The sequence below is a fragment of the Cryptomeria japonica genome, chromosome 6 (genome assembly GCF_030272615.1).
Source record: "Cryptomeria japonica chromosome 6, Sugi_1.0, whole genome shotgun sequence".
NCBI classification, from domain to species: domain Eukaryota; kingdom Viridiplantae; phylum Streptophyta; class Pinopsida; order Cupressales; family Cupressaceae; genus Cryptomeria; species Cryptomeria japonica.
Window position 1 is genome coordinate 164,167,711 of NC_081410.1, and position 72,089 is coordinate 164,239,799.

Consider the following 72,089-nt stretch of genomic DNA (forward strand, 5'->3'; position numbering starts at 1 on the left):
ATTACATATAATGATTCTAGTTATGACTAACTCTTTTACATCCTATTATATCTTTTATTTCCCTTACGAACCATATTTATCCTACCATTTGCCTACATTTAGGAAAAAAATTAAACTCATACTTTCATATTTGATATGCATACATGATCCTTATCTTGTCTTTGCTATCCTTATCCCATCATTTATAGAGGATGACCTTATCCAAAAACCTTCAATCTTATCTCTAACTTTTATATGCTTCCATACTCCTTATATAACTTTCATGGCTATCCAGGTATCATTTTTTTTTCTATATTAGGGAGAAACCTTTTCCATGCTTTGATGATAATCTATAGCTTACATGCATGTCATATGATGATGCATATTATAATTAAGAATACTTTATCATGCTTATCTATTTTAGATTCTTTCCTCTATTTCTGTAGTACCCCTGCCCTAATCGATCTCTAATCTTGGGTTAATCTTGGTTAGTTTATCTTAATATAATGTTATAGTCGGATGTTTGATTTTAAGGCATAGCTATTGATGTGGTTTTCACTCTAGTTGTATGCAAGTTGTTTAGTGTTCCTATTTCGTGGTATTAATATCGAGCTAACGCTTTCATTAAATTTTATATATGTATGCATGTATGACTCTTGGTTGCAGGAGATTTCAAGTACAATGCCGCATGAGTGCGAGGTTCGTCTTCACCTGAATTTGCAGGTTTGAGTGTACCTCTTTAATCCTTAGAGTTGGATTAGGTGGTCGTAAGACCCTAGTTGACCTTAGTCGTGCTCAGGTGAGCATCGTCAGTCATCGTCGGTAATCCCTTTTTGTTTGGGTTGGCGAGTCGTCTGTCTGGTTGACCTTCTCAGTTTGCGTGCTTGGTGTGTTTGGTTAAATTGATTAATTAATCCTTAGTAATTATTTTGATTAAATATGTATTTGTGCATTAGAGATTAATGGACTTGATTAATCAGGATTTCGTTATGCGATTTTCGTTGATATTGGATTGCTCGTTTTAATTTGGGAGTAAGTTCAATTAAATAGCTGATTTTGAATATCAATGCATTTTGTATATGCTGTCGAAAAAGAAAGTTCTGTTTTAATTGCAATAGATTAAATTGTATTCGGTTGGCTTTTGAAATTAGAAAGGTTAAATTGAATTAAATGAGAAAAATCGATTTTGAATTGAAAAGCAAGTTAATTTGTTGCTATAGTTAGAAAAGAATTAATTTGGAGAGTTATTTTTAAATAAAAATTTTAATTCCCAAAAATGGAATTTTTGGTCAACTCTTCCATATAACCTAATTTTTGGGGAAATTTTGGGGAGGGATGTTTTTGGAAAATTTTTTTGGTTGAAAAATGTTTTTGGAGAAAATTTGGGGGTTTTTGGAAGGAAGGAAGGTTTTGGGAGCTGGAGTTTGGGGCCCTTCAGCAGATCTTGCCAGGAATGCGATACCAGGTTGGATCTGCTTACCAATTTAGTTCTTGGTTAAAATGAAATGAAATTTGGGGGTTTGAATATTTCCATGCTATCTTGGTTCCAGATTCTCCATTGCATGCCAAGATTAAGAACTGTTTTAGTAAATTAGTTAGTTTGGCTCGAAATTTAATTGAGGTGTTGTTATTCCTCATTTCTTTTGGGTGTTTGAAACCCCTTGTGTTTGGAAAGGATAAATACCATCAAAGAAATGGGATACCAAAATATAGTTTGTTTTTTTAAACCAGATTTATATTATATCGAAATGTTTAAACATATTTGGTGTGGCGTGTTTGTTTTATTATTAATTCCGAACTGTGTAAGTTTATTTATAAAAAGATGGCAAGTCTGTTAAAACTCGGGGTTTGGGGTTTGGAGGGCGGGGAGTGGAGCTCCACCCGCTCCTCCTCCCCTCCCCCGCTCCTCCTCCTTTCTCTCGTTCCCCCGCTCGCTGTGGCCGTAGGGGCCGTAGGGCGCCGCGAGACCTGCGGGCATCGTAGTGGCGCAGCCCGCGCGGGTCTCCTGCGATTGGGGTTTTGGCCGCCAACCCCCACTTTGGGAGGTGGGCCCGGCTTTCGCCGCTCCCCCATATAAAATGTTGTTTTTTTTAAATTAGTTTTTAAAAATGTTTTTTTTATGTATTTTTTTTTATTCAAAAAAAAAAAATATATATATAATATGTAAATATTATTTAATGGGAATTTTTAATTAAGATTTAATTATGAGCAATGTGGCATAAATGAATATATGGTGATGATTTTTAGTTAGATTATTATGCAAGATCGAATTTTAATTGTGTATATTTTGGGAAGATGAAGTATTGTTATATTGGAGAAGCTTTTTGAGTTAAAATATACCTTATTCACGAATAAATATATTGTTGAAGATTTTAATGTTATAAGTCATCTGGAGATATTAGAAACGAATATTTAACCATTGATCATTAGAAATTTAAACGATATGCTTTTGGAAATGATTATCTTCATTTAGACTCTCTTTTTATATTATATTTCCGTGATCCGTATAGTGCATCTGGTCTTGAAAAAAAAAATTAAAAAAAAAATGAAACTGTAGAGGTCGGTTTTGGACCAGTATGTCAGTGATGTTTTAATTGGAGATTTAATATCTTATTCAATTGATTAATGGTTATCTGAGTTTTATTAATATGAATTTGGTTTAAAAACTCATTACGGCTTTATATGTCTGTTCGATGCTTTGAACATCAGTGAGTTAGAAAACCAAGAACAACCTATACCTAGATGAGGTAGATAACTGCTTTAACATAGACTTTGTGGAAAATCTTGATCGACATTTAATGTCTAGATTAATTTGGAGAAAGATTGTTTCTGTTGAATGTTGCCTTTGCGAGTTTAAAATTTCTGTATTCGCTTTTAATTATGAAATGGCAAGAGTGCTTTGTTTGATAGGTCCCTGTCGTATGGAATGATTTGGGGTACCTGTTTCAGTCCTCGGTTTCGAGTTGACTGTTGTATTGTGGTAGTGTCATTTTTGGTCATATCCTCTTTGTGTGAATCGAATGATGACTCATGGTTGACCTTAGTTTGTCAGGTCTCTAGTTAGAGTACCGTCAGTAAGTGTTCATCTTTTGAGTCGTGTTTGACCAAATGGTTGTTTCTTCCTTCTTGAACTGCGTTCGTCTGACCATGTGTATTCCTTGGGTTTGAGTTCGTCTGAGTTTAGTCTAGTGTCGTATGGGAAAGTGGCTTTCGATTGGGGGCCGCGCCCAAAGTGGCTGCTGGGTAACCCGTCGAAAGTGAGTCTAATAAGTGATAACCTATCAGTAGATTAGAATGTAATCTCTAAGTAAGATAATTGTGCCTCACACATGGGACAAGTGCTATCATAGATTCGACATGCTGTGAGAAGGCCCGAAATGGCAAACCACCATCCTTGTCTTCACGAGAGGATGTGTGGGTCCACATGAGGCTTGGATGGGCCGGAGGCTCGAATTAGGTTACCAGGGTAACTCAGTGTATGGGGTCGGGACCTATGAAGACCTGCCATGGTAACCATACCAGGTTGTGTGATGACACTTGTCCCTACGTTCGCTAGAGTGTTGTCGTTTTGTCCTGTTAGGAGTACCTTTGTGGGTCGTCCTTTTGTCTCTGCCCTTGTGAGTATCGGTTTCATGTTAGACCTTGGGTGGTGATGACTCAGTTTTGTGGATGCTCTCCTGGACCTTTGTATTAGCTTTGATTATGTTCAGCTGGATCCTGTTCTTTTCAGGGATCGTTTATGTATTTTATTGACCGATGTGGTCGCTTGTATATTGTATATGTTTCGCCTTGACGGCCGGTTTGTAATGGTGTAACCTCTTGTATTCTTAACTTTATTATTTATCTGAGGGGTCTTGTAGTTGAGCAGACCCGGAGATGTAGCCCTTTAGGGGTGAACTCCGAGATCATTATGGTGTTGTGTGATGTATTCTCTTATGTTTCCTTTATTCAGCTTTATCATGTATGATTAGCTTATGTTAGAATGGATAAGTAGATAATGGAATTAACTTTAAATGCTTATTTGCAGTCTTCTTGAAGGCCATTTTAATCGAATGCATAAGTGGTTTAGATGAGATTTATCGTAGATGCTAGTATGCAATCGTCTTGTAAAATGCAATAAATTGGAATATGAAAGAATGTAACTTAGAGTAATGGAATATATATTCAGTTGTTGTTAAGGAAATTTAGTATGCTTGAAAAGAATCTCATATGTTTATGATGAAATTCTAGTGTGTTAGAATATTAGATGTATGGCTTGTAATTTTAAATGAAAAGCTTGAATGAAGATTATGAATAGATCTTAATGGATGAATCCTTGCTTGTGTTTTATATTTCCGTCTTTTGAAAGAAATTATCCTGATTAAGAATTATCTCGTTATTAAGATAATCAGCTTATTGGATTAATTGTGTGAGCTAAGTGAATTGTGAAATTTAAGTAATCTCGTTGGGAAACTCTTTAGGTGTTAGTTGATGTCTTCCGCTTTGTAATTCTGAATCTTTAATATCTTGTTGTATCTTATGTGGTGTAACTTAAAAAAATAAATTATTGCACTCTATTCTTGTGTTTTGGCTTATCCCTTCGGGGTTTCCTGGCGGGGCATTACAATTTCCTTCCATCTTGTACATGCATCCAATTATGGGGGAAAATAAATATCATTGATGTTTTCTTGTGTTATTTTATAGTGACATTCTCACACCCACTCACATTGAAGAAAAGATTTACAAATCTTATTTTCTTAATCAAAATCCTTTCACATTTATTCACAGTGAAAGCTTAATATCACTTATCCATAATAGGTAGAATGTCTTATCCCTTTATTTCTATTTTTACTTCTACATTTTTGAAGATAACTCCTCTTCAATCAAGTTCAAATTAGTGTTATTGTCAAATTGTCTACCATTGCATGCTTTTTATTTGTTTTAGAGGTTACAATAGAGCATTCATATCAAGAATAATTGAAGAAAGATCTATTACTTCACATGAGCCAAACATCCTTTTATTACTTATAAATATTTACTTTTACATGTTGATTACTTATTTCACTTTGACACACACCCACCTATTAGTTTGCATGCACATTGAAGTTGGAGCAAAATATAGTGGTGAAAATTGCATTCCCATGCCCTTCTTCCTTGTGTTTTGGACCCAAATTTATTAAGGTACCCTAAATGTAATAATTATCTTACAAGTGATGTATTTTTGTACGAATCCATTTCATTTAATCATTTAATTCACACTACCTATATTTTTTGATCCCTCTCGTGGATTAGATCTATGCAATGCGTACTTGACCTAGTTTAGTTTTATAGTTATGATTTTAATACCTTATTTTTTAAATTTAGAATTTTCGCTTGGTTAACTATTTATGTTGGTTTGTGGACTTGGTTGTTTTATTTAAATACATTCTCTCATTCATTTTTAACAATAGAAGAGATCCATGGACATATATGAAAATGAGGTATCAATTAAGGACATTTAAAATTCAATTTAAATAAAAAGAACTTAGCTCACAATCAAGGTATTTAGAGCACACCAAACAATTGCATAATTTATTGTTATTTTCCAATCTTAACTTAGACTCATAAATCTAACTTATCTATGGATTTGATTGAGAACTTGAACCTTGCAATCTAATAAATTCACAAAAGTTTCTATAAAAGCTAAGAATCATTACAAGAATTTGAATATTAAAGAATCAAGGTGAAATAGTTTGTGAATTCAAGTTTATGAGTCATAGAGTCATTTATACGAGCACTTCTGCACTCATGGAGATTAATGGCACATGTGTGGATTTGAACTAGGGTAATAAACAATTTGTTGTATCTCAAAGCACACCTATATTTTTGGTATCTCTAACAATGTTTGGGGATGCATTGTGACACCATGCATACAAACTAACATTATTGCATTGCATTGCATTTACTACATGCGAGCTAGAGAATGGAGGAGTCCACCACTTGATAACATGAAAGAACCCAACTGACGATGCAATGATATTTCATTGTCATATTAACAACCTTTGAGTATACACTGACTATCAATCTAGAAATATATCAAATGGTTTTGAAGTGCTTATGAGAGTTGAGAGATCTATCTTGTTCATAAAATCATGTTGCATAAGTAAAGCATGCATGAAAGAAAGGATGCAACCAAAGGTGAAAAGAGGACACTCTATAACACTTCCTTCATGACGAAGAATAATCTTCACCATTCAGGTCAAATAAGGAATATTGTCAACATAGTGAGTTTTCTTTATTAAATTTCTTCGTCCAAGCTATCCCAAACAAGCGTAGAGTATTGACAAATAATCTCTTTATATCTATTTCAATATTTTTCCATCATCAAAATTTAATTAAATATTATTTTTATTTTCATTTAACTTTTACATTTTATTTACTCCTGACAACCGTTAATCTTAACTCCAAATTAATCTAAATTAAAATCCGACTTAATTTATATTAAAAAAATATATCTCCAAATGGATACCACAAAGGCCCTACCCCAAATATGATGATCAATTGAATGTTAATAAATATATCGTGGAACTTCTATGCTCCCAGACAAATATAATAGTCAATTAATACTAAAAAGTACATTTACTTGTGACTTCCACTGCCCCTCCCACTATACATTATATTATTAATATTGTACACCAATTAATATTATCCAAATATTGTACAATATATCATTCAATTTATATATGTACTTGAATTTGGAAATCATTTTCATTTGCAAATATGCTTTACGTTTACGACTAAAAAATGAACTTGAGTACACATTTCTTATGTTACATCAATTCTTCAATAAAGTACTTATAAATTCAACTATAGACCTCTATCAAATTCGTAGAATCTTCTATACAAATTACATTGACATAACTATTACACCTCCTTTCAATGCAAATTCTAATTCAATTATTAATTAAGTCGTTTGTCTAATTAACTTAAATCTATACTAAAAATATATTTCTTGGTGTTCTTTACATCAACATTTCAATTCACACTCTACGATCCATCATCAAATATTACGCTCAAGAATGAAAATGATGCAAAAATACAAGCACAACCAAATACAAAAAGAACAAGAAGAAATATAATAGATTTTAGAAAACCTTCTAGAAATATATTTTCAAAATAATACCACAAGTTAAGTTAGACCTCCCCAAATATGATGGTCAATTGAATGCTAATAAATATGTCTACTTATGGATGCCCCCCACAAACATAATAGTTAATCAATACTAATAATAATAATAAATATATTTGCTTGTGACTTCGGATGCCCCTCCATTATCTGTCGTTTTTTTACTAGCGAAACAACGTCTACAAGTCAAATACACCTAATCGACCATTTATTACATGGATTCATTTTTTAAATAATAATTAATAATTAATAAAAAAATTGAAAGCAATGTGAATTTTTTTTTAAATATTATTTATTTCAATAGCTACTAGGCAGGCAGACGATGTTTGATAATATCTAGAGACGTTAGAGAACTCGGAGTTCGGTGGAACGTACGTACGATTTATCGAGTTGTTTTCGCTCCCTGGACAACTTTGAATGAGCTCAAGATTGGAATTTCAATTTTGCACGCCAGGATATGTAGACATAAGCAGAATTCTTTTTTGCTGTATTTGTCGTTCCTTCAATTGCAAGCTTTTCATGTTTTTAAGGATTAAGAAGAAGCTGTAGCTTTTTGATGCAACAAACTGTTTGGAAGCAAGGATCTCTGAGGAGGTATACCCAATTAGCATCCATTCATGGTGATGGGTGATGACAAGTGCGAGAGTTCGATGGGTTCGAGAGACAGGGAGCTGCTGATTCCTGTCTCTGAGGGCGAAAAAGATGCCGAAATCAAACCTTCTTCCCCGCCATCATCTTCATCTTCTTATAACTCAGGAAAAGAGGTGACTTTTTGATTTTTCTATTTTGTTTTGACTTTTTGAGTGGTAGATGTAATCAGTATCGTTCGATCCGGAGAGATATGTTTGGCTCAGAAATTTGAAACCCTTTACAGGGTTTCATGTGATGTTTGACAAGGGTTTTGTTTTCCTTTGTTTTTAAGTATCTCTGCAAGGTTGTGAATTTCAGTCTTAGGTTTTAGTTTTAAATGATTGGACCCCTAGACTTGGTAAAGAGATGGGATAGGTGAAGGGGTTTCCTGGTTTTTTCGTTAGGTGCTACTGCCACTGAGCTTAGTGGCAAGCACCTGCTCAGTAGCGATACACCCGGATTTAAGTGGTTTTATATATCTGGAGATTAAAATAGGAAATAATTTAACTTGCAAAGCATAAAAAAATCAGCAAAACAAACACAACACTTTCACTCCAGCATTTTACTCAGTCGCAGTTTGAAAATATTTCAGCTTTTAGAAATCATAAAACTGTAAATATGATATTTACAACTTTGCAAAGTAATATATTTAATTTTTTCCCCCTCCTTTTCCTTTGCCCACTTCCTGTCTTTTCTTTGCATACGTGTAGAACAAATTTTTATTTATTTTTCTTTTTTATACTGCTCTTTTTCAAAATGTTTGGGTTTGATCATGTAATTGTTGCATCTGACAGGCATAACTTTCAGTGTGGACATGGGTTTCATGGGGTTACATTTAAAATGTATAGTTTACCGTTCTAAATTTAGGATCATTTTACCATAATTTAAAGTCATGGGATATGCAATTTTTGGGTTGGAAACTATCTGTAAGCATTTTGGTTAGTAATTATTACAAAGTACGTTGATGATACACAGACTGCTGCTTGACAAAAATAGGTTTCAATTGCACGCTACAGCAGTACTATCAAGGTGTTCTTTTGCTTTAGAAAAATATTTATTTACTGTCAAGTACGATGGTTAGGCTGTGGGAAATTTCTCTCATAAACATTACCCACTTTAATTTTTGGGCAAAAAATCCATTTTTTGTTTCAACTTAATCATGTTCATGCATTCGTTTTGTCTTTTCTTTCTAAGTTTATGGTTCCATTGTACACATCCTTGTAGGTTGTTAGTGGTCCTAACCTCAAGTTTTTCTTATATTTTCGTCTCAAGTCTTCAGCAAACCATCATGCCGATCCCCTTTGTAGTTCTGATTGTCAAGCCAATTATCTTCTTCCACAATGGTCCTTTCACCATTGTGGCCATCCTTTGTTTCACATGGTCTCATGAAAGGTTCTCACTGTCTTCATGTGCACCTCCATGATACCACTGTAAGATACTAGTATACCTATATTTAAAAAATATATGTAAAACATGCCGAGAGATATCTTATAATAGAAGAGAATCATCTGTAAAATAAATGTTCTTCTAAAATACTAAACCACCAAGAATACAAATCCATTAAAGTCCTGCATGCAAAAAGCTGTGAATCTAGCTGGAGACAAGTGGTGAGGGTTCTATTTTATTTGGAGTAATAAAATAACACTTCCACAAAAGCTGAAAGATGACATATTTCATGCATTTACCTGTCATTTGCATGTCAAATTGTTTCAGAAATGGATTTTTGTTTACGGACATTTTGATGTCATTGTAGATGCCTCTCATCATAACCAGACTCCTGTTTACGCAAAAGAAAACTCTTACACATCCAAGAAACTGTTAGTAATTTTCAGAATCAAATTTATTCATCACACCTGCAATATGGATGATTACAACAACACATACAGAACTTCGTTGTCTGAGAAAACTATAGCTGTTTACATAGGTCCGAAAAGATTATCATAGTTCACATATGACTGAGAGAGATACAATTAAAATACCTGTTCCAGGTTGCTTCTTCCCAGATTGGCAGCAGATAGTATTGGTGATTATGGAACTTGATCTCTTATTTGCAGGTGTGGTGAGACACACTGTCAAATAAGAGGACTGGCCTATGCCTCACTCGATTGTAGGCACCTCCGAGTCCAACCTTGAACAACTAACCTTGTATGAGGAAGTTCTCATTTCCTTGTTATTAATTTTGTGCTCCACTGTTTTCATTTAGATCACCTATCGAGCTCAGTTCAAACTGCATACATGATCAGTGTTGTACCCTTACAAATTCCATCCTTGATAACATTCATCTTTGTTGTCCTTAAAATATTCTGGCAAACCTTCAAAGCACCCATATTTTGAGTCCTCCTCAACCTGTTCTTGTATCATGTATGCATAGAACTCATGGTTTATAAGAGCCCTCAATGATCTTGCTTGTGTTCATGTTCTCTTTCTATTTCTTCCTTCACACATTCCGCATATTATTGTAGTAAGCATTGCCTCTTGACCTTCCTTTGTTGTTCTTCCTCCCTCCTTCCACCTGCTAGATAGCGGTGAACATTGAATGTCAGCAGATTAACGCACTTTATTTTCTTTATGCACTTCCATGTCAAACTATCCAAAATGTCCAGAAGAGGAGTTTGTGTGACATCAAACTCTCCTCATGTGAAGTATGCAGCAGTTATGTCCTAGATCACACACAAATCGGTTGCAAACTTTGCTGCTCTTTCACTATGGGCTTCACTTAGATCAAATTCTCGCTTCCATTATTTTTCTAGTTTCTTCATTTTCAGTATTTCTTCTGCAACATCTTTACAATGGCCTAATCCTTGAGATTCAATTACTAGGCAACATCTTTTCTTATGGGCTTTGGTTTGATCAAATTGTCTCCCCATTAATTTTTCTAGTTTTCTCATTTTCAGAATTTTGTGTAATGTCTTCACAATGGCCTAATCCTTAATATCCAATCACTAGGTAGCAGTGCCAAAAATGTAGAGGTGGAAATGCTTTAGATAAAAACAACTACGGTAGAAAGCAATGGTGACATCGTATACACCTAGAACATGACAAATTCCACAAAGAAGTATCATTGATTACACATGGATTATTACATGTAGCAAGGAGCAATGTAAAATATATAAATCATATGAGGAATTTGTCACAATGGCTGGACACAACCACCTGTCAACCAAAGAACAATTAGCCTTGTATACAACAATTGTTGTCTTGTACATTGCTTATGAACACAACGTTGTACATCATATGATCCAAAACTATTAACAATATATCATATAAAAGATCAATGACAAATGACAATTCCAACTTTATACCTTGTATTACTCCTAATACAATAAAGCTTTCGTATGAATCTTGGTGTCTATATCGTCCACAGTAGATAGTGCTTTTAAAGTCTTTAGTATCTGCTTTTTGTAATGTTTGCTTTATTGATACAATACCATTTTTTCTCTCCTTGTAGTAGGTCTTATTCAATCTCATTCGAGATCTCATCTATTATGGATGGTATTTTGCAAAATATTGCATGATAAGAGGCTCATGTGGAGAAATGGAACATTGATGGTTTTTGCTCATGCATAATGTTTGATCAAATTATCTCAATATTTGTGCATTAGCATGATAGAGGAGGTATGAATTAATATGATTATGAATTTCATATTTTGTAAGTGTTTCTTTCTCTTCGTGCTCCAATTTAGAGAAATATACAAGTTTTTGTTCTGAACATTAATGAGTTGGTCTTATCGAAGGGGGAATTCCATGTTAGTTATTTCTGTGACCTACCTTTTACATGATTTTGGTTTTGACATCCATGTTGCTTACATAATGAAGCCTGTAGACAATGTGAATGATTTGTGAATAAGCATAAAAGAAATTGCAGTTGACAATTGACATTCCAGGTTTTTTTTTAAAAATGTTTTGGAAGATGCAAATTGATGTAAAATAATTACTTGCTGCAGTTGTTCAGCCTACTTTTACCTGATGCATTGCTATCTTTGTATTTGTTGCCTTTCAAAAGGGTCTGCACCTATTTTTTAAGTTGATGCTATTCTTGTGTTGTGTGAAAGGAAACAAGTTATTAAAATAGTTACAAATTTAAATGCGCCTAGAAAGTAGAAAACAATGCCAGAAAATGTTTTTATGGTTCTTACCTGCTCACAAGATTATGGGGGCTTTTCTTTTCATTATACCATATCTTATATTAAAATTTTTGTTGTCCAGGCTTTCTATAAGGTGCTGCGGAGTTGGGCATCAAAAAAGTTTATGAGTGGATGGTAAGAATTATGATCCAAACTAATATTTTTTGTTGTTTGTAATTTGTTTTTTACTTTGGCACTCAACAATTGGAAATTTTCCCGATTATCTTGCCCCTAAGAGTGAAATGTGACCTTGTTTTCCAGATTGTTTGTGGCTTATCCTCTAGATTGAAGTGAACTTGTTTCTCAGATTATCTTGCCCCTTGGATGAAATTGTGACAAATGTGACCTTGTTTTCTAGATTGTCTTTCCCTTTAGATTGAAGTTTTACCTTGTTTTCAGATTATCATGCCTTTAAGTTTGACATGTGAAGAATATGTCAGGTTTGAAACCCTATTCTGCAGATAAAGATGGGAATTAGTGTGTTTGCCAGAAAGATACCCTTTCAAGAGAATCAGTTTGAGACAGAAAACGTTTTAGACCATTTCAGAAGCATGTGTTGACAGGTCACAGTCATGATAAAATACTGAAACAGCATAAATTAAGTGTCATATTATGAGTTTTTTGTCACATGTTGTAGGTCATTTTATAATATCCTCTTAAATTAGATCAGTGGTTGTGGTGCTTCTGTACATTCTTCATTACATGCTTGCAGCATTAGTAGCTGAGTTCCAAAAGCAACAGCGACTTATTTGTTTCAAAAAATAATGTTGCACAAATTCAAAACCAATTCAGGTATATTTTCAAAGAGGATTAAACGAAAAATCTGTATTGTCGGGAAACAAGCATGGAATATATTTCTTCTAAAACTTGCTTGCTAGAACATTAAGTCAATGAAGTATATAAGCAACTCATACCACTTAGATAAATATCCAGGTTTCATGGTAGATAAAAGTGGCCTTATTCCAGGCCAATAGTAACCACCACCAGCACTCTCAAGAATGTCTGGAACCTGTATGTTGATTATGTGATTTTGAAGCTTCGTGAAAATTTAGTGTCTTGATGCCATTCTGTAACATTCTTTTTTGCTTTGCAAGGCCATTGGAGTAAAGAGCAAACAAGTTAGAGTTGAAAGATAATTTTTTCGTTAAACAAAATAGAATGAGTAACTGCTCACTTTCATGGTAAATGAAACATGACATGGTCTCCAGCCAATTGTGACCACCACCAGCACTCTTGAGGACTCTGGAACCATGTATGTTAGTCGTGCAATTATGAGTTAGGGTGAAATTTAATATCTTGATGACCATTTTATAACAATAGTTGTTTTGCATGGAGCAAACAGCTAACAAGTTGAGTTGACAGGCATTTTTTTGTTTTACAAAATGGGTAATATTAGAAATCTTTCTATTTAATAGAATTGCAACTGGTTTCAATATTTCTGCATTAATGCCAAATTGGGTCTGTAATTAGAGGAGGACAAACAATCTGTTTTGCCTGGAATAAAAGCACATTATATTTTTTCTCGAAAATTTGCAGTTCAGATCAATTGAGTAGGACTGAAACATAAAAGCAATCAATATTAATTTCAATTTGTTCTCGGCTTTTCATGGTTGTTGAAATGTGACGTTATCCTCAGCTGGTTCTGAACACCACCAACACTCTTGAGATTCAGGAACCATTATGTTATTTTGAACTGTGGTGAAATTCACTTTGACGATGAATATTCTGATACATTATAGCTTGTTTTGCAAGGCCATTTGAGCAAACAGGAAATGAATTGTATTTGAAAGGAAATTTTTTAATTTAACAAAATGAGTAATTGCATGAATCTTGCTATTTCTGTTAAGATAAGAAGTTGCCTATGGAATGTTTCAATTTAATAGGATTATAAGTTGTCTTTGTTCCACTGCATTAGTTCCTTTTCCTATGTGGAAACACTTCATAAATCTCAACTTAAATTCTATTGCCATGATGCATTAGCATCCCAAAGAATACTGTTAGCCTATGAATTTATCAAGTAATATTTTTTAATCTGGTGATACTAGAGTGGACATTTTTCTGCCAAAACAAAAACATTACCAGATCCTGCAGATAAAGTTTTAATTCATGCAAACAGTTTTTTGATAGATTTATTATATTCCCTTATGGGGTGACCTTGGTCTTAGATGCCATGAACGAGGGTTATTTCATGATTCTCATCTGTAGGGGTATGCTGTCGCTACACCTAGTTGATTCAACATTCAACTTTTGTACAATTTTAAGCATGTAACATGTTTCTTGGGGTTTGGACTCTGGTATCCATTGTGAAAGTTTCGATAATTTACCATTTGAACTCATCCCATTCGACAAAATCCTGGGTTAAACATTGGGATAGAACTTTATAGAACAGGAGAGTGAGCTTGGACCCTTAATATGGTTACATTTGGCCATACTTTAAGTTTCTCTTATATTCAATGGATGCAACTGTTATATCATTAGCCATATATTTTTTTAATGTTGTTAATTGCACTTCAATGCTCAGTTGAGATCTTTTGCATGTCCAGGACAATACCTGATGATGTCGCCAGCCATGACAGTGTTGAAAATAATATATTTGTTAAACTTTTATTTTGTTTCCTTTTTGGTTTCCACTGTTGGTTTATACTTGTATACTTACTAAAGTTCCTTCCTTGGATTTTTTATGCAGTGTTATACTATTTCCTATAGCAATCACTTTTTACATCACTTGGTGGTTCATTCATTTTGTGGATGGATTTTTCTCGCCTATCTATGCCCAACTTGGTATCAATATTTTTGGTAAGTTATTTCTTTTTCCTCTATTCAGTACTAATTAACTCCATGGTTTTTTTCCCATATTGAATCCTTTGAACTTTCCTTCTTATTATGGGGGTTTTACATATTTTTCATATTGCCATGTTTCGAAAAAGCATAATTTCCATTTTCTTTTAGGGGATATGTTACCCAACTGTTTGCATTTCAATGTACAACTCAGCAACTTGGAACTCACAGCTTCCAAGGTGATAGTGATTCCCTCTTTCATTTAATGAGTCTGTGCCCAATGAGAGCACCGTTTTAACAGACAAGTATTCTCTGATTTTGTATACTTGACTTGATCTAGCATACTTGTCTGTTAAGGTTGACTAACCTGGTCACCAATTTCCTTCTTGTTGCTTGTTAGTAACTATTTCCTGTCAAGGAATTGTGTTTTGAATTTTGCAGTTATTTGACTAACAGTGACTACCTCTCTCTGCTCAATTGTTCTAAAGCTTATAGTTTATAATTGGTTGCCCCTTGATGCTCTTCTTTGGAATTCACTGCTGGCATCTTTGTATGTCTAAACTATTTGTCTCTTAACTTTGTTCATCATCATTTTCCTTTTTTGCTTGTAAGTTGAATTTCTATTTATTATCAGCTGATTTTCTATATTATGCCAGTTGCTACAAAATGCTTGTTTTTGTAGTCCAAAATTGCTTGCTCTGCTCATTTCAGGAACCCAGATAATTTCTTGTCAGAAATATTATGAGAGTTTACTTATCCAACTTAGCCTTATATGTTTGTGTTCTGTTGCTTCCATCATGTGGCAGAGTCCTACCAACAGATTCTCCTTGACCTTTGATAAATTGATTTTACCTTCATTTGACACGGTTTACCCTTGAGCCTTGGTGGGAGTTGGTTATCAACTTCAAAATGGGAGTTTTAACAGTCATCATAAGCTGCATGTCCACTTTGAACCTCAGCCTTAGTCTATTTATTGGCTTGCTGCATTTGTCATCTTGTGATAGAATTTACAAATTTTCCTTGGATTTCCTCGAGGTATCTTTCAATTTTGCTATCCTGCTGTTAGACCTCCATTCCTGTCTGGTCTTTGTTTCTGGTGGGTGTTTGCCACACAAAAATCAAAAGCTTAGACAGTGAATAGGAAATTCATTAAATTATTTAGTCCAAATGCCTACGATTTTTAGGAGCATAGCAGTTTTGTACTCACTGATGTCTAGGTTTTCTTTCCCATTGTAATTAATTGTTGCAGTAGTATCTATTTTTCAGCTATGTGCATATTATTTAAATTCGTGCAATGAGCTAGTCATCTGATCAGTTTTTTTAAGGTGGAATTTGAGCATCGACTAGGTCTTTGATCTGGGAATATCTTTTTGTTTCTACCATGCTAGGAATCAAAATATTATCTCCCTCAAATTAATGGTAAATTTCAAATAATCAATCTGTTCTCTAAGCAAATTAGTTGAAAACTTTGAATATGCTGGTTGAGCTTTACCTACTTGCTTTAAATTGATGTGATGTGGTACTATATGACCTTGTATGTCACCATTCTGATAAGTCTAACTTTTTGAGTAATATTGGTTAAACGTTATGTGTAACCTCATTATTCATGGTTGTCAAGCCCATTTGTATTGTGAAAGTGTCTTTTAGTTATAACCATTTAACTCATGTATCACAGATTCTCATCTCGGATCCTTCTTGTTGGCAGCTTGATATGTTGTTCATAATAGAACGATTTTGTTGTTTATCTCTTGTGATTTTGAGATTGCCTATTATATTTAAAAAGTAATAAAACACTAAATGTCAATATTGGGAAACATTTTTATTGAACGACAAATTAGTTTTTTTTTAATGGTTTTGTGTAGAGTTTACAATAATAAATAAGAGCTTTCTTACTCTCTAATGTTTCCTCCTTTTAAAGGTTTTTTGTAGCCTAATCTTTGCCTCTTTGGCTTTATCATTCAACCTAAGTGTTGTGACGTTTTCACACATTGCTCCATTGCAAATGGGGATCCCCACTTTTTTTCGCTTTCTAGGTTAGTTGTCTTAACTTAGCTGTTGGTAGTTGTCAAGTCTTTGCTATTAGCCTTTCATTTGTGAGATGTGTAGCTTGTCTCGAGCTTATCAAGTCTCTCTCTTTAGGATGAGGTGGAAATTTGGCTAAGGCAAGAGAATTCAAGGATCTTTGAGATAGGGATATTTCATCCCTAGGCTAAGGATATTGCCACCACTTCCTCTGCCCAACCAAGGCATTAATAACACTTCCTTTGCCCTCCTAAGTTTCTGACCTGCCTCTCCCAGCATTGCCAGTGGATGCCCAAACTCCAATCATTCCACAACCCTTCCACTTCCTTCTTTCCTCCCATATCCCTTCATCCTCCATTATTTTACCCTTTACCTTCCACCCGTCCTTCTTCCATCCTTTACCTTCACCATTTCCTAACATCTCATCTCTTCCATCTTTCCTTTCATCTTATCCTTCACCTTCCTTCACTCCCACTTTCTACCTTCCATCACCCCACTTCCCACCTTTCTTACTATCTCTCATATCTACTGCTTCCTACATCCTCTAACCTACATGTCATATTCTTTACCCCCTTATTCCTACCTATCCACTACCCAAATTTCCTTTTTCTACCTCCTACCCCTATCCTAGCCTAGCCTACAGCCTGTTGTGATGTATTCACACATCACCCCATTGCAAATGGGGACCCCCACTTTTTTTTTGCTTTCTAGGATAGTGGTAGAGGCTTTTGCTATTACCCTTTATGTTGAGGAGGTGTAGTTTCTCAGGTTTCCAGATGGAAATCAAGTCAAGTCTCTCTCTCTCTCTTGATTATTAAATGAAGTTAGTTAGTTGTCAAAGCTCAGGAAATGAATGATTATATGATGATCATTCCATTGGATCATCATTTGGCTTGTGAGATGTGAAATGAGGTGTCTTGGGCGAAATTTGACTAAGTATATGAAAATTTCCTTTGCTCCCTCAATGGAGCGGCCTGCCTTCCTTTGCTACTTGAAAGGAGCGACATGACTTCCTTTGCCTTCTAAGAGGTCCAAGATGTCTTTGCTCATTGTGAATTGCAAAATAGTGCCCTTGTTAAGCAATGATTTTGATCTTTTAACCAGCCTAGTAGACATTTTCTTATCATCCAAGAGGTCTGATATAGATGCAAGAGTTCGTTTGAAGGTGAATTGATCAACTTAGACACATGAAGTACATAAAACCTCAAGCATTTCTTATGCTTCACCTTGTATACAATCTTGCCTTTGCCCATTGACATGGCATGAGCAAGAGAAGGGATCTAATTGATGAAGAAGTTGATGGAATACTGCTGGAAATGGCGATTTCAAGCCATTTCCTTTGCTCCCTTGAAGGAGCGATATCATTTCCATTGCTCCCTTGAAGGAGTGATTTCACTTCCATTGCCCCCTCATAGGAGCGAACTTATTTCCTTTGCTCCCTAATAGGAGCGAACTTCCTTCCTATGCTCATTAAAGTCTCCAAATTCATACCAATGACCACGCCAAGCAGCTGCATGAACAAGCAATTTTGGCACCAAGACTTAAATTCAAAAGGAAAATGTTTAAAACGCAGCTAAGTCGGCCTTAAGGGATAATATCAATTGCATTTAAAGCCTTATGAGGTCGGCCTAAGAATTGAAAGGACACATCTTTTCCCTTGCACGCCTATAAAGGCTAATTCAAAATGGTCATTTGATCACCAAAACAAAGCGAAATTCTTCTCTAAGAGAGCAGAGTAGCGATTTAAACTCCATAAGTGCAGCAAATTTCTTGAGTATTATCAGTCATCTCCTTCGATTAGAAGCACGATTAAGGATGTAGCAAGAGTGGGAAGTGCTGTATTATTATTACATTTATATGATTCTTGATTCATAAATGTTTTCTTTTCAGGTCTGATACATGGGGAAGCATGTTAGCATAAAAAATACTTCATCACATTCAAGGCATTCAAGGTGATTGCAACATTCGAGTGTTACACCAAAGAAGGATGAATTTGTGTCATGATGAACGTGGAAGAAAAGTCAGATGAAAGACTCAGCCAAGAACACTTTAAGAAGGCGAATTGGAGATTAGGACAATGTCGCATCAAGAAGGAACAACATCAGCGTGAAGAATTTAGATTCAGCAACAAGAAAATATCAAGGCAAGATTCGCACTAAAAGGAAGTGTGATGAGAAACCAAGGATCACACAACATAAAGTCAAGAACGACACCAAGGAATGACAAAATCAAGACTATGAATAAGGGAAGATCAATCATCATCACATTGAGAAAACTGAATAATGTTGAGTATCAAGAGATATTACTCAATAGTCATTCATGATGATGAATCAAGTCTACAAGTGCAGATTGAGGCAACATCCTAGTCACCACTTCACCAATCAAGAAGTTCCATATCCGCAGGTCTAGATGCAATGCACCAAACTCATCCATGGAGGCACGAACTTTGCCCCCACTGATATTGGTCAAATATTCAAGAGAAGACATGTGTCCATTTATTGTAATTATTTCATTGGCTAAGGAGCTTGATGTAACAAACCCTAATTAGGGTTTTCATATTGCAATCTTGGCCATTGATATGGATTCAATCGAGGCCATTCATTTGTAAAGAGAGCGCTATAAATGGCTTCTCTCTCTCTCATTTGTAAAGGTTAATAGCTAATAGTTAATGGTTAGTAGTTCAAGAATAGTTTAATAGCAGATAGCAGCTAGAGTAGAATAGGAAGAGAAGGCAGAAATTGTTGCCAAGTTTGTAAATAAACATCCTTTTCATTGAAGTTATGGTGGAATGTGTTGTTTCTTCTACAATTGCATGGTTTCTTATTGGATCTTCATGTTAGATCATGTTAATTAGATGAATGAAAGGATTTGTGAATGATTAATGATGAAATTCATATATCCATACCACTAGCGATTTACTGATTGTAAGTTGGCCTTGTGTGGTCAACTGGAATTCTTAATGAGCCTAACTTCAATTGCTATTCACACTTTTGATATGCATTGCCTTGATGGTGTCTTTGTTGTTGATGGTGATTTGAACATCACGTGCCTACCTTAGGAGATCGCACTAGCTTTGTAGAGTTGTTCATTGATGGCAAAGCGAAGCTTGGTTGAATTTTATCCAATCATTCATTGTCTCTTGCATTCTTAGGAGTAGTGTAGTCTTCCTTAACCCATCTCTTTTGCTCTTTTTATTCTCCAAGCAAGTAGTTAGAATCTAAGTTCCAACAATTCAAGCATTCAATTATTCAACGTAAGTTCCCTTGGATTACCAACAATCACATCAACCATTTGAGCTATCCACACTTCATGACTTGACTATAGAAACCTTGGAGTCGTCGTGGTTGATCACATCATTTAGCATTCAAGAAGATTTTGATCAAGAGAGGATAGAATACATTTGGTATTTTATTCTGTGTTTGATTGTGCATAAAAAACACATCAACAATGGTGTTGAATTTCAGGTTTTGGCTCTCCCTGCCTTTCCCTTTCTCAACAATGAGTATACTGATATTTGGTAAGTTTTGTTCAAATACGTCAAGTCTTCCATCTTTGGTCCTCTCTACCCTTTGTACGTTAGATTTTTCACACTACCGTGAGAAATGTTTGGTTGAACACGACCATCCACAAGTCTTTATGGTTGTATGAATTACACTGTTCATATATATCATCTGCTGCCAATTGCAGGTTTGAGTGTGGCCTTTGCTACATCTCCTTTTGTTGGTTCACTCACTTCCCTCGCATCTGATGGATTTCCTCCTACTAGATAATGGTGTTTTTTCCTATGTGACCCCGAGTTTCTGGGACGGGGGGACGGGGAAACGGGTTTCTGGGACGCTTTTTTTTTGCTCGGAACAGGGGACGGCTAGCTATATATATATATATGAATAATGGAATTTAATAATAGCAAGTAGCAACATAATAACATTGAGAAGATAAATCATTAAATATTACCTTAGGTTAGGATTGTCTTTCCAAATGTATCTGCATTCAAAATAAAACTTTACTTCTCAGTAAAAAAATGTGAATACTGGTGAACTTTATTTGTGCTTTTATTATTCACCAATAGAAATAAATACATGATAGTCATTTTTTATCCATTTCCTATTTGTAAATAAGAAAACTATTATCTGTTTGTATAATTATGCATGAATACAACACATCCATCTGTGGTCGAGAGCCTATTTTCACCTGTTCGTCATATGCCAAATGGTGAAGCCTCAGCTAATTGTGCCATTGGTGGTTTGTTTTTCTTTTTTTTGATCGGTAAGTGGTTTGTTTTTCTTTTTACTTATGCGTGACTATCCCATATGATATCGCCGGTGATAATAATAAAGTTAATAAACTTATTAACTTTTCTACAGACTATAGATTATAAATTATAATTTATTAAATTTATAATTTTTTATAAAAATTATAAAATTATTATAATATTTATTATGCATTAATAATTATTAATAAATAATAAATATTATAATAATATATAAGCGATTTTTAAAAAATAAAAAAAATTACTTTAACAATCAGGGATCCAAATTTAAAAAAAAAGTTAATTGCTCTTAAAATAATAATAATTTTTTGAATTTTAAATTTTTATTTTTATTTTTTATTGTTGTATCATGTATGAGCTGGGAAATGTTTCCGGCCGTCCCCAACTCCCCGAAATTGGGACGGTTTCCGAAACAGGTGCCTTGAAGCCGGAAACGCGTTTCTGGGTAACATAGGTTTTTTCTTTTCTGTTAGGTCAAATCCTACAAATTTTGCTTTTGTAGTGCTTGTTTATGGTAACTACATATGGGCTTTCCTCCACATTTTGACATCGCTCAGCACTGATCTTCTGCCATTGGTTGCAATTTTGTTGCAACATGATGCATGGGCTAGCTACACCTCTTAACACCTTTACCCTTTATAAGTAGGGCCTCTTGCAAGAGTATAAAGGGCCCTATCCTCCCTATGCTCTATAGTGGGTGTGTCGAAGTATTTGTGTCTTGTACAAGCAAACTCAGCTGTAGTGATCATGGGAAAGAAATAGGCAATCCACCAAACCATAAGCCTAACCAGCAACACAGCTATTTACATTAACACTCATGTGCTTCTAATATAACTTATCTCATCATGATTACCTCTCACAACTTTGGAGTTATCATTACATCTCACACAATCAACAAGAGACTTGACTTGTGCAATCAAGTAGTAATTTGTAGAAATTAGAGGTGTTCTTTTGAACCCCAATCAATAAGATAATTTAATTAACTGAGAAGTAGAAATTACACAAAGAGAGTCCACAGATTTTCTCTGATTGCTATGTATGGTGGTAATCAGGAAGGACCAACCATCACAACCTTTCATTTCCTCTTCTACTCTATAGTTCCGTTTTCCTATGCACTCAGTTTGTAACATTGTTTCAAATGAGATGTATGCCACACAATTTACTAGTTAACTCTAAATCCTAAAATACGTTTTGGTAATGTAAAACGTGGACATTTTCTGCCCTCATGGCATGTTCCCAGTCTACAAGGGCCACATCATTTTAAGATTTCCAGATCAGCATTTTATGATGGATTCACCTATACTTGGCCTCAATACCATTGGTCGATTTTGAAATGCTTTTTTGGCGACAAATTCATTTATTTTCATACCGGTTACTCATCATTACAACAGCACTTGATATTAGTGCTTTTCCACTCATCATTCTTGGATGGCCGCAGCTGTTGTACAGTATACTGTGCTGGGTCACATGTCCATTGGTGTGCTATCAAGGATACGTAGCATTTATAATATTTACTGCTTCCATATTGTGTGGGAGGTAATGGAAGTGACCTTTTCTTCTCATTTCGCACATGAGACCTGCTTTAAATCTTTATGTTCAGGTAGCCGAGATCTATCAATTCTGCTCATACTGAATTCGAGGTGATATGCATTTCAACACATTATTTCTACCCATCTACTTCATACAGTATGGGTATTATTTATTCAAGTATGGCTTCACACCGATGGTTTTTCAATGAAACATTTTCTTCTCAGTGCTCTGGGTTGTGGTTGTTTTCAATTGCTTTCTGGATATGCAGCTGGGGTTCACATATTTCAATCACTGTTCACGACTTTGGATGAGGAGTTTCTCTGGGTTCTGAAGGCCAGTCTTCAAAAAAGAGGATGTTGGGTGAAGAACAGGGCGAAGCCAGTTCCTCCAGGATGAAATTCAAGGTGCTGCAGCAACTAAAAAGCCCCGGTCATAATTTTGTATAGTTCTGTGTTTATACTAGACACTGTATATGGTCTTTTAAGTTGTAATTACTGTAGTGCTTAGATCTTTTTGTTTCTTCCAAGCTGGATTTTAGACTTTATCATAGTATGTATTTTGCCAAGCAAAACATTACTATATGATATATTATGATATGTTATATCAGATGTTTTGATCACTGATATTAGCATAATGAAACCCTCTTGTTTTTGTATCTCTACTGCCAGTACTATAATTCTGGTCTTTTTGTAATCTTATTAAATACTTAATAAAATATGCGACCTATTATGCCTTTTACCATAAAAAAAAAAAACTCTAAATCCTAAAATCATTTTAATTCTACTTTGGATGATTTATTCCAGCACTATCAATCGACTCGCTTGATTGGCACATTAACTCATGACATAAACGGTTGAACTAATCAAATAAACTCAATTAAATATGCTATATGCCATCTTGAAGTTATCATTGATGTTAATTTAAAGTGGAGATTATATTTTTTAAGTCCTCAATTTAATTTGACTTACTGTAACTGGCTCTCCAATTGAATGGATTGAAGCAAGATAGAGTGACTGAGTGGCAGCATAATCAAATTTAGATTACAAATAATCTTAAGGGTCACTATATCTAATAAAAAATGAATTTTGACTCCTCTACACCATTAATGAGCTTATTACATTCAAGTTGCTAGATAGTTGCCCTTATCTGTCCAGATACATATTTTCATGTATTGAATATATGGATATGATATTCTTGGATATGGCACAGCTATCGTATCCAAATGTATCCATAAACACAGTAGCAAAATTATTATTAGGAATGACTCGGTAAACCAAAAGATAATGATTTTTTTCATTTATCAGGATTAAAATAGGAAAAAATCAGATTAGTGTCAAAGTAAAAATCGTGTTAGGGAAAATTGGAAAAATGTTTTCTAAGAATTTGAAAAAACAAATCATTAATTTTTTTTTAAATGCCAAATAATTGTGGAAAGTCGTTTTTTAATTGCAGATCATGATTTTATTGAGATTTTGTGACTGTCATGATTTTTTCAAACAAAATCTTGTTTTGCTGATCTTCTCAAATTATCTTTGGGTTTCTAGTGAAAAACTCAGTGTGGGGGGTGAGAAAAGATAAGTCACATTTTATCACAATCAAAGACTATTGCTTCTGTGTGTGTATGAGCCCATCTTTTTGCCATATTAGTATGTATGGATACGGCACCAAATTGTTCAGTGCTGTGGCAAGTTTAGGGTTATGAAATGGTTTTCAAAAATTATAAAAGAAACAGAACATTTAAAATAAATCATTGACAAATATATTTAAATGACTTAAGATACAATAATACAAATATAATATAACAAAATAAATATTATAAACTGAAAATATAAATAAAAAATGAAAAAATATATAAAATAAATATTTTCATTGTTTTCTTTGTAGGCCTTTAGAATCTTAGATGTATAAAACTATTGAACATGTGTGTATTTTTATGGTTATCATTTCCAGCTGAATGTGTATTAGGGGACAAGAAAACAATTCGTATCCATATCTCAAAACATAACCTTTTCCATGCAACTCTGTATTACATGGAGAATGGCACATAACCAGGAAGAGCAAGAAAATAAATATGAGGAGAATCAGGTTGGAACAAATCAACTGAATACTAATTGCATATTATTTGGTTGTTGCTTGTGCTTTTTATAGTCCTTTTAATTTGTGAGTTACAATTTCTCCTAATAGAAGATTTGCTTATCTCTTGATCACAAGCAAATGTTTATCAGTTTCTTCCAAAATTACTCTGGTGTTAGTATGTTTGAACTCAGGAAAATGCACATGTTCTTTAATCTTGCAGGTTTAGGTTTTATAACTTCATTAGTCTTCATCTTCTTGGTTGGGGTTTCTGTATCATCATGGATGGGGGCTTCTGTTCTGGGGTTTGGAGAGTGGATCATTAAGCGAATGCCACTTGTGAAACATATCTACTCTGCTTCCAAACAAATAAGTGCAGCCATATCACCTGGTAATGATTGCTGTGCCATTCTTCATGTTAGGGTTGAGGTTTTTTTTTCTGTAATACATAACCAGGCAGATCTTTAAGGTTGAAAGTGTAGAGATTATTCATATCACATGTTTTTTGATCAACGCAGATCGAAATACCCAGGCATTCAAAGAAGTGGCTATCATAAGGCACCCACGTGTGGGAGAATATGCTTTTGGATTTATTACTTCCTCTGTTGTTCTACAGGTAATATTTTGTACTCTCTGGATTTATTCTTTATTGGGTTGTTTTCTTGAACTTGGGTGCTAGTTTTCTAGATATTATTGTACACTTCATTACTGTTGTTTTGATATCCTGGGTACATGGATTTTTTCATTGAGATGGCCATCTGAAATGTTTTTTTGTTATTAATACTGTAATTTCAGCATGAGATAGGCGAGGAGGAGCTTTTCTGTATATATGTTCCTACAAACCATCTATACATTGGAGACATATTTTTAATCAATTCAAGAGATGTGATCAGACCAAACTTGTCTGTACGTGAAGGCATTGGTAAGGCACTGGAATTCATCACCCTAGTCCAAGTTTGTATGATAATTGAAATTATACATCATACAACTATTGTGATTTCTTATCATGTAACAAGCATTAATGGTATCCAGAATACATATAATTTCTTATTGTCACTGCAGAGATATCCTTGTAGGGTCAGAGATTCCTTTCCAAGAATTTGCTTATGCTGCTTTTGCCTGTGGATTCAAGAGAAACTAGAGTTTAATTGGACTATAAGTTGTGGCCAATACTTTGTTTGTTTAATTGGACTATAACTTGTGGCCAATACTTTGTTTCTTGAATTTTTCAACTCAAAGATGTTAAGATTTGGTCAATTATTTCTGTGGAGATAAGCATATATATTGTATTGTGTAGAATATGGAAACTAGCACTTGCTATGTTTCAAACAACTAATTAAATAATAAGATTTCTTACCTATGATTTAAAACTGGATCTGATGCCAACTCCCATAAATATCTGAGACTTGTGCTGAGTGCATCCATGCTTTCCATGCAAATGTCAGGAACATTACCAACATTAGATTCAAGGTTGGGAACTTCTATCAGGGTTTTTTACATTTGCTGAGAAAGAGTTTAAAGTTCTATAATTCCATTCACTCATATTTGGTACCATGTATGGCGATTTTTTTTGGGCAGAGGTTTTCCCCTTCAAACAATTCAAGTGAATGATGTAATTCATTTTTTTTAGATACAATTCAATCAAAATGTGTTAACAATATTCTACTCAGAAGTCACCAAAATCCATCAATTGTTTTGTGTTCTTTCGCAAGTTTTTGTTATGTGCATTGTGAACCCTATCTGCTTCCATCTAAACAAATAATAATAGTTTGTGGCTTTTATTCAGTGCATTATTATTCTGAGTTATTTCACTTCCCTATTGGATTTTTTTATTGCAATTCGTAAGATTCAATGGGAATTCAAATCAGTGAGCAGATGATCCTTAGATTTTGGTGAGTGAACAAAGTTACAATAAATGAAGAGAGGTTACAACATGCAATATGAATTGCCATTCCAAAATAGAGGATTTCAGTAATCACCCCAACCACCAAATGTATGGATGAAGTACAAATAAATTGGCCTCTTGGATGCACAAGTCAAGAGGACACATCCAGAGGTCATGTAATGAGTTGACTTTAATTCATCCCTTGTTAAAAGGTGAGCTAACATAATGAAGACAAAGGTGGCACTTGATTGTTGTCAATCAAGGATTGATGAGGTAGTGGTGGGGCTTGACTGTTGGTAATTCCCAAATCCTAAGTATGAGGGTTTCTGATTCATTTTCTTACTTTGTGTGGGATTTTTGACTTTTTCATACAATCACACCTTCATTTCATTCCCCGTTTCTTGTTCTTGTTATGTTGCAAGCCTCTACACATTTTCCTACCATCTTGCTCAAAGGCGGCCACATCAAGGATCCCCACTCATTGAACCCCAATGGGATCTCAAGTCTTTTTCTCGTATGGCCCATGGTACTTAATAATCTTGCACTCCAATCCTCAATCGCTTTCACTAGTGTTTGTGAGCTTTTGTGCCTTTTTGTCGCCAACTCTACATATCACATTGTGTGTATCATTTTTTTGATCCTCAATCCTCGTGGTAACCAAGTATCCTTGGGCCTTGATCCCTGCTTTCCTTCCTTGATTGTTTCTGGCTGGACTCTCTTTCCTCATATCATGGCACTAGGCATCTTGATCTCCTAATCCCCAACAGCCACCTCTTCGCTCATGCATTCCTTCCCTTTACCTTTGGAACTCTTCATACCTCTTTGCTTAACATCCCTATTCCCTATCTCCTCTCGCTATTGTATCTTTCAAGTATACATTTCCCCGGGCCCCCACCTTTTGGCATGCCTTTTCTTAGATCCTTGTCATTTGAATTTAGAATTTCATCTATCGCCATAGCTGACTAGGGACATCATTAATGGTCTAAAATTTGAATGCAAAAAAATGGTGGGAAACTTTGGGCTCATGCTAGGACTTCATCCTCTATATAAGGTGGGCAGCTTGATTAGTTTGCATCTTTTTCCATTTTCATGAAACGATAACCCAAGTTCAAGCAATTGTGTTCAACTATTGGATTTGAGGAAGAAAACCCCATTGGTTTCTTGGAGTTTGGAGGATGAAACCCCTTTGGATTTTTGAGTCCAGCTTCAATTGGAGGTTGCATGAGCATTTCAAGTTTAGAGGACTCCAACATTTTGAGCATTTCAGCATTTTGGATATTATTTTGAAATATATTTGTAATTGTTGCAGAGGAATTTTTTTTGTCATTATTTGCAACATAAATATATTTTGATGAAATATTTGAATAAAGTGTTCAGTTCCAAGTTCCAACCAATATTAACACGCGAGTCTATTATGTGTGTTGTGTTTATTTCACATTCTTATCATTTTCGCAAACTATCATCAAAATGTTTTGGTGGTTATTTTAAATCTAAGTGTTTCATATGAATATTTTAGCTAATGGTCCTTATAGTGGTATTAGAGCTATAATCTTGCTATCTTGTAGGGGAAACCTAATATGTTTATGTGTCTTAATGCAAGAGAGATCTAATAACAAAGGAGAGAACAAAAAAGATTGCAGCGACCCTTTGATCAAGCACAAGATCTAGAGGAAAATATGGTAGAAGGGTGAAGAAAATGATGAATTCTTTTATGAGAACCTAGTTGGGATCCATCAAAACCCAAGAGAGAACGAATGAATTTTTGGCAAGATTGTTGATCAATACATCCATCACCATCCCCCTCTAAGTCAAGGTTGTATCAAAATAGCACAAGGAGGGGAAAGTTACTCTGCAACTAAACAACCAAGGGCTAGGTTCGTTCAAAAACCCTCTAGATCCACGGTTTTAGAGAGAGAAGAAAGAAGAGTGGAACCTAAAGATCACTTGAGAGAAGAGTTTGATAGATTGTTTGATGAATTTCAAGGGTAGACTGAACATTTTAAGGAGGCCATAGCTGTTGACATATTTTTGGATTAGTGAGGGAAACATATTCATCATAAAAGAGGTCGACGGTGTAACCAAAATTATAGTGGGACAAAATTAAAGAAAAGGGTGAGTGAACTAACTACATCAATTTTTAATGGCATCAACAAGATATTTGCTTGGGCTTGGTTGCAAAAACTACAGGCTTACTTCACATTCAATCCCATGATGGAAGGAGATGCAATCCAATTTGCGATGTTACGCTTGGAGGTGATTGCCTACAATTTTGTGATATGAACAGGGTTGAGGGGCACCACCCTTGACACCGAGCCCAAATTTAGGCCTTTGAAACCACACAAACTTTAATGGTGTGCACCATTTTCACAATACTATCATTTCAGGGGAAAAATAGGTATTTGGCACTTGAGTATGAGTATTTAAAAGAACTTGCGAGAATCAAACAACTCAACTCGATGGAATCTTATGTTGCTGAGTTTCAGCAAGTTTCAGCAATGTTTTTGACATTTTTGAAAGGAGAATCACTTTTCTATTTGTTGAAGGATTGTTTTAAACCCTTAAGGTCCTTTTAAGGTACATGAAGCAATCAAAAGAGTGTTAACACTTGAGCCATCTGTGCTTAAATGAAAACTTCTATCTCAATACAAGGCACTCACCTTTGTGTAACATTAAGGAAATCGTTAGAAAGGGGGATCTTATTCACACCCATAGAAGATCACAACAACGCCACCAACAAAGGAGACAAATCACTACAATTGAAATGAACTAAGAAGGGAGAAGCTTTTCTTTTCTTGCAAGGAGCCATGGGAATCTGGTCATAGATGCCATGGCAAAGGCCAAGACCATTACATTGAGGTAATATTTGATGATGATTCAAGACCCAAAGAACCTAGGCCATGACCGATCATAGAGGAGCATGAACCTAAAAAAGAGGATGAAGGCACAGATGGAGTTACACTTGCAGCTCTTTCAGGAGTACCAAGAGATCATCTCTTAGAGTTTAAGGCATGCTATTCGAATAGTGGATCACAATAGTTATTGGGGCCAGCCACATTAAGAGAGGGTTGAAAGTTGAAGATTTTAAAGGATTTAATGTCATGATTGCTATTGGATTCACTATTCTATGCACCCAAAATATTTGACAATTCAAAGCCATGGGAGATTATAACATATGTAATGATTTCTATGTTGTGGGTTTAGGAGAAACTGACATAGTTTTGGATGTACAATGGCTGTACTCCCTTAGTGAGTAGAACTATCAATCGATGGAGCTTAATCATAAATTTGAATGGAAAGATGTGATGCTTAGAGTATTTTTTGATGAAAAATTGCAAATGGTTGCAACTAAAAGAATGGAGAGGACTTTATGCCAGGGACAAGTTGCTTGGGCAGCAAGTTGCTTGGTGATGCCTACAAATTCATCTATGGGTAAGCAAGGTGCCTATGCCTATCATATTGTATTCAGAATATGTGGATAAGCATAGTGTGGTATTTAGTAATATGCCTCGAGGATTATGCCTAGTAGAGGATTCCAACATATCATAGTGTTGGAACCAAGTTCTTAGCTTGTCATGACCACTCCTTACCACCACTCGAGAATGTACAAAGAAGAAATATAAAAGGCGATAAAAGAGCTCTTGGAGATGGGTCACACTAGGCCCAACTCTAGCACATTTACTACGTCCATGGTTCTTGTGAACAAAAAAAGATGGCACTATGTGGATGCATATCAGTTAAAGCTTTGAACAAAAATGCCATAAAAAGCAAGTATTGCATTCCAATATCGACAAGCTAATTGGTGGATTGCATGGAGTGAAGTATTTTTCAAAGATTGATTTGAGATCTGGTTATCATTAAATTCATGTAAGGGATGAGGAAGTGCATAAAACAGCATTCAAGTGTTATTTTGGGCACTTTGAATTCATAGTCATGCCCTTCGGCTTGACAAATGCACCAACAACCTTCTAGTCATGCCTCAATTGATATTTAGCAATTAGTTATGAAATTTTGTTTTGGTTTTCTATGATGAAATTTGGTTTTATAACAAGACATGGGAAGATCATTTGAGAAATCTAGACATGGTCCTTGATATATTAGAGCAACATGTTCTCTTTGCAAGAGAATCCAAGTGTGAGTTTGGGGTGATAGAGATTTTGTATTTGGACCATGTCCTTAGTGCTCAAGGTTTTTATGTTGATCGAGAAAATACCCAAGCCATTATGGATTGGCCTCCTAGCACATTGACATGGCTAGGAGACTTCTTTGGCGTTTGCAGCTATTATAGGAGATTTGTTAACGGGTTATCATAGTTGGTAGCACTCTTAACCGATGTGACAAAGAAAGGAATATTTGCATGGACAAAAATAACTCAAGAGGCCTTTGATAAGCTTAAGGAGGTAATGAGTTCAAATATAGTTCTCACTATCTTAGATTTCTTACAATCCTTTGTTGTTGAATGTGATGCTTTAGGAGAGGGAGCTGGAGATGTCCTAGTATAGATCGGGCATCTCATAGCATTTGAAAGTAGGAAATTGAAAGAATTTTAAAAATGATTGTTTATCATTATCAATGATAAAGAGATGCTGACTATCATGCATGCTTTGGTCAAGTTTTGTTAGTATTTAGTTTGTAGAAGATTTGTAGTGAAGATAGATCATAACAATTTGAAATTCTTCCTTGGCCAACGTGACTTGAATGATAGGCAACAGAAATGGGTAAGTAAGCTTCAATCTCATGATTTTGACATAGACAAAGAAAAAAATGTAGCTGTTGGTCTTTCTAGAATGCCTACTCTATGTTTTACTTTGGTTATTTCTATTGATTGGAAGGCCTCTATTACAGTAAGATTTGCTAAAAATGCATTTGCTGTTGACTTTCTTGATAGGAATATGAGAGATAGAAACTTTGTAGTAGCAAATGATTTCATTCTTAACAAAAACAAAATCTTCTTAGTCCTTGAATATAGAATGAAGGAGAAGACTAGTCCTTGAATATAGAATGAAGGAGAAGATTTTGAGAACTTTTCATGATGCACCTCTAGTAGGACAATGAAGATACTACAAGAGCTACAAGGAAATCAGAGAAAGATTCTCATGGAAGGGCCTCAAGAGAGATGATCTCAAACATATTGGAAATGCATGGCATGCCATCAAAGCAAAGCACATGTTTTTTCAGGTGGCTTGCTTCAGCCATTGCCTATCCTAAATCAGAAGTGGGAAAGGATATCTTTGGATTTCACAATAGGTGTTAAGTTTGGATCAGATTTATAAATTTGGTATTTTTCAAACTTATTGTTACTTTAACTTAGAATGAATTCAATTCGTCTTATACAAGGTAGGAATTGAGTCTGAATATTATATTTGATGTTCAACGTTTATATAGATATAATCACGATCTCAAATGATCTAGGTTTCAATACCGATGTTCATGTACTGCTGAGTATATTAATGATCTTGATTTCAATATTAATATCCATGTACTGATTCTCACGACCTGCTCTTGTAATCTTCGCTGTATCACGCCCAACCAAATTGTATCAAATATATATATTATATATATATGATGCCTGAAGACAATAGAGGAGATGCGACTCTACGTGAAGAGTCTTGAGGCCAAACTGATTCATAATTTAATCGATTCAATTATAATCGGTTATGCTTTAACCAATGATTAACAAATTAATCGATAACTAATCGATTGTAGAATAATGCGATAATAGAAGCAGGTTAATGATGATGATTCGGTTTGACCATCGATCGGGTTAACTAAAGTTATGACTAATATCATTAACCATCTGCAGATATACATATCGCCGAATATGATTTATACATATATTGGTCACAAACTGTTATATTGTATCCCGACTGTACTTCGATGATCTGCAATTGTATAACCTTTATATCCATCTACAATGATTGTATCATCTTTGATATATGATACTCAAGGGTTTTCATTAATCAATTCCATTATGATTGGTTGATTAATTTAACACTAACAATTATAGATGTTGGTGGAAATAAGCCACACTTGGACCGACGATGGGCTGGTCCAAGAGGGGCCAGTAGCTCAGTGGTAGAGCACTCCAGCAGCATATGGAAGGTCCTAGGTTCGAGTCCTAGCTGGTCTATGTCTCAACATGGTATCAGAGCCAGGTCTAGACTAGGAGCCCCAAGCACATGAGAGGTGTGGCTTAAGGGGGGGGGGTGTTGGTGGAAATAAGCCACACCCGGACCGACAATGGGCTGGTCCAAGAGGGGCCAGTAGCTCAGTGGTAGAGCACTCCAGCAGCGTATGGAAGGTCCTAGGTTCGAGTCCTAGCTGGTCTATGTCTCAACAATAGATTCATAGATCGGTTTATTATAACTGATGTGCTTTAAGCGATTTAACCAATGTGATGATTAAACAACAGATTATGTAAATCTAACTTGATAATGGAGTCAAGTCGATTGTCATCGATTGGCATTAATTCGAAATCGCTGCTTATGGGGTTTAACGATATTGATAACTATTACTCGTAATTGTCTAAGGCCAAAGGCCAATTAGACAATTATTGTGTCTCAGTCAGTCCTCAAGAATTATGGCTGAAGCTACCTTATTGTCAACAGTAGGCCTCCCCAAGTTGTAGGAAAAAAAATTGCATTTGTGTTGTTATGAAAGTCTAATTAAGTATGCACACTTTTTTGCCATTTATTCAAAATTCAAAGCACATTAGGTGATAGATTTATTCTTCAGAGAGGTGTTTAGGTTACATGGATTACTTAAATATATTGTCAATGATAGAGACAGTAGTTTTCTAAAGTCATATTGGTAGGATTTATTTTATATGGTTAGTGCAGAACTCATTTCTAGTACAAGCTATCATCCACAAATAGATAGACAGATAGAAATAGCTAATAAGTGGGTTGAAGGCTACTTGAGGAACTATGTTTTAGATCAGCAATCAACTTGGGTTGAGTGGCTACATTTGGGAGAATATTGCCACAACACCACCCACCATATGTCTGTTAATATTTCTCCATTTATGGCTTTATATGCTTATGATGCATTAACCTTTTTTGATTTAGTGTTCATAGATAGTAGAGTGCCAACAACTATTGATTTGGTGAAGCATAACCATGACATATTGAGATCAATCAGTGATTGCCTCTAACAAGCCTAGATTTGACATAAATTATATGAAAATCATAATTTCGCAAAAAGATCATTTGAAGTTGGAGATATGGTCATTTTGAGATTGTAGCCTTACAGACAAACCTCCATCAAAAGTAGTGGCGCTAAAAGCTCAAATCATGCTTCTATGGGCCTTACAAGATATTGAGTTGAATTGGTGAAGTTGCATATGAGTTGGAATTACTAGAAATTAGCAGGATTCATAATATTTTTTGGATTTATAATATTGTCCATGTGTCTCGCCTCAAGAGGGCCCTTGGACATTTCACACCTTCAAAGGAATTGCCACCCTTAGATGATGAGGGAAAGCCCATATTGGTACTTGATCATGTTATTGAGAACAAGGTGAAGAAGTCGAGGAATAGAAGCATTACAATGTACCTGATTTGTTAGAAGAATCTATTTGCAAAAATACTAATTGGGAAGGAATAGAGATCTTGGAGATTCCAATTTGTATTGCTTGAGGGCAAGAAATTTTGGGAAAGGTGGACTTGTGCTATCCTAAATCCTAAGTATGAGGCTGTTTGAGTCATTTTCTAGACCTAGGTGAGATTTCAACTTCCTTATACTCTCATGCCTTACTTTCATTCTCCATTTCCCCATTTCTTATTCCCTACTTATTTGTAGTCTTCTGCATCTTTTCCTACTATCATATGCTCAAAGGTGGCTGCATCAAGGATCCTCAAACCTCAACAGGATCTTAAGTCTTCTTATCTTATAGCTCATGGTACTTGGTAATCCAATACTCCAATCCCCAATGTTTGTGAACTCGCGGCCTTTTTGTCTCTTGCTCCTTATATTGCATTGGGTGTATCATTTCCTTGATCCTTGACACTTGCTCACTCTCATTGACTGTTTGTGTGTTTTTAATCTCTCATCCCTTGCATTGCGGTATAAGGGTATCGCTTTCTCCCAACACTTGATTCTCGCTTCTTTGGTCATGTATTGCCTCCTCAATCCTTTCCCTACCTCTTCACTTGTCCTCTTGACTCTCAATTTCCTAGTCCTCCTTTCCATCATATCCTTCAAGGATGAATTTCCCTAGATCCTCACCTTCTGGCAAGCCTTTTGTCAGACACCACAATTCAAACATAGATTTTCATTTATTACCATGGATACCATTAATAGTTTCAAATTTGAATGTGACAAAATGGCAGAAAACTTTGAGCCCATGCTAGGAGTTAAAGCAGGTAGTTTCATCAATTTGCATTTTTAGCCATTTTTATGAAACTATAAGCCTAGTTTGAGCACTTGTTTGTAAGTATTGGGTTGAAGGACAAAAACTCATAGGTTTTGGAGTTCAATGGATAAATCCCATTGGTTTCTTGGAGTTTGGAGGACAAAACCCTATTGGATTCCTGAGAACAGCTTTATATGGAGGTTGCTTTTGTATATCAAGTTTAGAGGACTTAATGTTTTGAGCATTTCATCATTTTGGGTAGTTTTTTGAAATATATTTGTAATTACTGTAGAGGCAAACCTTTGTAATTTTCTATAGCAAAATTAAACTTAAATGAAATATTAGAATTAAATATTTAATTCCAATCAGTATTATGCATGCAAATTTGTTGTGTTGTGGGTATTTTTTGTTCTTTCCATTTCTGTAATCTATCGTCAAAATGTATTGGTGGATATTTCAGATGTAAGTGTTTCATATGGATATTTTAGCTAAGGGTCATTACATTGCCTCAAATCAAGGTGTACACAGGTCATTATTGGCTCAACAAAGCAAACGAAACCTACCTAAGTAGGTTTATTCTAGGTGCATAATATATTAATATGCAATTGAGTAAATAACTTCATGCTATTGTAGGTACCTCTACAACAAATGATGCATCTTTCTTTCAAAAGAAAGAAACCTTGTGCTGCCAATTTGCTGAATTGCGAATTCTCACTCAAGAAGTGGTATGAAAAGGGTCTACATGATAAATGAGACCAAGTACCATGCAAGATTTAGGATAGTAACCATGTAAGAAAGGCTTTCAACATAGATATGAGGTTTGAACCAATAAGAATTAGGATCTCCTATAGAAGCTGTCGATGGTGATGGAGTCAAACAAGTGGGCTGATGAACAATTGCAAGATGTGTCAAGGTAGAAGTATGTTGATGTGGATAAAGAATAGAAGGGTCATAAAGGCTTTTTTATAACATTCTGATAAGGAGATGCAACTCCATAGGGGTTGTCACAAAGAGGAGACAAATGTTATCAAAATCTTGAGTATGAGATTCTACAAGCATGTGATGTATATCTAATAAGTAGACATTCTAATGATCAAGAGAACATATAAGCTTGTTGAACAAAATCATTGAAAGTCCTTGATGAATCAACATTGAACTTGTGGGAATCAATGAAAGGAAGCAAAGGTGTGGAATAACCAGCATTCCACGGGGATGCGTTTCCCCCCCCTTTTGGACTATGTCTCGGAGATAGGGACGGGGATGTGATGTCTCCCGCCGTCTCGCCACTGCCACTGCTACTAGAGCTCTGCCGGAGATGAGGAAACATCTCCGCATCTCCAAGTTTCCTTGGGAGACTCCCAGGCGTCTCCTTGGGAGACCCCCAGGCGTCTCCAAGTCTCCTTGGGAGACTCCCAAGCATCTCCAAGTCTCCTTGGGAAACCCCCAGGTGTTTCCAAGTCTCCTTGGGAGACTCCCAGGCGTCTCTTGAGGGGCAAGGAGACTTGCAAGAATCTCCCATCCGACGTCTCCAAGACCCTTTGGGAGACTCCTAGACGTCTCTTGAGGGGCAAGGAGACTTGCAGGAGTCTCCCGTTTGAACACGTTAGACACAAAAAGCAATTGAAATCCTTTTTTTTTTTTTTTAATTTTGAGCGATTTGAGCATTTTGCCATTTTGTCATTTTGTCTTTTGTAATGCTATTGCCATTTGCTACTCATTGTAATGATGTATCATGTAATCATCATTATAGACTTTGTGATATCAGATATTAATATGATATTTTAATAATAGAAATCTCCAATTTGACAATTTCATTTGTCAAATTTAATTTAGCAATTAGCATTCACAAAGTCTTTGTTTGTATTTAGATTTAATATTTCAAATTTTGCTATTTTGTAATTTTACTAATTTCCTATAGCTCATTTGAAATATAATTCTTATGCTGTTATACTTCTTTTCACAACTAGTTTTTCAAGTACTATGAGTATATGTATAATTATATCAGCACCACCACCCCGTCCCCCCCCTGTCGTTGTCCCCCAGCCGTCCCCTCGCCGTCCCCAAACTTAGGCCCTTTGTCCCCCTGTCCCCGAAACCTGTCCCCGCGTCCCCAACGGCCGTGGAACACTGGGAATAACACTTCCCAACACTAATCTAGTAGAGGGAGGTTATGGAAATTTTCTTAAAAATCTTAACTATTATAGTATAAAGAAACACATAGAGACAAAGATATATAACATGCATAACGATTACCACAATAAGCACACGATATATGTGGGGAAAACCCTTATGGGCAAAAAACCCCACACTCCAAAAGCACAACCCTTTGTATTCTAGTAAACTATGAGATCACAATACAATGTTAGAGCCAAGCTCTTGAACTAGAGTCTTCAACAATCAACCCACAAAACTGGATCAATTCCAGCAGCATAACATTACCTACATAAAACTTCACATACAAAATGCTCTCCAAGGCATCCAATATATAGGGAAAACAAGTGAAGAGGTAGCTTCTAGAGGAAGCTAGAAGAGATGGGCGTCCAAAACTTGGCACATTTTCCAATCATCTCCAAGCATGCAAATGACACTTGTACAAGATTCTTTGAGCCCTCATACATACCTCCATACCGGGGCACCTTGTTATTGCCCTAAATAGGTATGGTAGTTGCTTTTACACACTAATAGTTGATTCTCTTATAGCTTGTCATTACCCAACTTGGGTGCACACCTCTCCATGCTAAGATGCTCTTTGACACTTTTCCAACATGTCATAGAATTTGGTTCTTACATAACTTGTCATAGGAACCTGTCATTTGTCATAAATCATCATAAGCTCATACACATTGCTCAAGATGTTGAGACATGGTAGAGAATGTCTACCGCAAAGTGGGATGCCTATCTTCTCATGTGAGGACAAAAACATCCTTGTCGCTTCCCATGTCACCTCCTAGCATGTTGACAACTCACTATGCGAAGTCACACTAAAAGACAAAATAGGATGTGCAAGAAAATACAACATATGCATAAATAAATATATTAATTAAATAAAACAATGCTAGGAAATACTAAGGTTGAGACACCTTAATTCCCAACAATTAGTCGGTGGAGGTGGAATCTTAGTGCATGCCATGTGACTACACTATTCATTCCATGATGTGTCCACATTAGATGCTCGAGTATGAACAATTGTTGAAGCCACACGCATTAGAGGAGTTGAATCAAGAACAACTATGGGTACAAACTTTGTCTAAGATTACATCGTCAAAGATTGAAGGATCATTTGGATCCCCAAGAAACTCCTAAATGTTGATCCAAAGCATACAAGGACACTTATATGATTGTAACATAATACATTTTAGAGTAATATTCATCTCAACAATGTTAAGTGCATAGCTCCTTGCTTACCCATTCTATGTTCTCCCTAGAACCACATAGTTCGGGATTGAGTGCATAGAGATAGGGCTAGAGTTCCTTCCACTCACAATGTTTTAGGATCCCTTTTTTCCAAGACTTACAGTTTTGTTTACTTGAAGAGGCAGCAAATGGGTGGAATTGACGACCAAAAGCCATGATGAACAAGATAAATCCTATCAAATCAGTCAAACAACCCTCCCCCCCTTCAACAAAGAATAGTGGTGGCACTTTATAAATAATATGTTTACAAGCGATTCAATCAGTAGACGTATCCATAACATGTAACCAAAAGATCCCCCCTTACAAATGAAAAAAAAAGGAATTATCATGGGAATCCACTTTCAAAAATAGACAACTAAAAATGTTTTTGTATGAGCTCAAATAGAGGCTCAAAAGTTCTTAAAATGAGCATGGCTCAACAACTGCTATGACAAACTATGATTTCTAGAAAAACTAGACACCAAAATCATAAAAGGGTTGCACAATTGCAAAGCCACCATAATATTAGCATAGATAAAAAATAATTGGTTTGAAATTTGAGCCTGGATGGTTGAGAATGGAGCTCATGGAGTTTGAGTGTCAAAAGCAAAATATAGTAGAAAAAGGGATTTGAGTTGGGAGGAATTTCTCTAGACACATTGTTGATGTCAATAAACCAAAAAATTGTCTTTGACTGCCCAAAAAACTACCTTGGCTAGTAAATCACCACCTTGAAACCACTTTAAAGCACAAAGCACAAAATATCCTAGGAGTCTTTTGAAGAATCTAAAAATAACTTTTTGATTGGTCCAAGGACTCGAAACCATTGGAAAATGTCAAAATTGTTTTTGTGTATTTTGAAATTTGTTGTAGGTAGATCAAAAATTGCTTGTGCTAGAGGAATGGTTGTATAGAGGGAAATATTCCTTGTATATAACTTGGGAATGTTGTTGGTTGGTGGAAATTCCCCTCGCTTGGAAGGGTATGATTGCTAGGTGAGCCCACAAGGGTATGTTGACCTTAGGGTGTACATCAATTGGTGTAATGGGGCAAAGAGGGCCCTGTATGTGGTCGTAGAAATGGGGTACCTCTTGCACCTCTATTAGTAAAAGAACTTATGAATCAAATAAGAAAACCCATAGAATTTATAAATATTTGTCGGAATCAGTACCTTATGATGTTGTAATGTAGGAAATTTGACTCTTAACAAAAAGAAAATACATTTCCTATGAGAATAAACTTCACTACATACACTAAGATTAGATTAATTAGTTAAAATGTTTAAAGCGAATAAACTAGTGAGTTAACAAAAAAACTAAATAAAATGTAATAATAGAAAATATAGACAAGAGAGGATTCACGCTTGAAATTTGAAGCTCTTGGCCAAGGACTCTAGCACGGATGTCCATGCATAGTACTGTCATCTCATATGGACCACAATTAGAGAGATGCTGAGAAAGCATGAAGACGCAACTCTGTGATTCAGCTAACTTGCCTAACCCAAAAATAAAATACACCAGCAAATACTATACTACATAAATATAAAAGAATGAACTAATAACAAGGTATAAATTATGACTTAAAACAATAGATATGAACAATAACCAAGCACATGCAAATCTCCATGTAGTTGAATTTCCTTGAAATGCTTGCACACATGAAGAAGAGGAAAAATGTTTGGGGGCTGTTTGGGGAATTGCCTCAGTCAATTCCCTGCTTTGGTGTTTCCATCTACACAACCACCAAGATAGATAGTTAAAAAGATAAATAGTGTGTTCTTATTCTAAGTGCATCTAGAGATAAAAACAATGATAAAATAAAATGATTTGATTGATAAGGTATGCGATGAATTCCTAAGATACTGAGAGGCATAAGATAAAAATAATGATATTACCTGTGAAGGCTTGTCAAAGCCAAGAGAGGAAGAGAACTGAAAAGAATGTTGTGACAGTGTTGTAAGGGAGCATTGCATAAGCTTGAGAGTGCAAGAGAGATTGTGAGAACCAATGGAATCAAGAGAGATCCTAGAGATAATTATCCAAACATGAAAGATAGATTTAAACATGAGAAGAGGAGGGAAAAGAAAGGGGCTGATGAGCCGTTACGAATCATTTTGAGTTGTTTTCACTGACTAGGGAAGGTGACAAGTGGAAAAATGCTCGGAAATGACCTTTGAATGATAAAATATCATAGGAAATTAGTGCTACGCAAGGACGTTTGTGTATAGCAGTAGTGTGCAGACAATTTGCACTTGAAGATGGTGAGAGATGAGAATAACATAAGGCTAATGCAAAAGTGACACATAAAGGTAGCTGTTGAAAAAAAATCTTTGAGCATCTTGAGAGGGAAAAAGGCTAATGCAAGAGCTGAAATGAGCCTATACATACACTAAGGGAATGGACACTAAATTGGATACAAAAATATAGGTGAATTTGGAAGGTTATGCAATTTTGGACACTATAGATGCCTAACTACGTAGCGACTTGTACAGATAGCTTCATCCAATGACACAAAGCTTGTGCTAGATGGATTTTGACAAACTTTAGGCCAAACCAATCTATATTTTTGTGTACATATCATTATTAGTTTAACAATAATGATGCATCTATTGTAAATATCATTATTTGTGTACATATCATTATTGTAAATATCATTAATATTAGTTTAACAAAGCAAATGAAACCTACCAAAGCAAATTGTTGTGTACATATCATTATTAGTTAAACAAAGCAAATGAAACCTACTTAAGTTGCATACTTAAGTAAGCTTATGCTGGCTGCATTATGCATTAAAGTAAATAACTAAGTGCAATAAATAATATAATGCATCAACACAATCGTCTTATGGGAAACATATGTCGAATTTTCCCCCACTATAGATGTGGGTAGAAAGGGAGGGAAGGCTCACCTCTTGCCTGGCTGCTCTATAACGGGGGTCAATTCCTGATCTGAGAGGAATTAAGTGGGGAGTCTCTCGCCCTACTATCATTAGGATGAGACCAAAGGATCGGAGATATCAGCAGAATATGGAAATGATTTCTGATAAATGGCTATTCCTCTCTGAGTACCAAAAGGTCCTCACAATTGCTCCTTGTGATGTTGCGGAACCATGGCAATTAGGATCTCAAGACGTCACAACACCCATGATGCAAGGAATCATTGTCTCACATCATGATATCTCTCTCTTCCCAATTCTGGTTCTGGTTTGAGATGTAGTGTGAAAGCTTATTTTAGATGAGATGACTTTTGACAAACTTCAGGCCAAACCAGTGTGTAGGACATATCAAAAGTATGTTTAGTTGTTTAAAAAATTTCCTCCTAATACCCTTTAGTTTTACAATAAATTCTCCATGCCTTGTTTGATTGTATTCGTTTAAGATTTTACAAACAAGGTTCTGATTGTAAATATCTGTGTGTAATTGTCCCTAATATCATTATTTAGTGGACATGTTAGAAGAATATGTATTTACCATTTAGTCTTGTACATCACTCAAATTGCACATCTTACAGATTCTTGTTGCTGATGTGTCTTGGTGAATTAAAGTGGAAATGATTGGAAATTGTCTTCTAGTGTTACTAAATTACTTTTGAATGTCTGATTCTTGTGTGCAGAGATTGTGCTATCGGGAGGGATGTCAATGCCTCAAATACTTTCAACTATGGACAGATCGCCTATCCAAGTGGACAGGACCCTGACAAACAGGGTTTAAAATGCTTGAAAGTAAAGCTAATGTTTTGGTTGAAGCTATTGCTTTATCAGCTTTGGCTCAGCCAATAAAGTTTTAGATTGCAGTAAGTTAGCAATTTGCTACAGTGATTGAATGAAAGTTTGAAACTGTTGCTCAAATTGGTCTTTGAGTTTGAGTTACCCAATGAAATGGCCTTGATTTTCATGACTACTGATTGAGAGATGTCGTGACAGTAGCATTCTCGGTATAAAGGAAGGAAAGAGATTTGGTGCAGAGTTGTCTTTTTGTGTGGAAATAAATATTTGGTTGGAAGAGTGTGCTCATATGTCTCTTGGATGGGCACTGTGAGTTCTGTTTTTTAACAGACAGGTGTCTATCTAGTAGTTCCATTAACTCTTTAACAGTTACAACCTTTTGCTTGGATAGAAAATATTTACTTGAGCTGGTTTCTGTTGTTTAACACACAAGTTCATTGCACTGCCACAGAAAGGGTATAGTGCGAACAGAAAGCAATTGATCAATTCAAGCTGATGCATCAACTGAACTGAGCAAATCATTCTTAGTTGATAAGTGCAAGTTCAGGCATGGTGCTCTTAGTTGTGTTTCTTTGTTTTTACACATTTGTGATTATATTCTCGCAGAGAAAGACTTGTTGGAAGAGAAATGAATGAGTGCAATGTGATATGCCACTTTGTTTCGTCTTGGAGTTTTTACTCAGCTTATGCACTCAATGTATTATATACAATGTAATCCCCAAAGCAATCGACCACTTTTGGTCTTTGAGGAGACTAGTATATTTATTTTTCATTTTCTCAATTTTGGTAAAAAATGTATTAGGAGAATTAATTTTCAAACTATAGTTTCCTTTTTAGTTTTTTGCTGTGTTTTACATGTGCATTTTATTATTTCTTTAACCTTGGATTGGAATTTAATCTTACGTTCCATTGGGGTATCTCGTGGGGAGAAATACACTTAAAAATCTCTTTTGACAATGTCAAATCAAATCTCTGTAGGCCTTGCTTTTCTTATAAACACACTGTTGTTTGTCTAAAGATTGTAAAATTGTGTTTATGTCAATTCATTGTGTTCTTACAAATGTCTTCCTGTTTATTGATGAGAAATACACTTAAAGATTCCTCTTTATAATGTTCAATCAAATATATGCAGCTCTTATTTTTCTTACAAATACACTGATGCTTGCCTAAGGATGGTAAAATCTTGGGTATGTCAATCATTGTATTCATACAAATGTCTTTCTATTTGCTTTGACATTTAGATCAGGTTTACCTTGGAGGCTTCTAATCTTGATAGCATTTTCTTTTATTTTTGATGTAACTTCCAATTGACTGAATTCTAGAGATGTGCTGGGTTAAGGGGCTTTAACAAGCATATATGAAGGAAATTCTCTACACCTTAGGAGGTGACTATAGATGGGAGGGGTCATCTTGTGATTGCTTCAATGAATACAGAATATCTGGTGGTATAAGAACAAAAGAAATTTAGAAAGCAAGCTCTATAAGGTCAAAACACTACATATAGGCCATCCTCCCTCATTCAAACATAGAAACCCAGCAGGCAGGAAATTTGAAGTGCATGCAAAGACACATTAGCGACATTCGGAAAAGAAAACACTGCAAGAATTTTTGAAATTGCAGGTTTGTTCAGTGTATATTTGCAATGAAAATTATGACATAGTCGAGAAAATATAAGAGGTTTTGTCTGTCAAATGTACTCATACCCATATACCCCTTTACCGTGTTTTTGATAATGGTTTCTCCATGCCCATACCCATGTAATTTGGTCCTTCAATTTTATTAAAATAAAGGTAAAACTGTAAGTACTATTGTTCCAAAGCTATTGCAGAAAGCTCATAACCTGAAGTTTGATCTGGTCAAAGGTAATTGGTATGGAGTAGAGCTACTATTAGAATCTTTCATTTAAAACTACCTCCCTTTACAAGGCAGAAAGCAACTCAAGCTGCTCATATCTGAAGTTCAATGAAGCAAAACTCCTAATTGAACATTTTTTCCACCATTGTTTCTGAATTCTATCACGTTGGAAAATTTTCTTTGGCTTCGAGGGTAATCATTCCTCCTGCTCCCGCTGGACCTCAGCTCCCTTGGTCTGTTTTATCAGAAAGCAAGGTTCTCCGTGAATGCAGTTTTTGTTTCTCTTGCTTTCCTTGTTGGTATTTGAAACAATCTAGGAGGTTTTGCCTCTTCATCCAACTTTCCTTCGTCTTTTACCTTTCTAAATCTTTTCCTTTTTATATGTAAAATATTCTTAACATGGATCTCTTCTTCTAGGCTTTTGAAGGAGCTTGTTTATCTTACCAAGGATCATTTATTTGTATTTTTCAGCATATAAAAGGAACGTAACTTAGAAAACTAAGATAGAAGCCGTTTTCTGCTAGATTTTTAAGGTTAAAGCTTCCCCCAATTGCTATCTCAATGAAATCGCATCGATTTGAATCTGAATCAGTCCCTATTTTCAGGAGGCAATGTCATACTTCTTTGTGGAACCCTTATAAGGGGATGGTCAATTGTTCAACGACTTTCCTCTCTTCTTGTAAAGTTAACATCCTGAGTCTGGATGATCAATTTTTCTCTTCTTTATGCTTTCACTTGTCAAGATCGTGGTCTAAACTTTAGACAACTAGCTACTAGTAAATCCATTTATCTGTTTTGTTGATGGTTACAATCCCCTCCATCTTTTCCTTATGTTGCTGAAGAAGGGATCTTGCTTCCATTCAAATGTAAATTTGAAGTTTCTTGTTCATTTAATGTCTATAAACTTTATTAAATTTTTTCAGATAGGCTTGTGTATCCTTTCCATTCTCTTTTTACGAGGCTGAAATTTAGCTCTTGCTCGTGTGTTGGCACTTGTGACACTAACTCTTCTTGTCATATCTTATTTTTGTTAAGACATTTTGCTTGAAACAATTAATAAAAATGTAATAATCAATGATTCTAGTGGTAGGGAATGACATTTTCTGTTTTGATCTTCTGATCATTTTTGCACCAATCCTTTCTACACCTGAAGGAAACAATAACAAATAATCATTATGTCATTTTTTATGTACCATTTCACTTGACAGATCTTGAAAAAAATAAAACGGTGCTCAAGCTGGTTTTTATGTGCATTAGTGGACCTCTCTATGGCTTATCACGAGGAATGACCTTAAGTTATTGTTAGGTGGTTGTTTGTGGCCAACAACACTGTAACTTCATGGACGAGAAGGTGATATAACATTCAAATGAAGCACTGGATCATGACCATTGTGTAAACATCGGCCCATAGTTTCAATTTTGTTGTTAGTTTAACTTAATTTTGTTAAAATTACTATAGAACTCAGTGTCCTATTTTATCATGGCATTTCTCAAATCTTTTTTTTTGGTTGATAAACGGCTGAGCCAAAGGATTATATTGAAATTAACAGCATTTACATAATGTAGAGTGAATTTTAAAAAGCAAAAAACTGGGCTTGTAACCCCGAATGTTCAAACTCATCCATTAAGGAAGAATCTCTCAGTTTATACGAGTTCTAATGGGCTGACTCCCAACCATCTAAATATATAGAACTTATAATAGAGTAGCAAAGACTTTAAAATTCAGAAAATTCTGCTAATTTAATTACATATAGCAAAAAGCAAAAAGAAACCATATCTGCGCTACTTGAAAATCAATCAGCCCTAAGCTTAAACCTCCACTAGATCACGACCCCTGCCTCTTGGACGACCGTGACCCCTGCGCTGCATTGAGGGCCCCCCATGACCTCGGCCCATTGAACTTGCAGCTCAATGGCCTTCGGCATCTCTTCCATTCCGTTCAACCTTCGGGATAAGTCAATTCAAACAGGCAAACTCAAGGAATTCATCTTCCTTGTCTGCATTGTTCGGTTTATCCCCCAAAAATCTCCATTCTAAGAATTTGAGCGCCATTCCCGTGAATGCCCTGTTACGCCCTAGAGCAGGGCCCTTCAAATCCAAAAGGAAAGGGTAGTAGTTGATTATCTTTCCCAGAACCGAGAAAAAAATGAGGTCTCGTGGGCGAGGCATTCCTATGCCAATTATGGCTCGATTCTAAGTAGTTGCCAATCCCCCCAACACATTTTGGTCAAATAATCTTGTGGCTAATGCCCACACCTTATCCTTAGAAACCTGAACATCTAGAAGAGAAGCAACAAATCTTGAAGAGAGATTCGAGTTATCCCGCGGATACTTTGTTCTGCTCAAATGTCCATATCCAAGAATTAACTTGACTGCCAAGATCACAGTAGGGTCTGAGATACAGAGAAGTCTTTTTAACCTTAGGTTCGTAATCTCGCGGAAGGAGACTTGACGACAGTTGTAGGTGAGAGAAATGGGGGTCTCTGCCCCAAAGCAATAATCGGCTCAGGGTGTTTTCTTATGATAAAACCGTGTGGAACTTCCTCCATTGTTTAGCAACCCCAAAGGACAGTGCTCTGCAATTGACTTTCAAAAACCTTCAACCTTTGAAGCCAATAGAATGCTAGAGCAAAGAAAAGGCTTAGTTCTTCATTCCTTAAAAATCGCTCAACATTCTCACACTTTCCCAGGGTCATTAATGCGAAATGCTTGGAGTTAATGAGCCCAGAGGAAAGGTGGCGGAGAATAAAGCTTCCAATTCAAAGGTAATAATGAGCCAATCCTCATCACATTGCCAACATGGCAGAGCCCGCCTCCACCAATATTTACGGCATACTTTCCCTCTATTTGTGAAGATTTGTTAGATTTGATGACCTCATCAAGCTTTTTGATCCTCGCATTTAGAATGCTTAGCTAAAATTAATAAATTTTAACATCCACTTCATAATCCAACTCAAAGAGGACGTGGCATTTCTTTGACCTAATAATCGTTGACTCAACTTCCCAGTGGTGATCACGATAATGTAGATCTATTCAGCAAGGGCCCACACTACTTTAAAAAGGTGATTTCTTGCATATCTGTTTTGGAGGGAAGGGCCTCATATTTAAAAAGAAGACCGTTGCAATTTGAATAAGGACTTAATTTGAATTCAAGAAATTGCCCAAATAAAACCCGCGAGCCTCAACGGATAGATTAAGATTTCAATATGCCCGTGTCCAGCTACATACTTCCGTGCTCTCATGAACAACAAAATTAAAGGTTGAGGTTAGACGCTCACCAACTTAATGAAATGCCAACCGAAGCCATTTTGGATAGAGCATCAGCATCCATGTTTGCTTCTCTATAGATATGGTTGCAAGTGAAGTTGTTGAAGGTGGACAACAACATTAATTTTTTTTCTAGTAGTGCTTGCAACTTCCAATTACAAGAATGAGATGTTTTAATGGCATTTATGACACTGTCAGAATCCCCTTCAATAGCTAAATTTATGATACGTCGATTGGAGCACTCGGAAAGACCAAACAAGAGGACCATAAACTCTGCTACATTGTTTGTGTCCGACAGAATAGGGACAATCATCTTACCCAAAACTATTCCCCTGCAATCTCTTACAACACATCCAATTGCGGAGGCTCCTGGATTTTCTTTGGAAGCCCCATCAAAGTTTAACTTGAGCCAACCCAATTGGGGAGGAAGCCATACTACCCCTTCTCTATCACCTGCTTTCTTACCTAAGCAAGGGGGAATTTTGATTCCATTCCATAAAAGCCTTATTCTTCCATCCCATGATGTGAGTTCCTTGTCCAAGTTGAGAGAAAGAGCAAGTCTGTTGTTAATATTCTCAACAAAGGCTGCTTCTAGAGAAGATAAGACAAACTCTACACTTCTAGCTTTACCCTCAAATAATCTCCTATTCCGCTCCTTCCATACCTCCCATACTAGAGAAGATGGAGCAATTTCCCATAGAGAGCTTGACATGTCATCTCTCGGCCTAACTGGTCAGCTTGTGAAGAGGGAAACAATATCATTTGGGAGGATAGTAATCCAACCAGGTTTGGCACAAAGCCACCTCCAACATCTAGTAGAGAAAGGACAATTTAAGAGGAGATGGTCTACAGATTCCTCTTGAGCTTTGCAAAGAACACACCTTGAAGGACCCTCGAAACCCATCTTCCTGAATCTCTCTGCCGTAAGAATCTTTTTCTTAACTACCAACCAAACAAATATGCCAACCTTGGGGATAATTTTGCTATTCTAGAAAAGTTTTAAGGGCATACAATGATCCTCAAAATCCCCTTGGTTAGAAAGGACATTATATCCCACCTTAGCTGAATATTGACCTAATTTTGCTGGAGACCAGATCAAAGAATTGGATCCATCTCTGAAAATCAATTGCATGTCCTTGATTAAATTTGAGAGCTGGTTTAGCTCATTTAAGGGAAGAGGGAGACCTTCAAATCTTTTCCAACTCCAGCCTAGTAAGGGATTATCTCGTGAAAATTCAACATAGTTTTTGATATGCAGTCCCCAATGCTGTCTTAACCATACTCTTATTGCTGGGATGAAAATCAAGCGGTCTATGCTCGGAAGTCCCCCGCAAGAGTCCTCCCAGAAAAGACAAGAGGAACCATCACAAACATCCCAAGATACGTAACCTGCTATAAGATGTTTGCATTTGAGGATAAAGTTCTTGGTCCGTGACCCTTTAGGATGACTAGATGCTCGCAACAAGTTGATGGGATCACCTGCAACTACATATTTGGTGAGCATCATTCTTACCCATCTCGCATTTGGGTCAATGAGCATTTTCCAGACTAATTTGGCACCCAAGGCCAGATTTTGAAACTGAAGATTATGGACTCCCAATCCCCCTGAAGATTTGGGTTTGCAAATTTTATCCCAAGCAATCAGAGCAATTTTATGTCTTTCATCCGAATTTTGTCAAAAAAAGTTTCTAATTTTTTGAATGATGAAGGAGTTCATACCCACAGAGAGGGCAAGTATAGACAAAAGATAGATAGGGAGGGCCGAGATAACTGCTTGAAGCATAATCAATTTGCCCGCCCAAGAAAGCCACTTCCCTTTCCATGAATTAACTTTGTTATCCAATTTTAACTTAAGGGGATCCCACAACTTAGAACTCCTCAATCCCTTGTCTATTGGGATCCCCAAATACGAACAAGGTAGAGCTCCCTTTTTGCAGTTGAAGATTTTTAAAATCTTATTCTCCACCGATGGCAAGGTAGAAAAGAAATATATTTCTAATTTTTGCTTGTTGATAACCTGACTTGAGGCCTTACCATAAGACATCAAAAGCTCCTAAAACTGGACCGCTTCCTTAGATCTTGTTGCACCAAGTAGAAGGTTGTCATCAACAAATTGTTGATGCGTGGCAACGAAATTGGAAGTAATCTTGAATCCTTCCAAATTCTTGCTGGCATGCCTTGACTTTATAGCTCTTCCAAATGCCTCTGCCATAATAATAAAGAGAAAGGGAGAAATTGGGTCCCCTTGATGAATGCCCTTTGAAGATGAGAAAAAACCTTCAAGTTTACCATTGACAAGAATAGAGAATCTTGGTGTTGATAAGCATTCATAAATCCAATTAATCCATTGCCTACTGAAGCCAAAAGCCTACATAATTTTGCACAAAAAACACAAATCCACGTTATCGTATGCCTTAGAAATGTCCAATTTCACTATCATACCTGGCCTTTGTGTTTTGAAAGGTGTGAATTGCCTCCTGTGCCACAATAACCCCATCCAGAATTGAGCGGCCAGGGACAAAGCCCGTCTGTTCCTCTGAAATGATAGAATCCACAAGAGGTTTCAACCTATTCGTCATCACCTTAGAGAGGATTTTGTAAATAGAATTGCAAAGAGAGCTTGGCCTGAAATCCTCTAATCTGGAAACTTTTTCTTTCTTGGAATAAGAACCATAAAGGTATTGTTGATCTCCTTTAAGAGGTTTCCCGATTTCCTTGCAAATTCTAAAGCCTCCACTAGGTCCTTTCTTGATCTTCTCGATGTTTCCCAATCTTCTTGATGTTTAGTCACTTAGATTTTGAAGTGATTCCTTATTTCTCCATAACTTTGTTATATATATTGAAACCTGTTGGAAATGTAAGAACTTTATGTTATTAATTCATGTGCATCTTCCCCCGAAAGTACCATCTCCCAATAAAAATTCCCGTTTGTTGCAAAACATTTGGGTTATTGGAGTTTCAGGTACCATGCAAAGTAGCTTGTAAATCATGGAAATCCAATCAAAATTGATAAAGAGGCCAAATAGAGATCTTGTCAGGATAGAATCTTGTGCATCTCTGTTAAAAATGCAAGAGTATTACACAAGGCTTCATCCCAACACCAATAAAAAATGTCCAACATTGATGTATTTTATCCTTTTCCAGCCTTGCAATCAATTACAATCGTTTAGACTATGTCTTTCCAATCCCTTTTCATTTGATTCCTTGCATACTCTTGCTAGGTTTGTTCTTTGGAACATTGGGTCTCTCCCATTACTTATGTAGTCTTCTCTCATCATTAATGGTTGCAACACCAATTGACAATGTCCCACACGTAGTGCATTTTATCCTCTTCCCTAGCCTTGCAATCAATTACAATTGTTTAGACAATGACTTATCAATCTGTTTTCATTTGATTCCTCGCATTCTATTGGCTCTTGTTTCTTTTGGAGCGTTGGGTCTCTCCCACTAGTCGTCTAGTCTTCTCTTTTCATTAATGGTTGTGCATGGTTATTTGTAGGCATTCCTAGGCTAGGATTTTAATTTGAAAGTGGATTTGGTTTTTGTACCCTTTAGCATTAGTTCTAGATCATTGGGGTGATGTCATAAGTGTGCAGTTGTTGTAAGGCCAAGTAATCTCAAGGTTTATATTAGTGAGGTCTGTCTTATTTCAGCTGAATCTCTCTCTCAAAAAAAAAAAAAAAAAAAAAAAAAAAAAAAAAATAATAAAAAAATAATCTATAAATATGGAGTTTTGATATGTTTGTTATTTTTCTAGATTCAATTGTTTTGATATGTTTGGCAATGTAAAAATTCATAGTCAAATCCAGAAAACTAACAAACATATCAATATGGACTATGGAAACTTCATGCATTCAATGAGTTTTGATATTAAACCATGACACCTGAGTGAGGATAAAATTAGATCATGACACGTGACTTCGTCTTATGATTTGATACAAAAAACACATGACCTAAATAAACTTATGCTAGAGAAAATTAGAACTTAATTAATGAAATAATTAATTAAAAAATTACATTTTACTCCTACATTTATAACATGTCTTATCAAAGCTAGTAATATCAATGCTTCTTTTCAACTAACATATGTCAATGCTCATGTTCTTGTTCATTTTTCAACTAAATAAAATATCATAATTTATTGCTAAAAAATTGATGGTTTATTTGGCTTGTGATTAGATAGTGAGTATTTACTTGGACTTCATTTTTTAACAAAATCTTTCACATAGACCGTCTAATGGAAAAAGAGAGTAAGAAACATATTAAGCAAGTTTTATAAAGTTCTTTGTTGTTGATTACATGCAAAGCATCTATTCTACATGTTGAAATATATGATGAGTATTCGTGGAATTAGGATATAGGCATCTACCAATTTCTTCCCCAACATTGGCAAAACTTACGTAACACCAATGCAAGTCACTAGATGATAGAAACCCTAGAATCACACAACCCATGATGATTTTGCGGGTCATATATGCTGATATAGCACTTTATTTAGAGAGGAAGGAAAGGTCCTAATGGAGGTAGGCCACTTCAAACCGAAATTGAACTTAGCTATTACTTGTTCTTATGTGTCCATTATATAATCAGAACACATGAGGATATGTTCAATTGCTTGCTCTTTTTGAATTCACACAAAGCCCACATGCTAGGACCATGGAATTTGTGATTGGATCATTTTTTTTGGTCAAGAATCTCATGGCACATCAAAATCTATGAAAAATCCGAAGTCTTTGGTATGTTAAATTTACAAACCAAATCATATTCACAAGGCTCTTCTTTATTTTTTGTGGCGTCATGCATTGTCATTGCTCAACCTATCTTGATTGAAAAATTCTCCAATGTTACTACCATTGATTTTGAGGGGACTCTAGATCTACCAACTCTTTTTCATTCAACGAGTCCTCCATTCATGATAGAGTTACATTTATCCTTAACTAGATTTTCCTAGAAATTTGACCACATATCTTGATTTATCAATTTTTTTTATCCAATACTCTTCCTCGAACTTGTTACATGTGATAAAGTTCAAAAAATGTTGATATATATGTTTGGTCTTCACTATATACATAAAGTTGGTGAAAAATCTCATGCATTCAGACTGGTTGGAATGCCCCACGAAGTAATCTAAAGTCGTAAGTAGAGGTTTATTTAATTATCAACCAGGGACATGTCTTCTTCGCTGATGTCGACATTGTACGTGCATTAGGGAAACCTTCTTGGTTGTTCTATCAGTTTTGTATATCAAATAAACCAAAAACAATAAACTGGATTAAAAAATAACAATGCTAAAAATAAATCTAACTACACGACAGTGGCTGTGGTTTGTTTGGTTATTTGACACAACAGTTGAGTCTTTTATAGAAAATGACTTTGCTAATTTCTGCTTAAGCTCATTTATATGTTGCATATTAGATCCGATAATAAGCATGCCATAAACACATAACAATAAGATAGTATAGCTACCATTATCCAATCTCTCAAAATAAACACAATGATCAAAATGACATCCGTTGTAACCTTATAGAGCCATAAAACTATAAAATTTCAAAAATTATTGTCGAGGTGCTTGCTTGAGGCCATGCAAGCTTTTTTTCAACCTACAAACCAAGTTCTCCTTACCTATGATCTCATATCCTTGTGTTGCTACAGATAAATCTCTTCCTCCAAATATCCATGGAGAAAAGTGGTCTTTACATTTAATTTTTTAAGATGCAAGTTTTTTGTAGCCACGAGACTTAGAATAGTTTGAATTGAAGATGTAGACCCCTAAAATTGGTCTACGCTTGCAAACATCAATTTTACTAATTGTTCTTTTTGATAATTAAATAATCTTAATTATTTTATCTTCATTCTTCCAAATTGACCTTTATTCCTCCGATTCCATAATCAATTCATCATCAATCATTTTCTTTCAAATATTAATTAAATAACCTTAATTGTTTAATTAAATTCAAATTTCTATCTTCCCATAATTAAATAATTTCTTTAAATTATTTAATTATCTAATTATGTCATCTTGATTAAATAAATATCTTTTATTTATTTAATTCTTTCTCATATTTTCCTTCTCATATTTCAAAAATAGAAACAAATCTTTATTTGTTTTTATGGATTTTCAATTTTCTATTTTCTCATAATTAAATGATTTTTTAAAATTATTTGATTTTCTAATTATGCCACCTTGATTAAATAAATCTTTTATTTATTTAATTCTTTTTCCTAATTTCTTTCTCCAATTTTTGAATGATAGAAACAAATATTCTTTATTTGTTTTATTGATTTTAGAATCAAATGATTTTGGGCAACTTATTTTATCTTCTCAATTTTAAATTGAAAAACAAGAGGTGCACATCCATAAATCTATTTTTTTCATCTTTTTTGTTTTATCCTTTTTACCTTCATGTTTTTTCATGAAATCTTAGCCATCTAGTTCTTCTATTCTGAAATCAATCTCGACCGTATGTTCATATATCTAGAATCTATAAATTGAGAATCAATTTTCAATATAAGTGACTAACCACAATCTTTGATTTCTTGTGCCATTATTCTGGAGGTTTTGCAAATTTGAGAGCCATTACTAGCAAGAAAGAGAAGTTATAATTTAGATTATTATTTAATGTTATTGGTTTTCTTTAATCTTTCCATTGCGTTGAATTGAACTTTGGTGATAGATTTAGGTTCTCGTGGTCTCCTTTATATCTATTTACCTTGATGATTTTTTAGCATATATAGAAGAATAGTTTGAATTGAAGTTATTTTAACAAGAGAAAAAAATTCATCAAAATCAACACCCTTTTTTTGTGCAAAGCCTTTTACCACAAGTTATTTTAACAAGAGAAATCTAACTCTCTTTTGTTTTCAATAAACACAATTTTCACATAAATCTAAATCAACTTACTTCAAAAGTGGCAATAAATCCTTGAAATGGAGAATCTTCATCCCCTTCTCACTTATGTGCCCAAGTTTATTGTTTCATAATGTTGTATTCATGGAAGCTAGGGAAATAGAATAATCAGAATTACCAGTACATAAATACAACGTACCTACCTTTTCCCCTTTTTCTATTATCAATGAGCCTTTAGTGACCTTCCACAAATTGTCTGTACATGTAATTGTGCAACCTTCGCTTCCCAGTTGTCCTACTAAATTTAAATTTCTTCTCAATCAGGAACATGCCTCACCTCTTTCAACAACCATTGATTTCCATTTGGTAATTTTATCTATATGTTGCCCTTTCCAACAATTTTATATGGTTCATCATCACCCAAAACCTGTCTAAAAATAAGCTTGAACACAGCCTATAAAATATTTATTATGGGGTGTGGCATGAAATGAACCACCTAAATCTAACACCCATGAAACAATAATATTATCTAAAGAAAGAATTAAAGAATCTTATAACACATCACCTGCTACATTTGCTTCGTTATTATTTTCTTGTTCTCCATCCCCTTGTTTTCCCCTTCGAGACTAACAGTCTTTCTTCAAATGTCCTTTCTTCCCACAATTCGAACACTCCAACCTTGTCCTAGATTTGGATCTTCCCTTCCTATATTTCCCATGGTTTCTTGGGCTCTTTCCTCTTTCCCTTTGCCTTCTCTTTTTCTCAACAATCATATCATTACCCGATCTCTCAGTTGTTCTTTTTTTTAACATTTCCTTGCTAAGGATAACATAAACAACATCATCAAACTTTGAAGTATTTGAAGCAACGACAAAATTACTGACAACCACGACCAAGCTATTCCAAGTTTCTAACAATACACACAAAATCAAGAAATCTCTTGTCTCATCATCAAAAGTTACTTTAACAACACTTAGCTGACTAGTGACCATGTTAAACTCATTCAAATGATCAACAACAAATCCACTACCTAGCATCTTCATATTAAAAAAACGTTTTATTAGAAATACCTTATTGAGGTTGAGGATTTCTCATATGGTTTGGCTAATTCCACCATCAAGTCCACCATAATTTTTTTTCTATATTGAAAGCCACTGATGCTACCAAGCATAGCCATATTATTCCTAGTGCCTTCCTATCGAGAATGTGCCATTGTGGACATGTTAGAGTCATCAACTTCTTTTCTTTTCCACCCAATTGTAAGTAAAGATCCTTATGATATAAATAATATTCCATTTGCATCTTCCATAACTAATAGTTTTTTCCATTGAACTTATCAACCTTAAGCTTGCCTTGTCTATCATTGCTACTGATCAAAACTAAAATCTCCTGTCAAAAGACTGAAATACATAGCTATGATATCATTTGTTAGGGTTTAAGGTAGACTAGAGAAATAAACAATATTAAATATAATGCATAATAAGAGAGGCAAAAATAACAAATAATAATAATACAAAGATTTAACGTGGTTCACCCAATGTGGGCTGAATCCACTAGAGAAATAGTCGCCCACTTGTTTTCGAGTATTCAACAAAGAGAAAATTATAATATTATGATATTTCACATTACATGACCACTTATTTATCAAGCCTTTTGGCAATTGACAAAGGTCAATTTGCATGCCGAAATAATAGTTGACTTCTTTATTAAATAATGTGCATTTTATTTCGAGGGTGTTGCCCCTGAAACCCCTAGTTGGGGGTGTTGCCCCCAAACCCCTACCATGGGATCCATCCCTAGGCCCCCCCCAAGGTGATGAGCCAACGAGCCCCATAGAAGGGGCTCTGCTCCACTACACTCCCTTGTTAATTGATATTGGGGAAGAATATGACTAACAAAGCTACCAAAATTTAAGCCCAACAACATGACCAGTCGCCACATACCAACAATACTTTTACTTTTTATTTGTAGAAATTATGTGGAGTTAACATATCAATTTGAAGATTCATGACACACACACACACACACACACACACACACACACACACACACACACACACACACACACACACACACACACACACACACACACATTAAGTTTGGATGACAAATCATTCATTTATCACTTATAAATATTTTTACAAAATTTGAAAAATGGGCTATGCAGAACTTAATTTTGAATATAAATCTAAAGTTCTTGTGAAAGTATAATGAATTTTAATTAATATATCATTTTTTGATAGACGAAGTGAAAGATACGCCCCATTGAATATAAAGCATATACACTAATTCGTGGAGGTAAAAAATAAATAAAAATTTACAAGTTGGAGAATTGAACTTAATTGTTGTGAATGTGACTAAGAAAGCTTCTCATTGACTACAAATTTTGCTAAAAAAATACCCCCCATTTTTAGGTTATTGCAAAATAAAAATTAAAAAAACCTTTCAAAGTTTTTATGTGAGTTGATGATGGGTATTAATATGTACCAAACCATTAGAATAAAATTCTACAATGACAATAATTGTGAAATGAATAGCTAAATATTTGCAAAATTGGTTTGATAGCATAAAATATTTAACAATTGTTAGATAATGGTGGAGGGTGAATAAAGAGTGTACAAACTCTTGGGGCAAGTCCCTTACTGATATGCATTTGTTAATGTGACGTGACAAAAATAACACCAAGAACTCCAAAAACTGTAATGTGCCAAATAGTCTTGTAAACTAGTGAATGCAAATGTAAAAATAAAAATTTCAAATGTTATAAATCCTACAAAAATTAAAAAAATTGATCTCTAAAGGAAAATATTCTCAGTCCTACAAAATTTGCTTTTACAATTTTTTTGATTTAAAAACAAATTTCCATACAAATACAATTGTATGATTGTACAAAAAAGGTTTTAGGAATTAAAAAAAAAAATGAAGGTTACCATTTTTAACAAAACAAAAGGTAAACAATGATATTTGTTTGGCTTCACAATACTTTGTTGAAAGTGATTAGTGCTAGATTTGCCAATAATGAGAAGGAATTAGTGACTCAATGCTTTAATACCATGTTGGCGCAACATACAATGAATGAAAAATTTAGAATTTCCACAAAATAATCAAACATAATAAATTAGCCAATAAACTATCATAAAATGTGTGAATGTAGAATGAACTCTCCTTATGTATATAGGACAAGGAGAAGAAGGGAGGTGAAATAAAAATATTGACTAACGCTCCAAGAGATGTGAACACTTGGGACAATTGTGAGAGTTGTGTCATGTGCCTATGAGGTGAGAAAACTAAACAACTATATGAACTTAAGCTAGTGTGAATAGGACTACTAGGTGTAGGAACTAGATAAAAGATAAGTAGATGGAAAAACCACTTTTCACTTTAACACTATACACCCACTTGCAATATATGGGTTTTTCTTCCCTCATGCTAATTCAAAAAATCTCAAGTATCCCAACTTTCCAAGGTCATCATCTCCTCCTACATGGTTTACATCTAAGACTTGCTATCTTTTGAAGATAAATATTCCCTTAAATATCTAGGTTCATTATCAATACTCGATAAATAAAATATAGACATATTGGAGTTGAGGAAAAATCAACTCTACAGCTCCCAAAGATCACCTGCATGCAAACCTGTCACAGAAGGAGAGAAGCAAAAAAACTATGGAGGCCAGAATTCAGAGATCCAGAAAAGAGGAGTCATATTGATTGTGCAACAAGAATGCAATTCAATAATTACAATTGTTATGAAAAAAACAAAGAAATAATCCTTATAAGAGGATACTCGAAACCTTAAAGGAGAAAACCCTAAAGAATTATAAGATTCCTAAGTTTAGCTTAAGCATAGAGTATAATTGACTAATAATTAAATAAATAATTATTAGCTAATAAAAGATTACTCTAACACCCTCCCTTAAGATGAACTTAGGGAGTAGCTAAAGAACAACTAAGGACTAAAAAACATGTAAAAAATGCAGGAAAGCAACAATGGGTCCCGATAACTAGGCCTGATGAGGTACCCAAGTACAATAAAATCTCTCTAAAGTGGAGAAAAAGGAGAAAAACCTGTGGGAATAAAAATCCTCTCCAAGAAGGGATGAACGCTCAAGTGAAGGACTAAGAATCCTCCAAACAAGAGTGTTCCAGAAGATAGGAACAAAAAGAAGAGAATGAAAAACACCACTGAAGCATGAAATAACTGCAAACACTGTCGAAGAGTAATTGCTGATCTGAAGAACCTCCACTAAAATAGAACATGACCAGGTAGAGAAGACTGTAATCTGCATGAGTGCCCTCAAATAACACTACTCGAATTAGATGGCAAACGAGGGCAAACAACTCAACTTGAAAATATAGATGGCATGAAATACCAAAGCCTGAAGAGCTGGTCAATCAAACTAAGGAAGCATTAGAACAACATGACAAACCTCCCCATAATGATGAAAAGGGAGAGGGATAGGTACACTGAAAATAAAAACCAACAAGAATTGCATGACGAAGAACCAGGAACATCGAAGGTGCAGAGAAAGTACATAGTGTCGTGGAAGGAACACTCACTTGACACACATCATGAGGCTAATGTCATGGAAGGAACACTCACGTGACAAAGGTAGATGGCAAACAAAGGCAAAAATCAACCCCCCATGACACTTTATAAGTACTGCATGTACAATAAGACATAAGATGTGCAAGATCCCAAGTATACAATACATAGTGGCACTTTATCTCAGTGCGTTTGCAAAAATAAAATGCTACAATGAACAAAAGAGACAAAAGTCTGGAAACAAAAAGAACAACCAAAGACAAGACATCCTACTCAAAGAAAGAGATCCTAAGACCTGAAACATCCAAGATATTCACGAGAGTGCTGAAAAGCAAAAAACATAATAAAATATACCTGTCGCAGAATCTGGAAAGAAAAATCATATGAATGGAAATAAAACAGAACAAGCTTTCCAATGATATAAAATTTTTGAAAAACGGTGTCCGGATGCTCAAGTTATGTCTCTCAAAGTGCAAAAAAGAACCTCTGCCTTTGACAACAAAAAACACCATCAAAAAAGAAAAATCAAAAGTTCAAACCTCTAGATCTTGATAGAGCTCGGAAAGAGCTTTCCGACGATATAATGTTTTTGAAAAAGCGCCTCCGTATGACCAAGTTACAGCCAAAAGAAAAAAAAACTTCTTGTAGGGCATAGAGAAAGTAATTAATTTTTTTTTTTTCTAACACATTTGCAGGTACAACCATACGGATTTTTGTGCCTCGAAAAATGTGTCAATAAAAATGCTCTAGATGCCCGTCATTAGAAATAGGCAAATTATATATCAAAATTCATGGAAAGAGCCTTCTGAATCCAACCGTGAGGTCCTTTTGGCACCACAATGTATCAAAAAAAGCAGCTACCTCTAGAAATGAGAAAAAAAAACAACTGTACAAACCCCCGAATACACATATCTGAAGAACAAGACCCAAAATCTCTCATGAAGAGAACAAGAGCATGCATATCTGGAGCTCTGATACCATATTGAAGTTGAGGAAAAATCAACTTTTCAACTCCCAAAGATCACCTGCATGCAAACTTGTCACAGAAGGAGAGAAGCAAAAAAGCTATGGAGGCCAGAATTCAGAGATCCAGAAAAAAAGAGTCATATTGATTGTGCAACACGAATGCAATTCAATAATTACAATTGTTATGAAAAAACAAAGAAAGAATCCTTATAAGAAGATACTCGAAACCCTAAAGGAGAAAACCTTAAAGAATTATAAGATTCCTAAGTTTAGCTTAAGAATAGAGTATAATAGACTAATAATTAAATAAATAATTATTAGCTAATAAAATATTACTCTAACAAGACACATAAATCTATCCACTCAATTAAATAAATATTTAATATTTGTTTAATACACTAATATTCACTATTAATTAAATTTTCTTTTAATTAATTCATTTCAAACCTATGCTTCCAATATAATTAAATAAATTTCATAAATTTATTTAAATTACTAACTAACTATTAAATGAATCTATCAATTTATTTAAATCCCACTTTCCTCTCATTTAAATAAATTAACAATTATTTAAAATCCCTAAAACAAATCCCCATTTAATATTTATTTAAAAATCCTCTCATCCACTTGCATTCTCCTACAAATGCAAGTTGCACCATTATTTTGTATAAATAAATTATTTATTGGAAAATCCCTAAATCCTCACCCAATTGCAAAGCCCACTTGCTCACTAACCCTTCTTCTAGATTATTCTAAACCCTTCTAAATTAGCCTAAACCCCCTTCTAATCACTCACACAATCCTAAACCCAAATTAACCCCCAACCCATCATCTCAACCATTTAAGATGCTTCTCTTCTTCAACACAGTAACCCACATGGGTCTTGTCCCTTTAGTCAAGGCCTAACCCAAGAGTTTACCCATTGGATAATAGCTTTATCCAATAACACAACCACATGAGGTTACCCTCATGTCTTCTCAAGCATTAAATGCTTCTTCCCTCTCTCATCAAGCCCTCTCATGATGCCACTTGTCACCATTGCATTGGTGGAAGTTGCAAACATGACTTGAGGATCATGCAATCCTAGCCCTTGCTAAGCCAAATCAATCTTGACCATTCAATCCACCATTTTGCATATAAAACTAACCATCATCCTCAAGCAAAAAAGAACATTTTTATGAGCATTGTTATTATAGTTGCATAAGCATTTCACTTAGCTTTCTCATAGCAATTCTAGTTTATGCATTTGCATAGCAATAGAACAACACTTTCAACCACATTCAATCCTTCATTTGGCATCCATGACTTCATGCTAAAAACTAAGGGCTACACTCAAACAAGCTTTGGATCTTGGAGAGGAGAAGAACAAGGGAGAGGCAACAAGAGCATCGTGCGAGAATCTTTGGGAGTCTCTTCTCCCTTATTTTCATTTGTTTGGTTTCCATTTGTGTGCTTTTTAATCTCTTTTGATATGTATGTGAAGATTTGAAGTTCATTTGTTTTGGTTTTGGGTTGAGACTGGCATATTGACCACTTGACCTTTGTTTTTGGCATGTTCCCCTTTCATGTGCATTAGAAAATATACAACAAAATTATAGTGGGTGAAATCTATCAACTAGATTCTATATTTTCATTGGACTCCTCAAGGTAGAAGTAAGGATATTTTCTTTTTTAAATGCTAGTTCTGCACATCCTCAACTAAAATTTAATATAAGCCCCCTTCTACCTCTCCATTCATTGATCCATCAAATTTTTTCTTCTACATATGCATATTTTTTCTTCTCAACCTTAGTCTCAAAGTTTATTATTTTCTTTCCCTTGTTTTTTTAGGAAGTAAAAAATCTCTAAAATCCATAAAAATTACATCTATACAATAATTTTTTTTTTTGGATAGTAGATTTTGTATACGGTGAAAATGGATAGTGAAAACAACAATATTGAAAGACTAACAAGGATCAACCACAAATCCCTAACCTAACAATGAAAGAAATCCACCATACACAAATTAAGATACCTAAGATTATACAAATAAACCAAATAAACCAAATATACCATTCACATGTCTAGTAGGGTTTCAATCTCCATTTCTTCCTATCTCCATTGATCTTGTTTGATATATTTGCTCTCAGATTTTATGTGTGCACAAGAGCTCAACAAAGAATGAAAATGTGGTTGATAGCTTGATTGCAAGAAGGCTCGATTGCATAAGATTGATTAGACTATTAGATGATTAGATAATTAGGGTTGATAATGAAGGAGAGTATCCTCTTATATAGAAGACACTTTAGGAAATGGAGGGATAAGATTAAGAGGTGTAAAGATAAGTGATCGGTTGGGATTAAAGGTTAGGTAGAGGAAATAATTAAATGATAAAGGGGGTAGATAAGATAAGAATTAAGAGATGAGTGACATGTGTCATGGGTAGAAAAGTCTAATGAATTAATTAAATAAATAAATATTTATGTAATTAATAGAGGAAGTGAGATCAATTAAATAAATAAAATATTTATTTAATTTAGGAAAAGGACAATTTAAATATATAAAAGTATTTATTTAAATGAAGAAAGGCTTAGAAGAGGATTAATGAATTAATTAAATAAATAAATAATTTTTTTAATTAATAGAAGACTTAGGATACAATAATTAATTAAATGAAATATTTATTTAAGTAGACATGACAATTTTAGGTATCTACATTTTCCCCTCTTTGAGACAATGCAGCTTACCGCGTTGGCTCAAATAAGATAAACTGATACATACCCCAAGACGAGAATGATATGCTCGCTTGAGAGATTGGATGAAAAGAGTGAAAAGGGTTGCAAACAATCTCTCGATATGAAAGAAAGGCTAGAAAGGACTGACAAGATAGGGTGACAAGGTCATGCGGGAAGAAGACTAACACGGGGAAGAAAAATGACACGAGAGATTAGGTTTCAATAGCCTATAAGATAGGGCCACATGGAAAACATCTTCATTTGCATCCACACACCTAATATATACGAGTGTAGATAGAGAGCTTAGAGCAATCAACGACGATGGATAGAGTTCACAGGTTTGATCGAGTCCAGCAATATCAGAGACCAGATGACATGGGTGAGTCGGTAAGTACCTCAAAGCCTCTTTGTACGTTTTTGCATTTATTTATGTCATTAATGCATTTTAGGGTAGATGAACAGAAACACAAAATTAGTGTTTTGCACTAGAAACACGTCTAGGTCAATGCTAGGCACGTCTAGGATGGATAGTTGTGTTTAGGTCAATTATGGTCGCATTTATGAATTTAATCACGTCTATGTTCAGTAAGAATGCGTCTATGTGTAGAAAAAGTGTCTATATCACAAAGATGTGTTTGTGTATGATAGTGGTGCGTTTGTGATGTTTAGGTGCGTTTAGGGCAAGAAAACATGTTTGGGTTGATAAAAACCATGTTTGCGTTGTAAAAATGCATTTGTGTCTAAGTGGGCACAAGTCGGCTATTCTGTGATGAACATACGTTGTCGATTGAATAAGATGCTAAGAGGATATAGTCAAGAAGGTTCCCTAGGGAAGACAAACTGAGAGATAGGCTAGAATTGACAATTCTATGATAAACATACATTGCCAATTGGATAAGCTGCGGAGAGGATTCTCTCAAGCAGGGCCTCTAAATAGGATCAAGTGCAATATGATAAACATATACACTAGGATGCAGTGTCATGTGATAGACATAAGAATTAAGATAGGAGTAGCACTATATGATGGACATGAGTACCACAAGGATTAACATGATTGGTTTGGTTGGATGCGGTACTTGCCCTAGATAGAGTCGTGAGAGAGATTCCCTGTGACGCAAAGGTTGCAATCGACGTTGACCTTTGAGGAGCAGGTAACTGTCGAGGGCAGGGGTTTGAGACACATCATGTATCTGCCTAAGATTTGGGCGAACAGAGGATTACTGACTGCTCTACTAGAGAGATGACACTCTGAGACCTATTTGTTTCATTTGCTGACTGGCGAGATGTCAGTCACTTTAGAGGATGTTTACAGGATTCTGAGCATATCAATCCACGACGAGCTAGTGTCTTATGACAAAGAGGGCGACAAGGATGCACTGAGATGAGTCTTTGGAGACCCAAAGTTGGAGATGAGATCAGGTCATGTCAGTTGGGATGCCATGCTAGCTACTGGATAAAGAATACCGACAATAGTCAAAGGAGTTATTAGTGGCTACCTATGTCCAAACAGGGCGACACAAGGTATGGTTGTTGGTTGGGGGAGGACTCTAGAGACACTGGTGACACAACACATGAGGTATGCATGGGGTCCGTGTGTATTAGCACATTTGTATCATGAGATTCACTAGTTTTTATCTCTCGATGGCTATGGGTTAGGTTGCGAGGTGACTCTACTACAGGTGTGGTCTTATGACCATATTGCAGTGACTAGACTAGTGCACTTTAGAGGGAGAGGGCATGGACAGTCCTATGCACACTTATACAGTATGATCACTTCCCAGCCACAGATTGGGAAGATGGATTATTAGAGACAGGTTATATATGACATATATAGTGTCATATGGAGACTTTATCTTGACTGTGAGGACTGGGAGGAAGACACCACAAAGGTACAATATATGTTCAAGAGTAGGTATATGATTAGGCAGATGCCTTATATACTTGACAGACATCTGATTGACAGGGTATGCAGGCAGTTTGAATGGCAGCAGAGGATGCCTTGGGGTTCAAGAGAGTTTGCACAGATAGTGCGGGAGAAGGCTCACTGGGGGCCAATTTTATCTTATCATGTTGCAGTGACATAGTTCGAGTAGATGGTTCTGATGCCTTGGGATCTACTGATGGATGTTGTTGATGAAGGTACAGATGTAGAGTATGATGCTTATTTTATAGCACATTCGATACCTAGGTTGATAGATCCAGATGAGCCTTTGGCAGTAGAGGATGATGATGATGATGATGATGAGGATAGGGGTGGAGGGAGACAGAAGAGGCATAGGAGATGAGAAGAGAGGAGGGTGGTGAGGGATGCTGGAGAGAGGGTTGAGGAGAGACAAGATCCACAGGCAAGGAGACCACCGAGACCACTGAGGGGTAGAGAAGGACATGTGCTATAGGTTGGTGGAAAGGTACCAGGGAGGGATGCATAGGGACAGGTACATGGCTAGGATAGGGAGGAGGAGGGTGCTCGGGGTAGAGATGAGGAGGAGGATGAGTTGCTAGCACTGCAAGAGATTGTAGTAGGACAGGTTGATGAGATCGAGGATCTCAAGGGAGACGTGACTCAATTGAGGCCACAGTTAGCAGAGATGCAGAGGGAGAGGGATCATGCCATCTAGAGGTACACTGAGGCTGATGAGGCACTAAGGGCAGGAAGGAGAGAAGTTGAGGACACAGGGGTTGGCTATACATATGTCCTACAGGTAGGGGAGGAGATAGCCTATTGGAGAGATCTGTACTATGCAGTTGTTCCTCCAGAGCTGAGGGCTAGGAGCTTCATGAGAGATTCTAGGACTACTACCACAAGAAGAGGAGATAGACGACATGAATCTAGTGGCAGAGTTATGGGTCCACCCCCACCACCAGAAGGAGGAGACAAAGGGGATGATCCTAGAGCAGGGACTTCGAGAGCTAAGATTCCTTCGAGGCCAACTGGCTCAGAGGGAGGGTCTTCATCATAGCTCTCTTGGATCCCATTTTGTATCAATTTTTGTATGATGATGTAGACACCTTCAGGTGATTTTGTATTCATATGAGATTTTGACATCATTGTATTATGACACATGATATATATATATATATATATATATATATATATATATATATATATATATATATATATATATATATATATATATATAATGACTCATTCGTTGCAGCGGCTACATGCATGTGTACCTATGTGATGTTATTTATGCTTTATGATGATGTAGTTTATGTATGCATGTTCCTATAATTATTCTATGATGCTCATGATGATGTTATGATGTTTATGATCTTATATGATGATCTTATGTTATGGTTGCAAATATGTACATGATGATATGCAATATGTTTTTGTTCTTTTCTGTTTTTATATGACATGCATGATGCAAATGTGAATGTACTAAATGTAAATGAATGTATGCTATTTGACATGCTATGATTATTTATATGATGAGAATGCATGATGTGTACATGATATACTAATCAGTGATGTGTGCAGGGTGTGATGCAAATATGATATCTATATGTATGTATAAAATGAGATATGCTAACATGTGATGATACAGGTGCAAACTACATGAAATGCAGATATTTTTGGTGTGTCATTATACTCAGTCATGTGATATTGGGGTACACAGACTCAGGAAGGACAATGGAGGTCAATCAAGAAAGGGGGATGGAAGGTAGAAGATATGGAAGTGAAAGAGCTTCTTATGCTTTATCATCATTGAGCTTTATTATGGAAAATAGGTTATGCCAATCAAGGTATAGGTTCGACCCAGAAATTCATTGTACCCATTTGCATGGGGACCAGACAGTCACAAACATGGAATGTCCCAATCCACATATGTTAACATGTTTGATTTGGTCACAATGTTGTTATCCTGATAAAGGACAATTAATACTGAAAAGCATGTTGTTGCCAAAGTCTACTAAAAGATTTGATTTGTTGATAGCCCACTGTTGCTTGTGTCTCATTTGAAACTGATACTTTATTGTGAAGAAGAATGAAACTTTATTGCGGATTGGTGATGCAAGTGATCTTTTATTGCGGATTATGCGTGAAAAGGATGAATGAAAAGATGATGCTCCTCAAAACATTAGATGCTCAAGGTACCACTTCCATCACTAGACTTAGGATTTTGCCCCAGTTATAGATTGTACCTGATTTATTATGGAAGGAAAGGGGGAAAAGGAAGGTTTATTATGAATGGCTAACCAATCTTAGGTAGATCAATAACCAACCTTGATGGGAATGGGTAAGTTTATTATGGAGGGATAGGCTGTGAGTGTGTGCGAAATGAAGTGAAAAATGGATTGAATCTTGGAGGGAGGTGCAATGTCTCTACGCATTGCGTTGGTAACCCGGTTTTCACCATGGTACTTTCCCAAGGCGCCATCGAAGTGGTTTTCACCATTGGATGAATTTATTTCTCTTTAGTTTTTTAAAAAAAAAATTAAATTTTTTTTTGTCTCACAAGGCGCTTGTTTGCCAGGTTTTCACCATGTAATGATTTTTTTTGTTGTATAAAACCTGCGAAGGTGCATGATGTTGATAGGATCTTCCAAAGGTTCCCCATCAGGTGTTGAGAGATGATATGCACCTTATCCATAGACTATTGTGATGACATAAGGACCAAGCCAATTGGGCTCAAATTTTCCTTTCTTTTCTCAGTCCTATTGATTCTTAAGAATCTCTCTCAATACCAAGTCACCCACCTCAATTGTGCGAGGCTTTACCTTATCTTTGTAGCTGCGAATAATTCTCTGTTGATAAGCCTTAAGATGATTAAAAAAAGTTTGTTGTCGCTCATCTAATAGCTCTAGTTCCTGTAAGCGGGAGACCCTGTAGTCTTCATCACTGATTATATCATGCAAAGAGACTCGTAAGGATGGTAACTTGACCTCAATAGGAAAGATAGCTTCACCACCATAGACAAGTGAATAAGGGTAGCTCCAGTAGGTGTGTGGATACTTGTGTGATAAGACCAAAGTGCGGGGTTAAGTCGGATGTGCCAATCTCGGCCAGTGTCATCGACTGTTTTTTTGAGGATTCTGAGAATGGTTTTATTAGACACCTCAATTAATCATTAACTTGGGGATAGTATGGAGTGGAGAAGTGATGGTTAATATGGACATGATCACAAAGTTCACAAACATATTGTGAAGGGATGTTCGTTATATGTGATAATGGAAACAGGAACACCGTAACGATCGATGATGTAGTTAAGGATGAATGTGGTAATCTATTTTCCAGTAACTTGGGTGAGTGGAACGACTTTAATCCATTTTGTGAAATATTCTATTAAAGTGATAATGAATTTATGGCCTTTGGAGGAAGGAGGGTGAATCTTGCCTATGAGATCGAGTCCCTAATGCGAAAGGGCCAGGGAGTCGCAATCGGTTGAAGTTCTTGAGCTAGCGCATGAATAAGGTCTCCATGAATCTGACATTGATTACATTTCTTGACAAATTGATATGAATCTTTTTCCATAGTGGGCCAGTAGTATCCAGTCTTGATAAGTTTCTTGGCTAAGGTCGGGCCACTAGAATGGGCACCACATATACCTTCATGAACTTCTCATAACACAATCTGAGCTTCGTCACTCTCTAAACATCTAAGAGGAGTGACATCTAGACCTCAACGGTAAAGGGTATTGGCTAAAATCACATAACGAGAAGATTGGCAGATGGAAGTACGATGCTGATTGTTGGACAGGTCAAGGGGAAGGGTATTGTTGCATAGGTATGTAAAAATGACATCGTATCAAGGGGAATCAAAAGGTTGTCCACCAAGAACTCATAGTGGGTTTCATTTTGTGGTAGATCGATCAATGATGTGATGGTAGCCATGGCATTTGCAACTCGATTGTTGTCCCTTCGAATCTATTTCAAGATTATCTCTGTGAAGTATTATTTAAAATCATCTACCATTTTCTTATAAGGCAATAGTTTTTCATCTTTTGTTTGGTAGTCATTATTTGCTTGAAGAATTACAAGTTGAGAGTACCCAAAAACATGAAGTTCCTGGATCTTCCACTGAACTGCAATTCGTAATACTATTGTTAATGCCTCATATTCTGCTATGTTATGAGTGAAAGGAAATGACAATCGATAGGATTTGGGAATGGAATCCCCTTGAGGTGTGATAAAAAGGATTCTGGTTCCTGCACCATTCTGCGTGTATGAACCATCAAAGTATAATTGTCAAGGCTTTGTGTGTGTCACCGTAAAAATGAATTCATATGGAAACTTTGAAGTTATAGGAGTATCATCAATCATGGGTACATCTGCCAATTGATTTGTAATAGCTTTTCCTTTAATTTCTTTTCTATCCATATATTCCATGTCAAATTCACTTAGAATAATAACCCATTTAGCTAATCTACCAGTGAGAGTTGGCTTATTCAGAAGATATTTTAGTGGATCTATCCTTACAACGAGCTTCATTTTATGAGTTAGCATGTAATGTCATAATTTCTGGGAGACCAAAACCACAACAAGACATGCACGCTCAATCGGTGTGTAGTTAAGCTCATAGCTAGCCAAAGTGCGACTGATGTAGTATACTGCTAATGCAGGAGCATCCCCGGTTTTTGGAAATCTTGCATCAACCAAAAATATTTCCTTTCTATTTTGCAGTTTCAGTATTTCATTCTACATGTTCTGGAATTGGCTCACCAGATCTCGAGGAGTTGGATTTTTGCTTGAGGACTTGATCATCTACCTTATTCCCGAATCGCAGAGCATTTGGATCATTTTCCAGCAAGTTATCACTACCGGTTTTTGAGATAGTTTTCTGGTACTAGTTGCATGGACCTATTTGCATTTGTAATCTACCAGAATCTACCAGATCCCTTTCGTAGATTGCGGAGCACTGAGAATTGATTCCGATGTTCCTTGGCGTGTGGCCAACCTTCTCTTTGATCTACACTTCATCCTTTGGATTTTCTAGAGGAATTTCTTTGGCGGAGGTTGAGCTTGTTGTTTTTACATGTTAGGTCTTGTTCTTCGATATTTGATCCTTTTTGGGCCGATCGGATCCCCTTGGATCGTATAAATCATTGTAATTGAGAGTTAAAATAGGGAGAAGTTAAGATATAGAACATAGAAGATAAATCTAAAGATTTGAGGTCCCGGTTGTGACCTGTTCTGTAATTAAGCATTTTTAGCAAGTGAGTGATCCAATTTCTGTAATCGGTTGTTACTGGTTGATTGTAATAAGTTTTCATGATATAGTACATTATGTTCAATATTGCCTCCATCATATCCTTACGTTTCTGTTGTGTTTACTCTTGCTGACCTATTTGAATTGATCTCTTTGAGATCCCTCCTAACCGGTGACTGCACCAAGTGGTATTAGAGAAAGCTTTCATCCCGGAGATTGCGTTATCTTGAGAAATTTTGTTGTAGGGTGGTGGATTGTGGATCCAACCTGTAGCTGTAGAGGACTAGCGTGAAGATGGTGGAGCATGTGGGAATGCAGACCCTTCTGTGATGGAAATGTTATGAGGAACTGGAACTCGGTTGGAAGTTGTTGAGACAACCCAGAGAAGAGGCCGACATATTAAAGATGTGAGTGAAGATAAAGGAGAAGAAGCCTCGATAGAACAAGTAAACCCAACGACGATTGATCTTGATGAAGAAAGGTTTTTGAGGGTTTTGAGTAGGGTGATTACTAAACCTCATTTTACCCCATTTGAATATGATGGATTATTGGATTCAGATGAATTGATGGATTGGATCTCAAAGATGGAGAAATATTTTGATTTTGAAAACACCGTAGAAGAAAGAAAGGTGAAATATGCCTGTACCCGGTTGAAAGGTCATGCATCTCTTTGGTGGGAGCATTTGCAGGTTGATAGATAGAGAAGAGGTAAAGAGAAGATCAAGACATGGGATCAGATGGTTGCTAAGTTGAAATCAAAATTTATGCCAACTGATTATCAAGTGAATCTATTCTGGAAGTTGCAGAATTTGAGGCAGAATAAATATAGTGTGATGGAGTACACTGAAGCATTTTACAAGTTGAATATCAAATCCTGACATATTGATGATGAAGTTGAACAAGTTGCAAGATATATGAATGGATTGCAGATGTTTATACAACATGAACTCATTTTGATCAGATTGTAGAGTGTTTTAGAAGCTTCTCAGTGCCTGAAAGTAGAAGATAAGCTGAACAAAAGACATGAGCAAAGACAACGAGGTAGAGGTGGAAGGTTTTTCAGAGGAAGAGGATATACCTGGAGGTATAGAAACCTATACAGATCAGAACAAGGACAAGAAAGTAAGAAAAAAAGGTAATTCATACCATAAAGATGATAGAAATTTCTACCAGAGGAGAGAACCGAATTGCTACCAGAATGAGAATTTTGGAAAAGATGACAGAAGACAAGACAAGAGAGTGTTTAGAGGAACTTGATATAAGTTTGGAGGAGAAGGACATCGTACTTTCGAATGTAAGAATACAGAAAATAACAGAAGAACAACATTGGTTAAAAAAAGCCCCACCAGATTATAACAAATAAATCGGAGGATGGAGAACTGTTGATGATGAGGAGAGATTTGTGTCATACCGGAGGAGATGAAGAGCCCTTGTAGAGGAAGAATTTGTTCAAGACCAGATGTAAGGTATTTGGTAAGTGTTGTAAAGTTGTTATTAATAGCAGTAGTTCAGATAATCTTTTGTCAGAAGAGATGGTGAATAAGTTGAATTTGGAAAGATTGAAACACCCTAAGCCTTATCAGATAGCATTGATTTAGGATGATCATAAGTTGTTACTAAGTGAGCAATGTTTGGTGAAATTGAAAATTGGGAATTATCGCAATGAAGTCTTGTGTGATAGTATGCCTATGGATATTTGTCGCCTTTTATTGGGTAGACCTTGGCAATTTGATAGACATGCAATACATGATGGGAGGAAGAATACATACACTATTGTGGCCAATGGGATGAAGCAAACCTTGTTGCCCTTGGAGGAACCTTTGAAGAGTGAAGTCTGTATGAATGCTAGAATCTGTTTGGTGGATGGAAGGAAATTCTTGGATGGAATGAGACATGAGAATGTGTGTTTTGCCTTAGTTCCTAAGAAGACTGAGAACCTGGAGCATGAAGAATAACAACTGGAAGAGATAAAAAAGTTGTTGACAGAGTATGAAGACATTATTTCAGATAATATATCTGATGGATTACCACTTGTGAGAAGTATCAGTCATTGCATGGACCTATTTCTTGGAGCTAGTTTGCCTAACAAAGTTGCACAATGGATGACATGAGCAGAGAATAAAGAGTTGAATAGACAAGTGCAGGGATTGTTGAAGGTTTGATCAGAGAAAGTTTGAGTCCTTGTGCAGTACCAATGGTATTAGCAGCTAAGAAGAATAGAGAATGGAGGATGTGTACTGATTCTAGAGCAATAAACAAGATCATAGTGAAATATCAGTTTCCTTTGCCCAGGATGGATGACATATTGGACTGTTTGAGTGGAGCCAAATACTTTACAAAGATAGACTTGAAGAGTGGATATCATCAGATCAAGATCAGAGAAGGCGATGAGTGGAAGACAACATTCAAGACAAATGAAGGACCGTATGAGTGGTTGGTGATGCCTTTTGGGTTAACTAATGCACTGAGTACTTTCATGAGGATGATGAATGAGGTATTGAAGAAATTATTGGGTAAGTTTTTTATTGTATATTTGGATGACATTTTGATTTTTAGTAGGACAAAAGAGGAGCATTTGTTGTTGTAGTCACATAAATCTGTCCATTTAATTAAAATGAATATTTATTATTTATTTGATTAATAAATCCACTAGCCAACAATTAATTAAACCTCAACCATTCTCCTATTAATTAAATAAATTATTAAATTTATTTTAATTAATTCATTAAACCAAATTCACAATCAATTAAATGAATAAATCCTATTTATTTAATTTAATCCCCTTTCCTCTTTTAAATAAATAATTAAACATTTATTTAAATCATTTAATCCCCTCACACTT

At 35.6% G+C, this 72,089-nt stretch overlaps 1 protein-coding gene across 1 annotated transcript; it reads left to right on the top strand.

The window, feature by feature from the left end:
• The first annotated feature begins 7,433 nt into the window (after positions 1–7,433).
• On the top strand, positions 7,434–42,682 carry LOC131033243 (protein LIKE COV 1). The gene is made up of 7 exons (XM_057964414.2): positions 7,434–7,887; positions 11,960–12,012; positions 14,564–14,673; positions 24,774–24,941; positions 25,069–25,166; positions 25,346–25,472; positions 41,790–42,682. Exons 1-7 carry the CDS (start codon positions 7,741–7,743, stop codon positions 41,885–41,887), a joined length of 801 nt encoding a protein of 266 aa, XP_057820397.1. The 5' UTR covers positions 7,434–7,740; the 3' UTR covers positions 41,888–42,682.
• Positions 42,683–72,089: the final 29,407 nt, after the last annotated feature.

Excerpts from the sequence above, each read along its gene's own strand:
- LOC131033243 (XM_057964414.2), top strand. The coding sequence starts at position 7,741 with ATGGTGATGGGTGATGACAAGTGCGAGAGTTCGATGGGTTCGAGAGAC. Across the intron at positions 24,942-25,068 it reads AAGTGCAGCCATATCACCTG|ATCGAAATACCCAGGCATTC; the intron begins GTAATGATTGCT and ends TGATCAACGCAG. Across the intron at positions 25,167-25,345 it reads CTTCCTCTGTTGTTCTACAG|CATGAGATAGGCGAGGAGGA; the intron begins GTAATATTTTGT and ends CTGTAATTTCAG.